The 66631-nt window shown below is 42.6% G+C and overlaps 1 protein-coding gene and 1 long non-coding RNA gene across 2 annotated transcripts; both read right to left on the reverse strand.

Moving 5' to 3' along the window:
- Positions 1-12236: 12236 nt before the first annotated feature.
- On the reverse strand, positions 12237-17696 carry LOC108796612. Its single transcript, XR_001941817.1, has 3 exons — positions 17585-17696; positions 17493-17498; positions 12237-12249 (listed from the first exon to the last, which is right to left on the reverse strand). It is a non-coding gene; the product is annotated as an uncharacterized LOC108796612 (long non-coding RNA).
- Positions 17697-19819: 2123 nt separating this feature from the next.
- CUNH7orf57 (chromosome unknown C7orf57 homolog) lies at positions 19820-51191 on the reverse strand. The gene is made up of 7 exons (XM_018568108.1): positions 51143-51191; positions 36142-36333; positions 34292-34400; positions 31605-31770; positions 23260-23372; positions 19935-20059; positions 19820-19824 (listed from the first exon to the last, which is right to left on the reverse strand). Exons 1-7 carry the CDS (start codon positions 51189-51191, stop codon positions 19820-19822), a joined length of 759 nt encoding a protein of 252 aa, XP_018423610.1.
- Between the last annotated feature and the right edge of the window lie 15440 nt (positions 51192-66631).

Raw genomic sequence — 66631 nt, forward strand, 5'->3', positions numbered from 1 at the left:
GCCCACTCCCCTGCCCCCTGAGTAATGGGGGGGGGGGGTCGGGGAATCCCAGGGGGGGATTGGTGACTGTTGTCCCTCTCTGCAGGGAGAAAACCGTGAGCTGAGCATTCAGTGGTCACACAATTGCAAAGCTCTCGAGCTATAGAGCCACATTACAGTACAAACACATTGAAGACATTGGGGGCAATTAATACAAACTGTCTGAGACAAATTTTAAATCAACTGGTGCAGTTTCCCATAGCAATCATGGCTTCTATCTTTCATTCATCCAACGCAGCTTAAAAGGTGATTGGCTGCCCCAAGTTTGTCTTCATTGCATTTTTAACATTTAACTCCTGCGTTTAGTGTCAGTCTCCTAAACTTTCCTGCTGTAAGAATTTTACTCTTATGTACAGTACTGCAGCCCGGCCTTGCTGCTGAAATATATTGTGCAACAATCTCTTTCTATGTATAGCTATAAAAATAGTTTATTTAGGTGGAAACAGTTTCCTTCAGCTTAGTATAACACTTGCCTTCATAAAGCTGGGCATTAGGCAAAACTAAAAACACAACCCCATTCTGTGGCTATACTCCAGCATGTGCTAACAGTGATGTGCGGTACCTTTGGTGCTGGGTTAGGCATCCCCAGCCACACCCCCAGCACGCCCCACCCCTGGTCAATTGAAGCCCCGCCCCCAGCCAACCAAAGCCCCCTCCCAAACCAGTCACCAAGCTAGTGTGAAGGAAGGAGGGAGGAGACAGGGAGGAGCCTCCTTGTCCTTAACTTGGTCATCACTGGTGAGGCATCGCGATCACCAGTGACGAACACCAGAAGTTTTTTTTTTCTTCTTTTTTTTTTGATTGGACAGTTTGGGCCAATGGCGCTTTGCCATTGAGAAGACTGAGGATTCCTTCCTCCTGCTTGTAGCAACACTGAGGACATCATCTGAGTCGAGCCACAATCACCTGCCTTGAGCTCAATGCTTTGTAATGATAAATGTACAGCTTTTGTGATATCAACTTGCAAAACTACCAAGAGGTCCATTTTAACTTAAAGTGACGTTAAACCCTCAGATTTTTTAACATAAACCAATACTGTAATCCATGGTAGTTTCCTTTCTCTTTGCTGCTCTTCCTTTTAAATCTTCATGTCTTCTCATGCTGGGGGAGAACTTCCCTTTGCAGCTGAGTGCCTCTTCCTGTAGTGCTGGCTCAGGTTGCAAACCTACACACAGATACCATGTATCCATTTCAGAGACAAGGCAGTCTGCTGCAAAACAGAAGTTCTGCCCAGCATGAGAAGAGATACAGATTTAAAAGCAAGAGCAGCAAAGAGAAGGGAAACAACCATGGATTACAGTAAGGCGCACATTACAGTATTGTTTTATTTTAAAAAATCTGAGGGTTTAATGTCACTTTAAAGAAGATAGTCTTTTTTTTTCTCCTACCATCATAGCTTCAGAGGTATCAGTCACTAATAGGATTAGAATGGTACCTCTGCTCTTGTTTCTAAAACTTGTCTCCTTTCCACTACAACAATAGAACCATTATCATAATCTGCTTAATAGCTAAAAATCACTTTTTTTATGAGTTTACTCTAGTGTATGAAGTATTAGGGCACAATCACACCAGTACACTGCTGTGTTGGTGAGCAGTGGTAGTATTCATGGTGAATGGTGCACCCAAACCAACGCTCATGGGTTGTGGTTTTCCATGCTAGTCAAACATGGTGCAGGTGCAATTTTCGATCTCCTATAGTGTGTTGTCAGCCTATGAAACAAATTTTAGTGAACATCATAATGCGTATTATCACAGGTGTGTTAAACACTACAGAGGACCGCCCTGGTGTGTTTATTGTGGATATGGTAGGTGCTGTTTCTATATGTAAGTAATGTGTCCTTGTGCCCTATTTTGCAGTGTGGCTTAGAGGAATCTAGCTGTACCCTTTGTTGATTTTCCTATTAAACCAGCGTTTTCCTGACCAGAGTGGATGTTTTTTTTTTTCCTCTGCACTGTCCATTATATCTTTTATCCCACATCCATGCTTTATGCACACATACACAAATGTTTTTCTCTTGAATAATCAATTTAAATGGAATTTCAACAATGGGGATGTTTGTGTAGTAAGAAAAACGCACAGGCACATCCCGAACAATCGCGATGATTAACAAGCAAATGCCCATTTCTCTGCAAAAAGCTTTGTTTGTTTTTTTTCTGCGGTATAATAATAGAAAAGCAAAAGTGAGCAACTTTTCCCCAAAGTTCAGCTAAACTATAGAAGTTTGTGACTAAATGTAAATTGCAGTTGTTCAGTGAATATAGAAAGCACACAACTAGGGGTAAATATATACATTTTCTTGACAGGTCTCTTCTTGACAAGTCCTTTTCTTGTCTAGTATCATTTCGAATTGTTAACAATGTATGTCAGTGCTATACCTAACTGCAAATTGCTGAAGAAAACACTGCCATTATATAGATACAAATATCTTTATGTGCTGTATGAGTATTTCTGAATGTATTTGCTAGTCTTTTTGAGTTGGACCCATGACCCTTGTTGGGTAAAGCACGTTGCAGAAGTAGAGGCTCATACATACCAATGTTTTTTTTGCAGAGAACTAGCAATGGAATGTTCCAGCAGAGTTGTCTTTTATGTGGTATAGTCTAATGTAAATGTTTCATAGTTATTAAAGGTTAACAAAGGTAATTACAGATTTATAGCATATAAAGTAATAACAGTAGCAAGCAGAGACAGTATGACATGTAAGATGTGCATGTAACAATGATTTTAGCCAGTGAGTGAGCTTGATGGATAGTGTTATCCAAACAGGTTGGGGGAAGGGGTAACAACAAGCAACAGTCAGTTGATATTTGGTCATTCAGCCTTCGTTTAGTTGTTATGACCACCTTCATGCAGCTTTTTTTTTCCAGGATGGACCATTCCCCTATGCTGCTGTGATATGGTAAAGTGACCCATATGAAAAACCCTATACTGATAGTAGAATTTTCAGCTCAGTGTGGACAATGGAGGCATTTGAATTAGGAATGTTATATCATCTAAAAATAGTTTTTTATTGACCCTTTGAGAGGGTCTTAACGCAGGAGACATTTCCTGGGCTTTCTGATCCTGTAATCAATGTAATTGGCTGTCAAATAAATCACATAATTGGGAGCCCATCCAGCCAACTCCCAATCGTTGCTATGTGATTGGGTACTGTTCGTGACAGCGTGGTCAGTGTGCAGGGGACACATGATTCAGCGTGCTTCCAGAACAAAACAGGTATATATGTGGAAGTATGGAATAAAGCCCATCTCTGTACTGCCATATACACTGTGTGGCCAGATTATTATGACCACCCCATCAGTACATCGTTGGGCCACGAGATGACTCCACGTGATGACTTCGTTGGGCCGCCTCGTGACTCCACGAGATGTTGAAAGGTGATGCGAGGAATCTGACACTGCACTGTTGCCCTTCTGTTGTCTTGTACCAGTCTTGCCACTCTCTGTTCTGCCCTAACATTGATTAGTTGCTGATGGGCACAATTTGCACGTTCAGACCCAGATTTTCGGCTGACAGTCCAGTCTTTAAACACTTTAACAATGAAGGTGCAATGTATAGTACTTTATTTTTTTACTTTTTCATCATGTTAATATTTTTGTGTGTTTATTCTTTTAGCTTGTTTGAAAAAACAATGAAAGCTTTAAACACATTCCCATCATTCATTGGTGATCATGTAAAAAGCCTGAATGCAACTATTGAACCATTAATATCAATGCAGACCTGGATTATTAAAGGCCTATTTATAATGGTCTGGCCCTCTAGCAACTTCAGCGCGAAATTATAGCTAATTATAGCTAATTTGCCTACAAACGTCAGGTGATCATAATAAACTGGCCACTCAGTGTATGTGCATACAGCTGGCAGGTACGGTTTAAAGCGAAAGGATAGTGTATTTTCACTGAATACATAATTTCAATTATTATTTATTTTAAAGAGACCCTGTTTCTTTCTTGTTGGTCTGGCTATCTCCGCTGTCGCACCTTCCTCCCACTACGTCAGCTGGCCCTACAAAGCCTTCCAGCACAGCTTGACAAAGAGAACAAGTGACAGCACTGAGGCAAAGTGCAGGAAAGGCTAGAGGCAGGTGTGGTTTTGGAGGAGCTCATTGCGGCCCTTCACATTTAGAACAGACACCTCTATACTGTCTACTTAGCTTCTTTACGACTTTGTTTACCTTTCTTCTGTCAGAACTATTGAGGCTAAAAGAATTGGATAAGGCCTATACATGTTCTTTTATATATTATAAGATGGCATCCTGAAAGCCATTTTGTACTAACAGATCTAAATGGAACTTAAGTTATGAGTTCCGGACAAAAAAAACTTTCAGAAATGTTTCTTGGAAACTTATCCCACACATTTCCTGGCTAAATCGTGAGAAAAACCATCAAAATGATACAGAAAAACTTTGGAAGTTATATTCTCCGGTTATGGATGGTGAGAAGTGTCATCTACGAGATAAGGACTGGCCTTGAGCTAGGCTGTGAATCACACATATTGCCAACAATGGGTCTTTGATTAATTTCTTTTCATGAATGAGAAAGAGAAAAACAACGAGCACGTTATAAAGTTGTCTTAGATACAATTATTATTGAACTAGCAATAATTTCAATTGTATTATTAGTATGGCATGATGCATTAACATACTTAATTATTAGGGCTGCGGAAATTGACGATTAATTACTCGATTAATCGTGAAAATGTTTGATTGATCAAAAGAATTTTAATCAGTAATGAAAACACTCACCTCTCCGCCTGCTTCCGGGTCTTCCGGGAGTCCCAAACCTGGTAGTAGGGATCAATGTTTGGATGGTGAAGCATGACATCTTTTGAGGAAGATTATTCACTTAGGATATTGATATTAGTTCTTTTTTTTTGTTTTTGAAGATAATTGGGGCATTTGAAGCCCTATTTTCACATTATTTCTTATATATGTTTTATATACTTTTATTGTATGACACGTTTAATATACTAATTTGATGAATGCACTACAAAGTAAGAGCTATAGATTTATTGTTTAGGAGATTATTATCATGTGATTGATTTGTGGTTAAGCTATTTTTCTGATCACGTTTATGCATTATTCACTAAGCAAATATTTTACACGTGTGATAGCCCGGTCCCCTTTTTTTGTTTACGTTTACATGTTTAATACACTTTGAGCACAGCTGCTAATAGTAATATAGTCCTCCAATAGCGCTGATTATTTTATTTGTTTGTTAAATCTTTGCTCTCTTGAAGAATGGTAGAATCTGAAACTTCTGGGTGTATCCTCCCACCAAACACTATACTACACAGTATTAGGGCTTGTTCACACCAAGCGCAGAGCAAATCCAGAGCAGAGCAGGTGCAGACCGGATCAAAACTGCGTCCAATGATTAGTTGTTGCAGCCCAAGTCACATTGGTCTCTGTACATAGGAGCTTACACTCTAATGTCCCCTCCCCCCAGTCACATCAGTCTCTTGTGCATAGGAGCTTACACTCTAATATCCCCCCACAGTCACATCAGTCTCTGTACAGAGGAGCTTACACTCTAATGTCCCCTCCCCCCAGTCACATCAGTCTCTTGTGCATAGGAGCTTACACTCTAATATCCCCCCACAGTCACATCAGTCTCTGTACAGAGGAGCTTACACTCTAATGTCCCCTCCCCCCAGTCACATCAGTCTCTTGTGCATAGGAGCTTACACTCTAATATCCCCCCACAGTCACATCAGTCTCTGTATTTATACTATTGCTGGGATTTGTAGTCCTCTGTAGCTGTATTCTGCATTGCGCTGTATATAATGTATTATTGTTGGGATCTGATGTATTCCTCTATAGCTGGTGTTATTGGAGAGGACGGGTATAATGGTGGAATGGGGTGCGGAGGACGGGTAGGATAATGGAATGGAGAGGACGGGTATGATGGTGGACTGGAGTGCAGGGAAGGAGAGGACGGGTATGATGGTGCAATGGAGTGCAGGAATGGAGAGAACGGGTATGATGGTGGAATGGAGTGCAGGGATGGAGAGGATGGGTATGATGGTGGAATGGAGTGCAGGGATGGAGAGGACGGGTATGATGGTGGAATGGAGTGCAGGGATGGAGAGGACGGGTATGATGGTGGAATGGAGAGGACGGGTATGATGATGCAATGGAGTGCAGGGATGGAGAGGATGGGTATGATGGTGGAATGGAGTGCAGGGATGGATAGGACGGGTATGATGGTGGAATGGAGAGGACGGGTATGATGGTGCAATGGAGTGCAGGGATGGAGAGGATGAGTATGATGGTGGAATGGGGGGCAGATATTGGGTATGATGGTGGAATGGGGTGCAGAGGACAGGTATGAGGATGGAATGGAGTGCAGGGATGGAGAGGATGGGTATGATGGTGGGATGGGGTGCAGAGGACGGGTATGATGGTGGAACGGGGTGCAGGGATGGAGAGGATTGGTTTGATGGTGGAATAGGGTGCAGAGGATGGGTATAATGGTGGAATAGGGTGCAGAGGATGGGTATGATGGTGGATTGGGGTGCACGGTGTCGGGTCCCAGGCTACGGGGTGCTCGGGGCACTTGCTGTCTGAACATTCCCTCCATGTCTTCTGCTGAACGGTTCAGCCTGGATGCCTGCTCGTCCCCAGCCATAGTCTCTGTCCCCCGGCTGACACCTGTCACGCTCACATCCCCAGCACACGGCATGTGATCGCACCGGCCCGGGTAGATGTAAGGAGCGCCGGGATTGGAGGCTGAACCGCGGCGTGCGCGGCTTAAGTGTGTAGCCGCGAACAGGCAATGTAATAGATAGCCGAATAATCGACGATTGAAAATGTTGACGTTTTCGATCAACCATTTTAATCGGCTAAATCGAATCGTTGTTGCAGCTCTACCCGGACGCTGCACTTAGTGACCCCCGGACGCTGGGCTTAGTGACCCCCCAGACGCTGGGCTTAGTGACCCCCCGGGTGCAGGTCCCTCAGGAGGCTGTGCGGGCTCTCTGGTGGCCAGTCTACTTTTAAAATTAAAGAGGACAGCAGCTGATGCCCATGGCTGAATAGGGGCCCGATGCATAGGTATATATAGATGTAACTGCATAGGTATATTTTATGGACACACAGGAGTGAGACTTAAAGAGAAGGTGGGCCTTCAAAGCCGTATAGCAGGGATAGTTTGGTCTCAGGCAAGGAGTACAGAGGAGTCTTCTAACTCTTATAATCTCTCAGGGCCGGTTCTGTAACGTCCGCAGGCGACAGCGGCATCCGCGTTCCAGCCTGGAACACGGCGCCGGGAGCAGAGTATCTGGGGCTCCTCCGGCACACCGTTACGTCATGTGTTCCAGCCTGGAACGCGGAAGTCATAGGCCGTCCGTGCGCTCCAATCGGATGCAACGGCTGCCTATATAAACTCAGTCGGGAGGCTGACACGGCGTTCCACTATTGCGGTCTAGAAGCCCTGCAGCCTCCCGACGCCTTGAACCCCCACAGCCTTGCCTGGACCTCCTTGAGCAGCTCTGCATCTACCAGCCTTGGACCCCACACCATCCCCAGCCAATCCTGCTGAAAGGACACCAGCCTGCCTGGGAACCACCAGCAAAGATCCTAAGACCCACTACCAACAGCCTACTGGACTCAATACAACTAAGCGCAGGTACCCCTCTGAGGGATTAAGCACTATATCAAACAAGCCTAGACTTTTGCATACCAGTGACTGTGTTCTGAATAGGCGCTGTTAATAGTATGTATTACTCCTGCTGGGGTTTCAACCCTAACATCAATTACTTTTCCTGTGTATAGTTTCATTTAATACCTTATGGCCTATGACTTAACAGTCCACCCTTAAACCACAGTCACAATTAATATACGGCAGATGATGCTTTAACCCCTAACTCTCCGTGCAGATTGAGAGCGACGCCAGGGGTTAAACCTGACTAGCCGTATCCTCCTTCCTGTGGTATTGGTTATTAGAGGGTGTTATACTGTCCTTCCGCAGCTGAGATCCGAGGAACCCAGGGGATTAGGGAGTGCGTGACAGGTTCACACCATCTCCAGTGCGTTCCGGCACGGTTAGTGGCCGGACTGCACTGGATCACATAGTGGAACTAGTCTCAGGAATCCCCTTCATGTGCAGATTGTTTCTACGGCTCCAGTTTTAACTGTCCCTCATGCAGAGACACAATATTGTGAAATGCTGGTGTGAGGGGGCCCAGTATGTTTGAAGAGTAAAAAGGGTGGAGCCGAAAGAGTCCCGGTCTGCTCCTAAGACTGTTACTCTGGTTTCCAGACCAGTCACATCATGTTTAATGTTCACAGTCTCTTTATGCAAAATGGCTTTTAAACATTGTGCCAGTGCCTCTAGATCTTGTCTTGTGCGGAGACAGTACAAGATGTCTCTGTCCACATCAGATGTAATGAGGTATAGGGGGACTAGGCCTAGGTAGGGGGGTCAGAGACAAAGGTGAATATGTGTGGCGGATATGTTGTGCAGGTGAGTGTGGCTGGGAGGGAGCAGTGGAGCTATGTTTCTCAATACTTAAGGCTTCAGTGGATGTGTAAGCAGGTGCCGTTACGCCCAGGCCCCATGTGGTGTCAGTCAAAGCTTTGGAACTGAGGTAGTGCTGGATCCTTACCGATATGGCGGTGTGGCCTATGCCCTGGTGATTTTACTTCTTTGGACATGAGGAATTGTCAGCCTCTGGTATTATTAATCTGTAAGAATATGGCCCCAGTGGTGCATAGCTTCCAGTTCTAGTGTATGCTCAGATCCATCTTCCAGTCACATCCCCAGATAGACAACAATTCTGAAGATCTTGAGACGGATTTTATAAGGCACTTCCCTATTGACTGAAGGTAAATTATATTATGTTAGCATAGGAGTCACAAATAATAACTGGAAACAAAGTCTTAATAATTAATTATGTGTCATATGTTTACATGCTCACTTTCCCATATTGCTATTATTGCATTAATTAGATATTTGTAGACTAGCCACTATATGGAGATCTGTATTGACATGTCACTGCCTGAGGAAGGGGATACTGTGTGACCCCAAAACGCTTCTCTGCTTCTACCTAAGTTTATGACGGTTGCCATCCGTTGAGCACCCATCTTGTCCTTTTTTGGAGTAAGCGGTCAGGAGTGCGATGGGTTCATGGACTCCCAGCTGTCAAACTGGTTCCTGGATGAATTAAAACAATGGCCGGCTCTGCCCATTTGTTGTCATTCAATGACAGCCCACTGTCCTCAGGTCATTTGAGGATAGTGGGCTGTGGACAACAAATGGGTGGAGGAGGCCGACTCTGCCCATTGTACAGTCATCTGTCAGACTTTCTGCGGCGGCAGTTCGTTGAGTGCGGACAAGTTGGCGGGCGTCGTTTCTTTTTTATTTCGACGAGTTGGCGGTGTCGTGGGCAACACTGGACATCTTTATTGACCTTGGGTTACGACGGTGGATTAATTTTTGGGATTTTTTTTCTATTAAAGGACTTTTCAAAAACTTTTGCTTTGTACCCTTTATTATACCCCTTACTCATTCACAAGGGGGGGCAGCATCTGGGTGGTACCCTGATGCACATAAGCCCCCCTGCCCGCAGACCCCCACAACCTCCAGGTCAGGGTTGTGGCGGAAGAGGCCTTTGTTTTTATCGGCATTAGCACAAGGTGCTTTTCCAGAGGGACAGGCAAAGTGCCCTGGAAAGGCACTTTCCCAATGCCGAGGGATTGTGGCCTGGTATGGTGCAGGGAGGGGAGGCCGCTCACTTGTCGTCGTCGTCCCCCCCCTCTTTTCTGACCTGCCAGGATGCTGCCCGGATTAAGGGTCTGGTTGGGAATTTTTGGGGGGACCCAACATTTTTTTTCTCATTTTTGGGGGGTGGGGTTACCTTAAAATTCCTACCATACTTAAAGGGCCTGGTATGACTTATGGGATTAACCCCACACACTTTTTTATTTTTAAATCAGTGGTCCCTCCTAACTTTTCTACTAGACCTAAGGGATCTGGTATGGATCGGAAGTGGGACCACATAACGTTTTTTTTGTTATTTGTTTACATTTGCAGGGAGAACGGTCTGCTTTGGCAGACCATTCTCCCCGCTTCAGCTATGACTTCGGCTCAGCCAAGCCCAAGCATATGTGTTCGACTAGACTGAGCTGTTCGGCTGCCTTCAGTTGCTGTACCGGCTATTGTGAATAACCGTACAGCAGCCCTTTGATTCGGCTGAGCGAGAGGGCACTGGCAGCCGAAGTGAGCCAAAGGATTAGCCAAAGCTACGGCTATATCCTTTGGCTTTTTAGTGAATACCCCCTTAGTATAACAGGAACTGTTAAAATGCAGGATTGTACCAATAAATCGCAGGAAAGCCAACATTTTATGGTCGTCACCAGAAAAAATGGTTAGGTGAAAACTGTTAATAATGGACACTTGCTTCTGTGATCACTGTCTAAGAGAAGGATTCTACTCACTTTAGAGATATCTCCTCTTACTTTTTGGCCGTGCAGTAAAGGAAGTTATGGGAAATATCTCCAACCAAGCAAAACAACATCTTCTGCCCCATGTGCTCCAAGATTGAGACTCTCATAGTTTAGAGTTAGGACCGCTATATGGAGGTGCCTTGGCGTGGCTGTGCGGCTTACACATTTTCTGCAGAAGACGTGTATCCAAACCTCTGCTTTTAACCTTAGTGGTTACACAAGTTTTTTTTGCATGCTGGCTGGCGAGTGTGCCTGGAAACTTTTTTCTGTTTGAAGCCCTTCCGTGTGCACCTTGCTGTAAACGAATTGATGAGTGCGTTTGTCATTTGTTTTGCTTGACTGATTTGGTGCAGTGACGCATGGGGGGTCTCAGCTGCCCTTATGATGTGCGGGGTCCCTTGTGCGTATCTGCGCCTTTAAGGGAGGTTGGGCTTCCTCCTGACAAACCTGCACCCAATTTTATCTTCTGCCCTATGTGCTCCAAGATGGAGACTCTCATAGTTTAGAGTTAGGACCGCACTATATGGAGGTGCCTTGGCGTGGCTGTGTGGCTTTCACATTTTCTGCAGAAGACGTGTATCCAAACTTCTGATTTAAGGAATCCTGAAAGCTTGCATCTTTAATATATTGTTTTAGCCAATAAAGGGTATCACTTAAATGCCAAACATTCTGACAGTAAAATTTTAAGTATTGAACAAATGAATACATTAATCAAACAATCCAGATAAACATAATTGAATGTCATAATTTCCAATCACACCTGTCAGTAACTTGGGCATGGTACACTGGCTGCAAGAATACAATACAGAAACCTAGATTTAGGTGACTTAAGGGCCTCAAATCCCAAGTTGCTTTTGGTATGCACATCTTGACATTTCCTAGCTGTGCTCCTTTCCACCTACTGCACATTCCTATTCACCGATAAGGCGTCTCAACATAGTGACTTGCAAATAAAAAGATACTGGAGGAGGAGGGCCAGCTCTCAGTTCAGTTATAAAGTTTTACATTTTGTATACTAGTGTACTGCAGGATTTTCCACAATCTAAATTGCTGATATGTTATTTAAAAAAAATGTCTAATATGTTATCACTTCTGATAAAAGGATTAGATGGTGTGTGTGCCTGGCTAATGTATCTGTTCCACAGATGTTTAGGGGACATTTCAGACTGTCATTGTAAAGAAGCATTGAGTTGCACAAAGTGCAGGCAGGTGGTAGTACATTTTTCAGTTCACTGCTTTATAGGCCCCAATTGAAAGGATACATGGGTTATTGGTTACTACATACAAATGCTTAAATAGCCGTTATGTGTTGTAGAGTAGTTTTTGCTCATAGGCTATTACCATTTCATGTTGTGATCCTTCATATGTGGAGCATTTATTTCTGTCAAAGTGAGTGATCTCTATTTCACTTCTTTGCCAGTAACTTAACCAACAACATATATAGCTGCTTTTAGGCCCAAGTCAAATTTGTTGTTAATGGAACCATGCCAGAGACAAGATCACTAAGAAAGCAAAAAAAACAAAAACACTTACCTGCTTCTACTCATACTGTTCCATCACTGGCAAGCAAGCTTCTGCAGCTTTTTGGCAAGCAAGGAAGCAACGCCATAGAAGCACAATTATCAATCTTGTTGCTGCCAAATTGCCACCAATAACAGGATTGCTAGTCTGACATGGACGTTTAGAAGTAAAACACAGGACCTCTTTTTTTTTTTCTTACTTTATTATTTCATATAAATTTTAATGTTACCACACAAATTTTCTTAAATAACTACAAACGGTCCATATATCTTATGCAGTAGGCAGGCAAACAAGAATCCCTTGGATCTACATGCTAGATTTTTTGTGAACTATCTAGCCTTATACCTGGTGTCACAAAATTCACTGAAGCTGAAATCCAGGTAAACAGCTCAAAGACATACAGTATATGTGAAAAGTGTTACCTGGCAAAGAATTTGAATTATGGTCAATCAGTAATTTGCTAGTTCTATGTAAACAGCATCTAATTATTTAAAGAACAACTGGATTAAATAGTGATGTCTACAGTATATCTGCCTGGAGTTCAGCTTCAATATAAATTGTGACAGCATCATTTTATGTTTAGCTAACTACATCCATTGATGATGCTGATGAGTGTGACAAATAGCTGTTTTGTGTTTTTACTGATATGCTGTTTATTTATCAGATCGCTGTTGCTAGTGCAGTTTAGCTGTCAAACATGACTTTCTTTTCATTTCTACTAAAACAGGTAAAGAGAAATAAATAGAGTGCTTCTAGATGGGTTACTAAGAAATGTTCAAAATATGCTATTATTTTTGCTTTTGTAACAATGCAGTGAGCAAACTATGAAACAGGAATGTTGTTGATTCTTCACACGCATTTTGTCAGTCAAAATCTGAAAAACAAAAAATTTCAAAACGTGAATGGCTGATAAAATGAAAAAGTAAATCATTTGAATTGAAAACTTAAAGAAAAATTCTGGGCAGAATAAAACTTACCTCAACACTGCAAGGGTTAAAGTGACCCTAAACTCGGGAGTTATATCTTAATCATCTCTAATCTTAACCTCACGATTAATTAGCTCATTTGCAATAAAGTTATAGTCTATCACAGGAGGGAGCTTGGAGTGGTGGTTACTTTACAATCCACACACAGGGACCATGGGGGACAAATGTAGACACCACCCAGAATGAAGGACAGTGTCAGAGATGATTTGAGGACCTACAGCTGAATGATACACAAATAATGTGCATTTCACTTAATAGTTAAGACACTTGAATGCATTATTAAGATTTAGCTGCTGAGTTTAGTGTCACTTCAAGGGCTCATTTTTGTCTAGGGTCTAAAATAACAAATATATACTCACCCAAACCTTGGTCCCGTCTGGCTGCTAGACTGGTGCCTGCAGCCTCTCTCCCCTTCATTCCAGTGGTTTAAGAATCCATAATACAGTGTATTAGCCGTGAGGACACCGGAGGACATTCCGTTGCAGGAGTGTGTGAGAAAGGCTGCAGGGACTGATCTAGCAGCCAGGCAGAACTGAAGTTTGGCTGAGTATGTCTTTGTTATTTTAGACCCTTGCAGTTAACTCTTGCACTGGAGGGTAGCCCCACTGCAAAGGTTAAGTTTTCTTCTGCTTAGAGTTCTTTTTAAAATAATTTTTTTATTTGTTATATGAAAGAGCAGGTGACAAAGTCTCTTGAATGCATAGCTTCATATTCCCTGAGCTCCCCTGCAGGTCCATTCCCCTGAAGTTCTAACTCTGTCTAAGCTCTGTGTGAGAAGGTGTCTGAGCTTACGCAGGATGACGCCCCTCCTTATACCATGACAGTGTCTGGGCCATGCTTTTGATTTTCTTAAACAGTTTTGCAGCTTAAATCTCTGGAAAGGATCATTTTTAGATATACAATAATGTCAGTTGGGATTTGTTTTATATTTACTTTCAAGAGGCATTGCAGAAAAAAAATGCCTCACTCCCCGCTGTCTCTCCTCTCTCTACTGACTGTCTCTCCTCTCTCCTGGCTGTCTCTCCTCTCTCTCCTGGCTGTCTCTCCTCATTCTCTCCACTGGCTGTCTCTTTGCTGCCTCTCCTCTCTCTCCTGACTGTCTCTTCTCTCTCCTGGCTGTCTCCCCTCTCTCTTCTGTCTCTCTCTATCTCCTGGCTGCCTCCCCTCTCTCCTGGCTGTCTCCCCTCTCTCCTGGCTGTCTCTCCTCTCTCCTGGCTGTCTCTCCTCTCTCTTCTGTCTCTCTCTATCTCCTGGCTGCCTCCCCTCTCTCCTGGCTGTCTCTGCTCTCTCCTGACTGTCTCTCCTCTCTCCTGACTGTCTCTCCTCATTCTCTCCCCTCTCTCCTGGCTGTCTCTCCTCTCTCTTCTGACTGTCTCTCTCTCTCTCTCTCCTGGCTGCCACCCCTCTCTCCTGGCTGTATCTCCTCTCTCCTGACTGTCTCTCCTCTCTCCTGACTGTCTCTCCTCTCTCCTGACTGTCTCTCCTCTCTCCTGACTGTCTCTCCTCTCTCCTGACTGTCTCTCCTCTCTCCTGACTGTCTCTGTCTCTCCTCTCTCTCCCCTGGCTGTCTCTCCTCATTCTCTCCCCTGGCTGTCTCTCCTCGCTTGCTTCCCTGGATGTCCTTCCTCGCTCTTTCTCTTGGCTGTCTCTCCTCTCTATCCCATAAATGTCTCTCCTCGCTCTCTCTCCTGGCTGTCTCTCCTCACACTCTCTTCTGGCGGTCTCTCCTCTCTCTCTTTTTCCTGGCTGTCTCTCATCTCTCTCTCTCTTGTGTATTCTCCAAAAAAAAGCTGCACAGCGCTAGAGTGTTTGGGTTTCACTTGAAGAAAAGGTGGCAACCCTAGCACAGATATGGACTGGAAGAAGAGTCTGCAGGAGTCAGAGCATTGGACCCGCGATCCACTGATCATGATTCCATTGCTTTACTGCCTCTAATGCATACAAATACTGCATTATTTTTTTTAAATTAATGTGTGTGTGTTTATTATTTCTTTCTAAAAGGTGGACTTTGCCTTTAATGTAAACCTACTGTGTAAACTATTCTTTTTGAACTGAGCATATGATTAAATAAATGCATAAGCGGAGGGTAAATTAAGTAAAAACTGCAAGTCAAGGCAAATGAAATATCCAGTAATGCAAGGAGGTGAATTTGCTGATCTTGACTTTTTCTATAAAAGTTGAAATAAACCCCATCCCCTCCCCTCCCAGACTTTCCTACTGGTTATTGAGAGTGTCCATCACATGAAAGGATAACTAACATTTAAACAACATTAGCTATTTTGATATACCAAGGATACCAACTAACTTTGCAAATATAAACTACTATCTTTGCCTTTTCTTTCTCTGTGCTTTGAGAGCTACCTTCACAGGCCCAGCCTGCTGTACGCAATGCTCTGTTTACATTTAGCATGCCTAAAATAGTTTTTTAACTAATTTTGAGGAGCGGGCAAAAGGAAACATTTGCTCCATATAACTGTCTCATTCAGTGTTTTTACTTCCAGCAACCAGAAATGATGGTTTCTATGCTGCAATACATTCATGCAATCACTAGAATTTCACACACTTTCAGACATACAGGTGAAACTCGAATAATTAGAATATCATGCAAAAGTAATTGCAGTAAGTGCTGCAAAAGGGGCCCAAACCAAGTACTGAGTACATATGCATGCTTGTACTTTTCAGAGGTCCGATATTGTTCTATGTACAATCCTTGTTTTATTGATTGCATGTAATAATCTACTTTTTTGAGGTTGTGGATTTGGGGTTCTTGGGGTTTTCATGAGCTGTAAGCCATAATCATCACAATTATGACAAATCACGGATTGAATTATCTTGCTTTGCATGTAATGAGTCTATCGCATATATTAGTTTCCCCTTTTAAGTTGCATTAGTGAAATAAATGAACTTTGCACGATATTCTAATTATTCGAGTTTCACCTGTAGACAGCCCCTGCATAGGTTTAGCATAAGTGTAGAAAGCACAAAGTTCCCCAAGACCATGACTGAAAACAAGTAAGGCACTAGGGATTCCTATAGAAGTACATCCTGCTTTCTACAACGGTCTGTTCGAAATCTTTTGGACAGGAATAGGATAGACTGGACTTATTATTTAAGGTTATTTCACAATTGCAACATACCACGATATTGCTTCTGTTGGGACTGAAGTTCATAGGATGCTCTAATACCTTTCTAGTCATCTGCTGATGTTTTTAGCTCTTAGGACATGTTTTTTTTTAGTTTTCCAGTAATAGTTGAGGTACCCTGCATGGTCATCTGATGTTATATTCCTTACAGCCCTGAGTGCAACACTTTGTGTGCTGCAGTACTTGTTGCTGTACTCAACCGATTTCTACAGAAATATTACCTGTATTATGGACTCCCAACTTCCTTAATGGCCTAAACCTCTCCTATATTCAACTGCCAAGGTCTGCCTCCTCCATATGAATTAGAGGTAATGAGATGGCTCACATTCCAGTCCATTTATCATACGCTCTGAAGATCACAATCTATCAAAAATCAAACTACTCTATAGTCTTGGCAATGCTAAAACGTTCCCACTTGGCAGTGGCAATCTCCAAACTGTTTGATCATTCTTTACAGGAAACCTTTACTGAAAGGTTGCCATTGCTTATATCGTTTTGGAAATTTTAATTGCCGGGCTGACTTTCTAGATGCAAATATATCAAGCATTTCTGAAAAATGTTGCCTTGATATACAAGCAATGTCTTTGCATAAGAGCAACATTTTGTACAAAAGCGCCACCCAAATAAGGCCTGTAGCAGTGCGAGCGATGAGTCTGTTTAACGACAATGCAATGTCACATTGGATAGATTCCTTGTTAAGGTTTCACGAAATGAAAAAGATTCCATTGAGTCAAGAGATAGCAGACCCCTTTTGTCTTCAGAATCGCTTTAATCTTTTGTGGCATTGTTTCAACAAGGTGATGGAAACATTCCTTAGAGAGTTTGGTCCATAATGACATGATAGCATGACATAGTTGGTGCAGATTTGTAGGCTGCACATCCATGATAAGAAACACCCCCAGCCTGAACTATTGATACAAGGCAGGATGGATCCATGCTTTCATGTTGTTTACATAAAGTTCTGACCCGACCATCCAAATGTTGCAGTGGAAATCAAGACTCATAAGACCAGGCAGCACCTCGAATGGTTGAATGGCGATATCACTATGCCAGAGATCCTGGAGGTCATTAAACACTCCCCCCTTTGCAAAGCTCCCGGCCCAGATGGTTATTCGGCGGAATTTTATCGCCTACTGGCTACTGCCATAAGACCAGGCAGCGTTTTTCCAATCTTCTATTTTCCAATTTTGGTGAGCCCTTGCAAACTGTAGCCTCAGTTTCCTGTTCTTAGCTGACAGAAGTGGCACTCGGTGTGGTCTTCTGTGGCTGTAGCCCATCTGCTTCAAGGTTCAATGTGTTGTGTGTGTTCAGATCTTCTGCATACCTCGGATGCAACAAGTGGTTATTTGAGTTACTGTTGCCTTTCTATCAGCTTGAACCAGTCTGGCCATTCTCCTCTGCCCTCTGGCATCAACAAGGTATTCTTGTCCAGAGAGCTGCCGCTCACTGGATATTTTATCTTTTTCAGATCATTCTCTGTGAACCCTAGAGATGGTTGTGTATGAAAATCCCAGTAGATCAGCAGTTGCTGAAACACTCAAACTAGCCCATCTGGCAACCAACAACCATGCCATGTTCAAAGTCGCTTAAATCCCCTTTCTTCCCCATTCTGATGCTCGGCTAACGAAGGGAAGGGGGAGGAGTCCGGTGACGTTGATGTCCGTGATGTCACCGGACTCCTCCCCCTTCCCTTCGTTAGCCGACGCACGAGCGCCAGCCAAGGCCTATTGTCCTATACACATACAAAGGATTACACCGAGGATCATCACCAAACACATCAATGACCAGGCAGAAAAGGCCCATCTGGCTCTCGGGGATCGCTTTTAGATTAGCACCATTACTATCTAAAGATGTAATAAATGACCCATCAGCTCCTAAGCTGAAAATGACTTTGCTTTGATTATCTGGATACACCTCCCCCATTGGGAACCCCCTTGATATTCCTCAAGTCTTTTGTCTAGACATTGTGGAAAATCTCGATTGCATAGTGTTCTATATGCGTATTGCACTGCTTGCAATAATACTTTATAGAACACTTACATATTTCCATATATAAAAGAAATGCAATTTATTGTAACATTTGGCAGTTTAAGTTATTTATTGAAAACAAAAATATTGTGCTGTTAGTTCACTAATCCAGCACGTTATTATTCTGAGTTGCCCCACTCAAGCGGCGGCCATATTAAGTGGGACACGTGAGATTAATAACGTGCTGGATTAGTGTGATCCTAGTTCATTTTATTACTTCATTGCTGTGCTGTATGTGTATAGGCCAATGTAGTTGGATCTGTATGTGTGTTATAATTAATCAAAATTAATCAATTAAAATTTTTTCAAACCTCAGCAACCAACAATACCCCCTAGTGATGACATTACACAGTGCAAAGAAAAAAGAGACACATACTGGGTCGAGCTCAGAAAGACCGCACAAAAATAACAAATCATTATAACCCGTGAAAAAAAACCCCAATATACTGTGTCCTAGCTAAAAAAAAAGAATCTAATACATGGCCACCCATGCACATTTTAAATACCAGACAGGAAAAGACCACCCAAATAAAAAACATAGCATTTCAAAGTAACAAGTGTAACAAATGTGCTAGGGCAACATAATGGCAGAGAGTCACAAGTGACAAGTAGCAAAGGAGCCAGAAATAATGGCATTGGCCAATCCACCCCGCGTGTGCACTAAATGGACAAATATGAGGTGTGAAATAGTGAATAACAAACTAGAAAAGATAAACAATGACAGCGGACAAAGTAGAGAATACATGCAAGTATATGAAATATTGATTAAAATAGTAATAAACCCTCAAACTTATTTCAGTAATTAATTTAGATCACACAAATATACATTGCAAAGCATTTATTTAAATTTTTGCCCAAACACTTACAGTCATCATGTTTACAAACGGCTGGCTCTAGCTCTCTCAGCTTCCCTGAACTTCATGTGCAGTACGGTGCCGATCACAAAGGACAGTGTAGCCTTCAGCTGCTGTCCATCTACTAGCTTGGAGAAAGGAGGAGTGGGAATGGGGGAGCAAGGGGGTGCCTAGCCTTGATGTTCCTGTGTGTTTGTGGAGACACATATACCTTACTAGCACACACAAAGATGGCTCCATAGAACCCTGCAAGGGTGAGAAGCCACCCGAAAACAGGATATTAGGTCAGTGCTCAGGGGACCAGCTGATTCTGCAGGAAGATAGCAAGAACCAGCATCCATTGTAAGTGGTTTAGCCAGCTTTTTAAAATAGCTTAAAAACCTTTTGACTTTAATTTCACATTAATACTTCATTGTCATCACCAGGGGTTGTGGTGGTGGATGGGGTTTTTGGTTTATTAGTCTGTTCACCATTTTGTTTTAGGTGACTGAGCACCATTGAAACATTAATAAAATGCTAATGCTTTGACTCCGCTACAGGACCTGTGAGTGAGTATAGCGATATATATAGCGCTATCTACACTACAAAGCAAAAAATAATAATAATATATTGCAGTTTACCCGTGCTTAGAGGGAGGAAGTGTTCTCTATTTCACATAAGATAGCTGGGAAAGCTAATAAGATTTTAAATGTGTTTTAGGCATCAGGTCAGAGGACAGGGAGTTACCAGTAAACTTGATTTCTGACAAGATTAACAGGTATTTTTGTGTACTTGTAAAATAAAATATAAATAAAATACTCTTAGCCTGAAAAAGAAAATGCATGCATTCACCACATAAGAACTGGTAAGCTGCAATGTACACTATTGTATTTTTGTTCTTCAGTTTAGATATACTTTAATTTATATGACACTTACCCTTGAATGCCTTGGACTTCTGTGGAGCCTTCTTCTCTTGCTCATCCATATGACGATGCCAATCATCTCCATACCCATTGCTAAGCAACTTGCTGAAATTTACTGCATCATTTTTATTCCCTGGCCTTTAGTGTGAACAAGAAAATGACAGTGAGGAAGGGAAACAAAAATAAACAGTGCAATACATTTTTAAGCATCTAATAAACATTTGAATCTTCTCATTTTTAGACTGAGCTAATTGTGCCTAAGCTGTACCTTTCATCTTTTATTTACTCTGAAAATAGCAGTGCCATTTCTGCCATGCAACTGTGCCTAATCACAGATTTATAGCTGCAGTGTGATATTATCTAATGCACAGCTGCCACAGACTGCTAGTCGCACCAAATTTTGGAGTGAGATTTGGTTATGTCAGTAGGGGAATGCTCACTGTTCTCCTGAGGGTTTGCTGGGGAGCAAACTGTATCTGAGAACTTGCAGTAGAAACTGATCATATTCCGATTCATACTGATCACATTTAGGCTGGATGTTTGTTTGCCAACAAACCACTCCAGCCTGCTGATGGTGCTGCGCCTTTCTCTTTATGCACTTGGTTTTACAGTGGTACAATGTTAGTAGTACAATGTTAAGCTTGAAAAAATATTATATAATTTTAAACATTTGTGTAAAAAATAAATAAATGCCTTTTTGCACATTTGTCAGCTTATATTGAAATGTTTGCTGGGTAACAGCCTAATATAGTGCAGATGTTTTTATTCTTTAATATTGTTTTATTACATTTTACATAATCTGGTACTGACAGGTGCACTTGATAAAAGCAAGAGTCTGTATCTCCCTCTCATCCGATACAATGCTAAAAATGAACCTGGAGTTTAATCACAACAAAAGTAAACAAAAATAAAGGAGGTAAAAATGAAAAGTAGAACATGTGTCAACAGAGCCAGCATTGGGATTGACAACAGGTGAGAGTGTTGCGCAAACATCAATTTTTTTTGTAGAAGTTGTATAAGTAATTAAAGCTGAGCTCCAAGCACATATAAAAGGAACAGAATGCAGCTTTTTATTCATTTTGATATAATGACATACTTATTTAAATGCTGCTAGTGTAAGTACCTGACTTAGTGTAAGCTTCATGCAATCCCCTATACAACAGCGCTGTAAAACGCTCAACATGTGAAAACCAATAATTGCCTATGGGCATGGTTCCCACCTGGGCGTTTTACAGCGCGTAGGAACGCGCTGTAAAACGCCCTACGCCCAAAGAAGTACAGGAGCTTATTTGGGGCGTATTTGCCGTCCGTATCCATTAGGATACAGACGGATAGCCCTCGGAAATGGTTGGTCGTGCGTTTCTTTTAACGCAAATCGCGTTAAAACGTGCGGCAAATGCACATATTTTGTACGCCCAGGTGTGAACCCAGCCTTAAACTGGAAGAGTAACCAGGAGCTAATCAGGTTTGCTGCATGCAAATGTCTTCACAAGGAACATGGAGAGGGAAGAGTGAGCAGAGACATGGCATCCTCAGTCTACTGCTGTTTATTTACTGTCCACTCAGCAGGCTGGGGTGCAAAGAGGACACCACTATATTCTTGAAAGGAGAATTATAGGGAGAGTGAATTACACTCATCCCCATAATTAGAGCTGAGGTGTGACAGTGAAGCTGTCACACGTCGGCTCTTTTAACCGGGAACTGAGGAATAACATACCGCCGTTCGCTCAGTTCCTGATATTCTCAATGTAGAGAGCGATGGCTGTCAGTCACTGCTCCCCACAGGGATTTCCCCTCCCTTCCTCCAGAGCGGACTGGAGGAACAGACAGGGGAGGGGCAGGCACAACTGGCTCTGCCTCTAGAGAGTGTAATAAAAGAAGTAAGCCATAATACCGGTTCACAGCAGAATAAGTGTTCAGCAAGCTGGTATAAGATATTGGGTAAAGATAGAAGTATATTGGAACTAAATACAAAGTAACACGGTAGGAACATACAAAAGGCATCTGCGGAAAAAAAGTAGGGTCTGGAATAACTGAATCATTACTTGACTTGACAATGGACCTCTGCCAGGCTATGGAAACATATAAGGAAAGTATAAAGATCACACAGGTATGAATAGGTGGACTGGGGAGAAAACACAGCAGGGCATGGGGTATGGAAGACAGCAGATAATAAATATGTAATACATGAAGCACTATTTTAGATGATAGAAACACCTAACAGCTGCTGCAGTTGCAAAAGTCAATATTTTTATCGAAACATGTCAGTTGCAGGGTTATTTATCCAGGTTGGAGCTAATAGAGCAATCATAATCTCTCATTATGTAATGGGGAGTAAGTTAGGCATGGAGAAAATGACCAATCCTGCAAGCTGATGGCATGACAGAGGAGTGAAACAATGTGGATTATTTAGTTTGTATAGGGCTTACTGTGTTTTGTAGCCCCACAAAAGATTGTTGTTTATTAAGTATTTTGTCTGTTCATTGTTTTTGTATTGATTGTAATTAATATATATGATATTCATTGATATATGTGGTTATTCAAGTGATATGTAGGTAGTTCACTAGGAGTGCTGCAGAGATTATATTATACAAATGGGAGACAGCGAGAAAAAGACATGTCACATTTCACCATCTACCTGCTTACATATTTTAAAGAAGAACTCCAGGCAGAAATGTTATTGACCCCTGCAGTGGGGCTACTCCAATCCTTGGAGCTGGCAGCGCTGCCTCCAGCCTGTCTCCTCCTGCACTGCACTGACTCCAGGATTCCTAGACCGCTGCACAGGAGGAGGAGAGATGTTCCAGGGACCGGTCTAAGGGTCGACCGTCTCTGAAGATAGGGTGAGTAAACTTTTTTTTTTTTACCCTGGGAAAAAACAAGAAGTTTTCCACTGCAAGGGTAAATACAATTTCTGCCCAGAGTTCTTCTTTAACTGACAAAAAAAAGTAGGTTGGGATATAGTTAGAATACAAAATAAAGAATTACATTGTTACTGCAATAATGTGTGCCAATTCAATTTTTTTTAAATACATATACAAAGTGTGCTATACTGGGGACATTCCAGATGTACAATGAGAAGCCCAAAATGTGACGATCCATGTGCTAAAGAATATAAAATATAAATGTACTTATAATAAAATGTGTATTAGCATTTGTTACAATGGCAACAAGAAAAACACATCATAAATTATTCTAAAAAGCACTTCATGTTAATGTGGTTTTTTCTGCACCTATTGTATAATTTTACCACACTGACATTACAATTTTCAAATGATTAATAATCAAGTTAAAGCTAGTTTATCTAACACCGCAATGCATCTACAATACATACTTACATCGGTGGAAAGAAACATTTTTTTCCAGGCTTATCATGCCTGGTCTTTGGGGGAAGAGGTCCTTTACCAGATGCAGTCACATTGCTGTCATGTTTTATTGCAGGCAGCTTCACCTAAAGAATGACATTTATTTATAATATTTAAAAGGCAAGGCAAATGCTAGGATTGCATTTTTCAAATCATGAAATCCTGCACGCATCATCTGACTGTCTTTCAGTATCTATAGCAAGCTCTGCCTGACTAACAACCTCCAGTAGAAGCAACCATGATGTGCTGCAGTGGAGGACGCCATTGATGCAACCCTGTTGCTTTGCCTTACATGGGCAAAAGCATGTTTTCTTTAATACTTTCAAGTCCCTCGATAATCCAAACCGTTGTGACCACAGTACATTTTGACATTCTGGTATGCAACAGTTCACTCCGCAACTTCTATTAAACCATTTTGCACAACAAAATGATATTTAAAGTATTTTGTTAGCACCTTAATTTAGTATTTTTTTTTAAAGTAACCATAATTTTGTTTGTAATAGAAAGCAAAATGGGCACACATGTAAACAAAATTGCTTAGTGTGTAACATGTTTTGTACAATTAATACTATTTAAAACCAAATCACTTAATTACTTTCTACTCTTTATTCTGAGTACAAGGCCCCCGAATATGTGTAAGTTTTAATACAAAAGTCAGTGTTGTAAGGTCAATAAACAATGCGTAAATGTTTGATTTCTAGATATTAGGCATTTTCTAGCGCAATAGCTGTAATTCACTGATCAGCCTGGGATGGCACTAATGTACAGGAGGGCCATTGCACACGGGTTAAAATTAAACTGTGACAACTAAAAGACGACTAAAAGAATAACAAATATTTTCAAGTGCTTGGGAAGTTGGCAAAAAAACTATTCAAAATTGTAAGAAGTAGTTTAATTAGAAACCATTACCACCCATTAATTTAGATTTTAAACTACAATGAAAACCCAAAAAATATTCTCTCTTTGTGATAATCACTACGTATGTACGTCCTGACTGTGTACATGTTTGTGTGCATGTGTGGGGAGCGGGATCTTTTGAATTAATTTTTTTTGTAATTCATTACATAAGCCCTCCGTGTAATATTAGTGACAGGTACTCTTTGTGGAGATATCAAAGATTTACTAGATCCCCGAGGTCTCCCCTGTCACTAGTAACAGACCAGGTCCTGCTTGTACACCCATTATCTGTGCTGGTATTTTGACAGCTCTTATCCAGAAATGCCTAGAGTTGAGCACTTCTGAATTCAGTGAGTCACAGAGTGATCTCCAGGGGGTGCAGCAGGTGTAAGCACAGGACTTTATTTTACACCCTATTGGCACAGGGTACGTGCTGGGAGGATGTTGATTTACAGTGGGGGTCAGAAAGGGTAATGACTTGCTGCTGAATTAAATGGATCTAGGTTGTCATCATGGAAATCAGATTACCAGACAATCATTTGGAGACATACAGTTGTGTCAAAAGTTTTCATATCCTGGCAGAAATCGTGAAATTTTGTCTCTTATTCCGATCTTCTTCTTTCCTGATGTATTCATCTGTTCCTCCAGCGGTGCGGCGGCTCTCCGATCCAGCGCTGACTGCTCGGCCCCTCCGATCTAGCGATGTCTGCATGCGGGTGCACACGTCCATAGACTTACCTTGCGTCTCTGCTCGTCTCCCGACCGAGAATCGGAACTGCGCATGCTCCCGCCCCAAGATCCTTTGCGGCCGTACGAGCAGTTCTTGATTCTCGGTGCGGGAGCGCGCAGCTATAACGAGGTAAGTTTAAACCTAGTTAAAGCGGGGTTTTTTTTTTACTTCTTGCCTATATCTACTGCTTGCTAGCAGTAGATATAGGCAAAAAAACGGAGGGTTTAGAACCCCTTTAACTCAATCAGGATAAAGTTAAAACAAATTTAAAAAAGCATCACTCTTCCAAGAAAAAATACAGTTTTCCTGTATGACCCCTGGCAAGGCACCACGTCCACATGTTAATGGGGACAAGGGCCTTATCGCCACATCTGGTCCCCGAGAGGGTGTGAGGGTCTGAATATTCATCCTGTGACAAAAACACAACAAACCATGCCAGGATGATTCTACCCACTTTGCATTCTATTTGTATGTGGCATTTCCCCAGCCAGCTGCTAAATGTCAACAACTAGCTGGGAAGCCAGCTGACGTCATTTAGCAAATACGGATGAAAGGAATCATCAGCACTCACAGGATGCAAAATTCTTGTTCATTTTTATTGAATGTGCATCACATGCGTCAATCAAACTGTTTTGGGGCCACACAGGGTCCTTTCTTCAGGGTGACATAGTAACTATGTGACATTGCCCTGCTTGGCCCCCTTCGTTTGATTGACACGTGCCACATGTTCAATAAAAATGAACAAAAATTTCTCATCCTGTGAGTGCTGGTGATTCCTTTCATCCATATTGTGAGAACAAACGGCACCATTGGTGTCATCACTACAAGCACCGCTATTCAGAAAGAGAAAGGCCTACATAGTCGTATATGGAGTGCAGGTGATAAGCCACACTACTTGACATTGAGCAAATACGATCATGTACAATTTGAAACAAGTTTGCTGGCAGTGGCATAGTTGGTTGTAATGACGCTGGTGAGAATCTGCAACATAGCAACCGATAACGCTTAGTGGTGTCATTGGTTGTTATGGTGCAACCCACAATGGGAATTGTTCCCCGGATGGCTCATCTATATATGAAAGCTGTACCTTCCAATTAATTTATATTTCTGTTCATCCAGTCTTGAGATTTATGTAGCCCTGTCACACTGAACAGCCCTGTCTGGCAGATGACCTGCTACTGCAGTTAAAGAACACAAACAGGTCTCCTGCCCCTTCCGTCCAGCCTATGACTGAACTGGAAAGAATAAAACATACTGATAAGCGCATCTTTCTGTTATTCTCTTTCCTCATATAAGTACTACAGCACATCTGACTCCTTGTGCTGCTTCTCCCTAAACAGCTTGCATTTAAGGATATAACAGGATTTTTTTAACTCACTTTAAAATTATTTTCTTTGAGTTTGAGGGACACAAAATTCAGTGACATTTGAGTTATACTGCCATCTACAGGAGGTTTTGGACACTGGCAAACAAAAATGGTGTAATCCCTCCCACACCCAGCATGCCTCGGTTTTGTAACAGAGCAGTAAAGAGAGCAAGACCATAAACACAGAGAGAACTGTGTCCCTCAAAGAACTTCAAGGAAAAGAACTGACAGGGAGTACAAAAAAAAAAATTCTTGTTCATTTTTATTGAATGTGCATCACATGCGTCAATCAAACTGTTTTGGGGCCACACAGGGTCCTTTCTTCAGGGTGACATAGTAACTATGTGACATTGCCCTGCTTGGCCCCCTTCGTTTGATTGACACGTGCCACATGTTCAATAAAAATGAACAAAAATTTCTCATCCTGTGAGTGCTGGTGATTCCTTTCATCCATATTGTGAGAACAAACGGCACCATTGGTGTCATCACTACAAGCACCGCTATTCAGAAAGAGAAAGGCCTACATAGTCGTATATGGAGTGCAGGTGATAAGCCACACTACTTGACATTGAGCAAATACGATCATGTACAATTTGAAACAAGTTTGCTGGCAGTGGCATAGTTGGTTGTAATGACGCTGGTGAGAATCTGCAACATAGCAACCGATAACGCTTAGTGGTGTCATTGGTTGTTATGGTGCAACCCACAATGGGAATTGTTCCCCGGATGGCTCTTAGCAGGAAGTTGTCATTTAGTGGCAGCAGTGATGCCACCACTAAATGCACAACTTTGGACTGCAGCAGCTGAAGGTTCAGCATGTGGGTGGGCAACCTGCAAACAGCTGAAGTTCAGTTCCAGTTTGTGGTGAACCTGAACCTCACCTCTAGTGACAAGCTGGGTCTGAAATAAAAATGTAGAGCATTCAAAAGACAATGGAACAATGATTTATTTTAAAAGAATATATTGATAGAAGAGTAACATAAGAAGAATCTTAAATTTAACAAAACGTTGCTTAAAATTAACTCAAGTCAACACTACATAACCATATTAGAGACTGTCAGCCAAGATGTCCACCCACACTAGTTAGTGTGGAAAATGTGGTTCGTCTTCTTTAAACCCTGACAATGATGATTCTGTAGAACAAACCTTAGCTGAATAACTGTCAGGAAAAAAACAAGCCCTTTGTTATTACAATTTGTACCTAAAGTTATGCAGTAAATATGTCAATGTTACACTATGTAGCATGCAAATACCACCATTTGAATCTCTGTGACATATTATAAAAAGTGCTTTTTTTTTAGGAGCATTAACAGATATATATATATTTATTTATTTTCTTTTTCTTTGCATAATCCTGTTTAAGATGGCATATCAGTTTTCACAAAAGATCCAACAATTAACTGTTTGCATAATTGCTTCTGAGCACCTGCATGAAATTTTAACTCCAGGCATACTGCTAAATACATGAATTGCATATATGAAAGCTGTAAATATTCAAAAAACCAAGAAAGGGCGCAGAGAACACTGGCTAGTTAACAAAGTAGTGATGAAAAACTGAAGGTGGTGGCACTTACGTGTGAATGCCAGGATCTGGAGATGGACGGCCGGTATGGAGGATCGGGGCACTCGTGGTGTGGTGTCCGACTGTGATCGATGTATTAATCCAAGAGGTATATCCACGGGAGAGTGTAGATGAGAAGAGGGGACTTCGTCCGAAGTGCCGTGAGGGGTCTGTGCGGTGTGGGAGAGAGGCAGGGGGATCGCTGTGGTGTCGGCAATGGGCAGCGGACAATGGACGGGGCTGTAACAGCCGCAGCTGTGTGTGTCTCAGCGAGCGGTAACTGTCAGATCTGCTGGGGACCATGTGCAGAAGCAGCTGGCAGATGCCGTAAGTCGAATCCAATGACGTGTTGGAGAGGGATCATTCAGACAGGAACCGGGTGTTGGATAGGGCTGTGGCAGCCGATCCTGCCCCTTCCGTCCAGCCTATGACTGAACTGGAAAGAATAAAACATACTGATAAGCGCATCTTTCTGTTATTCTCTTTCCTCATATAAGTACTACAGCACATCTGACTCCTTGTGCTGCTTCTCCCTAAACAGCTTGCATTTAAGGATATAACAGGATTTTTTTAACTCACTTTAAAATTATTTTCTTTGAGTTTGAGGGACACAAAATTCAGTGACATTTGAGTTATACTGCCATCTACAGGAGGTTTTGGACACTGGCAAACAAAAATGGTGTAATCCCTCCCACACCCAGCATGCCTCGGTTTTGTAACAGAGCAGTAAAGAGTGCCAGACCATAAACACAGAGAGAACTGTGTCCCTCAAAGAACTTCAAGGAAAAGAACTGACAGGGAGTACAAAAAAATCCTGCTTTCTTTTTCGATCATTGAGGGACACAGGATTTAGAGACATTTAGGATATCTAAAAGCAGTCCAGCTGCGGGGTGGGCAACACAGTGAACAAAATGCTAACAAACCCAACTATAAACAAATTAAGGACTGCCCGTAGCTCACAAAGCCACCTGAAGGGCCTTATGCCCAAAGTTGGCATCAGAAAAAGCCTGAATATCCACCTGGTAAAACCTAGAGAATGTGTGAACAGAAGACCAGGTGGCAGCCTTGCAAATCTGGAAAACAGTTGCCTGATGCGCACTCAAAGATCTAGTAGAGTGTGCTTTGATAGGAAAGGGTGGAACCCGATCTTCAAGACCAGAAGCTTGAATGATGATATGTCCACTGAGCAACAGGGGAATAAGAAGCTGGTTTGCCTTTACGGAGACCATCAGGGATGACAAAGAGGGCATATTGACAATAAGGCCCCGTTCACATATAGCGAATTGTCGCGCGATTTCCGCCGCGATATCGCGCATTTTAACAATTAACTGTTTGCATAATTGCTTCTGAGCACCTGCATGAAATTTTAACTCCAGGCATACTGCTAAATACATGAATTGCATATATGAAAGCTGTAAATATTCAAAAAACCAAGAAAGGGCGCAGAGAACACTGGCTAGTTAACAAAATCTCCTTCTTAGGTACCAGATAGGGGGATGAGATCACAGCTCCCTGGTTAAGGTGAGAGTCCGGAGTCTATAGGCCTTAGCGCCACCTTATCCTTGTGCAAGACCAAAAAGGGTTAAGCTCCCAGTTCAGACACACACCTTGTAGAGGTGATGGCAAAACGGAAAACAACCTTGTGAGTGAGAGTGGAAGGAGGAATATCCCCGTTAGGTTATAAGGACAGTTTCTGAATTGCTGAGAGAACCAAATTCAAATCTCACAGGAGGTACAGGTGGATGCACAGGGGAAGCCATATGAGAAAAAGTCTATACAAATGTCTCAATCAAAGAATGTGTGGAAACAGTCCTTGGAAGGTTGCTAGCAGAGATCTGACCTTTAATAGTATGTTGGTGCAACTCTGATCCAGGCCTGACTGTCAAGTGGTCAGGATTAAAAAAAAGTGAAGTATGCATTACATGTGTGCTGGTTGATCTGGAAGAGCATGCACCAGGAGTCTGATTAGGCTGGAATACCACATCTGCCTGGGATAGTCTGAAACTACAATCCTCAGAATGCACTCCATCTCAATCCTGCAGCAGATAAGGAAGTATTTCTATTTGTCCCTCTAGTCAGGGCTGGAGTAACGGAGAGGGGAGGGGGGAATCCCTGCAGGGAGCAGTGACTGACAGAAGATCGTGAAATGAGAGATCAGCGGTATGTGATTGCCCAATTCTCGATCAGCAGTACGTGATTGCCCAATTCTCCATCAGCGGTACGTGATTGCCCAATTCTCCATCAATAGAGCCAACGTGTGACATCTGCAGTTTCAGACATTGGCTATAAGTAAGGGGATGAGTGTATTACACTATATTTCACTATAGAGAACCTATCATTCTCCCTTAATCCCGCAACCAGCATATTATTGTACAGAATGACATCACAATTGGGCAGACATCAGACATGATATGTTTTTTTTTGTTGGAATCCTTTTATACATGTGTGCAAATACTTGTTATTAATAGAGTTTTATCACAGCAAAAATTATTAATTATGAATAGATTTTGGTCCTTGGCAGTTCAGCTTTAGGTTTAAAATAAAACAAGACTATGAATGGGTATTCAGGTATCTACTCTGCTAGAGTATTTAAGATAGCTAATTAAAGTAGAACTGAAGCCAAAATGTTTTGTTTTGGATAGAGAAAGGGAGGGTTACAACCCCCTGTCAGCTTTTTTGCCACAATGGCCTTCAATTGCACTTTAACCTCCCTGGCGGTATGCCCGAGTCTGGCTCGGGGTTAATTTTCAGTACCAAGAGCGGTAACCACAAGCCAGACTCGGGAATGCACAGAAACGTGTCACTTACCTTGTCCCTGCGAGCCCGCGGTGCCCTCTGCTGTACGCGGCCATCTGGCAGGAAAGTTAGGAGGGACCCCCAGTTAAAATTTTTTTTATAAATAGTGCGTGAGGCTTCCACCAAAAGTAATTCCAGGCCCTTTAGGTCTGGTAGGACTTTTAAGGGGGATCCCCAACACCAAAAAATGGAAAGAAAAATTCCCAACCAGACCCTTGATCCGGGCATTGGCCTGGCAGGGCAGGAAAGGGGAGGGATGAGCGAGCACCCCCCCCCTCGCTGCACCATACCAGGCCACATGCCCCCTGGAAAGCACATTTAGTGAATGAGTAGGGGTACAAGTAACACTTATTCACAAGGGGGAGCAGCATCTGGGTGCCTCCTTTATGAAAGGGGGTACCCAGATGCAAATGAGCCCCCCTTCTCGCAGACCCCCAGAACCGCCGGGTCAGGGTTGTGGGGAAGTGGTCCTTGTCCCCATCAGCATGGGTACAAGGTGCTTTTCTAGGGGGGTTCCCCTGAAAAGCACCCTCCCAATGTCGAGGGCATGTGGTCTGGTATGGCGCAGACAGGGTATGGTTGGGGTCTTAAGGATTAAGGTCTGGTTGGGAGTTTCAGGGGGACCCTGCTTTTTTACACCCATATTTTGGGGTGGGGTTCTCCCTTAAAAGGGCCTGATATGACATTTGGGGGGAATCCCATGCATTTTTTTTTTTAACTCATGGGTCCCTCCTAACTTTCCTACCAGACCTAAAGGGTCTTGTATGGTTTGGGAGGGGGACTCCACGCATTTTTTTTATTCTGTTCACTACCTCTGAGGTAGCAAACAGAATAACCGAGCTGTGCCAAAGCAAGGTTGCAAGGAAACAGCAAATAGGTGTATTATCCACCAGCTTTCTAGTACTTCTATTATATGATGGCTATTTCGATTTAATTAATATTAGGCATTTATTTATAAAAGGAAGTACCTTTTTGTCATGATGATTCTCTTTTTCGTTATCCTCAGTTTCACGCTGCCAAACAGTTTTCTGGTCAAAATCAAATGGGCCTTTTCTTGTCTCATATGTCTGCTCACTTTGCTCCATGTTAAGTTCTTCATGAATCATGTAGTCTGGCACATTTCTCAGTGGTGCACTGTCATGACAAGATGCAATAAAAATAAAATTCCATTTATGTTTGTATTACATTTAATAAAAATATTCAAACAATTACAAACTGAATCTAATGTATATATACAATGATCAACCATAACATTATGACCACTTGGAGATGAAGTAAATAGCACATTGATTATCTTGTTACAATGGAGCCTGGAAGTGGATGGGCTATAGTAGGCAGTAAGTGAAGATTTTGTCCCTGAAGTTTTGTAGGAAGCAGAAAAAATGGGTAAGGATTTAAGTGACTTTGGTAAGGAACAAATTGTGATGGCTAAATAATTGGGTCAGAGCAAAACCAAAACGGCAGCTCTTAGCCCTCGTTCACACCTGAACGTTTTGTAGCGCGTTCTACGCTCGACGAACGCTCTACAAAACGCTCAAAAATATAAATCCCATTGCATTCAATGGTCTCGTTCCCACCTTGGCGTATTTCCGCCCGTCCCTAACGCGCTACAAAACGGCCCACGCCTGAAAAGGTACATGTACTACTTTGGGCCGTTTTGTTGCGCGTTTCCATTGGGATACAGCCAAGTAGCCTTCGGAAATGCGCGACTTTTTTACCGCGAACCGCGGTAAAAAAAACGTGCGACAGACGTGCATATGCAATACGCCTAGGTGTGAACGAGACCTTATGGGATTCTTCCCAGTCTGCAGTGGTCAGGACCTACCAAAAGTGGTCCAAAGGAAGGAAAATTGGTGAACCTGCAACAGGGTCATGGGTGGCCAAGGTTCACTGATGCAGGTGGAGAGCGAAGGCAGGCCCGTGTAGTCTAATCCAATAGAAGAGCTACTGTAGCTCAAATTGCTAGAAAAGTTAATGCAGGTTCTGATAGAAAGGTGTCTGACCACACACAAAGATCCTAGGCCTAGGCTGTACACAGGACCTCAGCTTCTCTCCAAATTTGGATTAAGACCTTCTCCTTCCTGACACTAACTCTTTGTTATTTAACAGTAAACTTTAAGAGCCTCTAATACTCACTAAGGTCTGCCATTTGATAGCTTATGACCAAAGGTGGAGCTTAGTGCCTAATTTCCCTCGAGACTCTACTTGAAAGCTTGCTGTAAGATGGCTTTACAGTTAGAGCCTTTGGAGAAAATGTTGCCCATGGGCAGTACCACACTTCCACTGTAGAGGACAACAGCAACATCTGACATATACTGCAGATGATGGCTCAGGACACCCACTGATCTGATGTCGAGTGAAGTCCTATGTTGCCGCATTCAAGCAGAACATCCAAATAATGGTGTTTTTATGCTGTCTTTTGTGCACCAAGGAATGCCAATATTTTGACCAGCTTGCTAAGCAGCAAAATGTGGCAAGCAAAAAGCAGATAATTTTTTTTTACGGTTGAGGCAAAAAGAACACAGTATATACAGTTATTTATAATTGGATACCTGTTTTGGAACAGCAGCATGTGAAATCATGTACATGTGCAGGCGGTGGCTACAGCAGGCATATCTGCGCATGTGCACTGCAACACCCCAGCACAGAGGGAACTATGGCTTTTTTACTTTTACTGTTTGCTTTTAAAGCAGTCACCATTAATTATATCAGTATGTCTTGTTCATATAGGAGATATGCATGTAAAAATCCCTTAAATGGTCAGATAAGACCCCAGAAATTGAGGGGGGGGGAAAAAAAAAAAAATCACACTTTTTTTTAGGCATGCTATTGATTAGCCGATGTATGTTTGGACACTGGTGCATACACTCTGTAGTAATCCACAATTTTTTGGGGAAAAATCTATGTATGTGGGCACAGAGTAAACTTCACAAGGTTACAATTTGGATGTCTATGCATGTTTGATGCACCACCATAGACATCTTTAATAAACCAAGGAAATCCTTCTTCCACTAGACACCTAAGTGGAACTAAGAGGGCTCTTCTCCATTCTCCCTAATGTAAGGGGCCACTTCACAGAACACCAATGTAAAAGGGTACTTTTTAACTGACTATCATAGTAAGCAGGCATATGTCCACTGGCCACCAAAGTGGGCAAACATTGGAATGCTCAATGCCTACATGAGAGTAGGAACACTGCTCCGAATTCAGGAGCTGTGCATCAGAATTGTCATACCATCACAGGGAGCTGTATCAGGTAGACCTCACCAACGTAAAGTCTCCACCAAGGCTCAAACAAGAATGCTGCGAACTGGTATCATCATCAAAAATAGAATTCTCTTTTCTCCTTTACTATAGACCTCTCTTTTCTACTTTATCTTTTACACTCTTGTTTATTACAGATGTAAAACATCCTGCCTAGATTCAAAAGGAATTCAAATACAGCACAATATCTACTGTGGATTTACCCTTCTTTTTTCTGCCACTAGGCACAGAAAGGATGGAAATGTATAATGAAACCCAGAGATTTATCTTAACAGACCCATGTCGAATGTTCTCAGATAATACTATTAAACCTGGAGGACTCTTAAGGTTTGGTATTATAAATCTTTGCTCTAAAATTTCAATACGTATATAGTTAGGCAAGAGAACTTACGCAGCTTGTTCAGGTGGGGGAGATGAATTCTCATCGGTGTACCAATCAGGTGGTGCATAGGATACTGGTAGAGTCTTCTTTGGTGCAGATGTTGTATGCTTTAACAAGTCTTAAAGATGTAGAAAATATTTTTTATTAAGTAGCATAAAAAAACTATTTACAAATTTTTTATAATACGGTCTAAATACATATCAGATTCTGAATTTAAAGTGACACTAAACTCAGGATTTAAATCCTAAAAATGAATTCAAGTACCTTAAAGGAGAACTATGACATGAGTGATTTCCACTCACCTCATAGTTCTAAGCCGACCTGTGACAATGAGACTGTCACAGGTCGGCTCAGTAGATCGGGAGGTGAGGGAACACATACCAGGTTCGCTCACCTCTCGATCCTGTCACGGCTCTCTGCCGTGGCAGGGGGAGGGGCTGGATTCCCCTCTCCCGGCTCCGATCTGCCAGCGCTGACTGGCGGAACGGACGGGGGAGGGGGCGGGTACAGCTGGCTCTGCCTCTAGATAGGCAGAGCCAGCTGTCACTCACGCAGCTGGGCGGATCCCGTCATCTAAGTCGGAAAACGCTCCAGGTGCGGCGTCTCATTATACCGCGAGCTGTAGCTCGCGGTATACTGAGCTTAGGGTAACGGGAGGACGCTAGTTGGTGTCCTCCCGTTACCCCAAGGAGAACTATGGGGAAAAACACTGACCCCATAGTTCTCCTTTAACTATTAACAAAAATTTAGCTTATTTGTGCATCACTCAGCTGTAGATCCTCATATCATCTCTGAATTCATGCCAATACTGTTATTTATTCTGGAGAGTAGCTACTTTTGTTCCCCATGGTCCCTATGTGTGTTGTAAAGTAGCCACTGCTCCAAGTTCGCTCCCGGTTAGTTTACTAATTTGTATTGAAATTATAGTCCATCAGTGGAGCGAGCTTGGAGTGGTGGCTACTTTACAGCACAAACAGGGACCATGGGGAACAAAAGTAGTCACCCTCCAGAAGGAAGGACAGTAAGCTACATTTTTGTTAATAGTTAAGGTACTTGAATGCATTTTTAAGATTTAATTTCTGAGTTTAGTGTCACTTTCAATTCAGAATCTGATATGTATTTATTAAATGCATTCCAATATTTCAAAAAAGTCTTACTTGTCACTTTAACAATTAATAGGTAAAAGCTGGCAATAGCATATTAATAACCTCAAATTATGTTACCATCCATTGCACAGTCTTGCATCATCATATTAGTAGGTTTATTTCACAATTGGCAATCAACTCCCAAATCTCCCGATTAAAGCGGATTTCCAGAAAAGTAGAATTCGTTACCTAGTCAAGACCCCCACCTTGTTGTAACACAAAGCAACCCTCCTTCCACAGATCCTGGTTTTTCTTAGGACAAATGTTTCCAGTTACAGGGTTCAAATGCTCTACTACCAGCTGAATAAATTCGATACATTCACATAACATATGTGAACAAATATAGTTTTACAGCTAGTCTTCTGTCGTTCAAGCATTTTAAACAACAGAAGGATCTGGTTCCCACTCATCAACCTCATCTATCAAAAAGCTGCAAAAGGTGTAATAAACAGTGTAATATCGACTCCTCTGTATACAGCATGGACTTGCAAAAGATCCTTTTCTATCGTACACACAATTCATAAATGCACTGTCACTATTATCGGATATCTTACAAGCATTTTCTTACTCGCAACAGAAAACAAGGGCTTTCCCACTGCATGGCTAACATTCTAACTTTGATATTCTGACTCCTATGGTTATTTATGTGATAGTAATTAATTTGCTTTGCTCATGTTCATAACATTACTGTAAAAGTCCAAATTTCATTTTTACCTGCTTGACCTCCTTGCTTGGATAGTTTGACGTATGCAGAGTCTGTATCCTTGATCCATGTTTTGCGGCCTGCACTCATTAAATCATCATGAGGTTCTGCAAGGTCACTCAAACCGGGTATTTGGGAAGTGGGAGGAAGTACAACTTCACCTTTCTTCTCATTGTGTTTTAAAGGTACCTGGTAATACCAATCTGTGAACATGAATAATGTGATATGTTAATCTAAGTTTACATATAAGCAATATTTTGGCACACAAATGTTTTTAAATGCAATTTTTATTTAAATCACAGGATCACTTTGATAGGTAAGCCTAACAATGGCATCACCTTGGCCTCAGCATCATCAAGCGTAATATAATAGTGTACCATAGTGGCTGCGTAAAATAATAGTTTTAGTTAGTTATCCACTGTAAAACAGGATTTAATGTATTTCCCAGTACTGCCAACCTAGGGGCTCAAGTACACAGGCACTGCTTCAAATCATACTACACTTCCCTATAGATGTCAATGCAAAAACAATTCAGCAATTTAGAAGCAGCTTTAACCAACTTGCAAAAACTCCTTGAGCAATGCAAAAAAATTAAAGCAAATTAAAGCACATCAATGCAGTTCAGAAAGAGCCTTTAGTCCTTCATACCAAAAAGATGTTTATTCCAAACAAAAGATCCCCAAGAGGCCAAAAACATAATGATTATGTGCCCCTCCAATAGTGCCCTATTTATGTTGGCTAAAGTGGCACTGATGGAAGACTACAGATGCCCTGCAATAATATCTTTGCACTTTGAAACTGCAGTATGACAGGAGGGACACAGTGAAGGTTACAGGATTAGCCAGGTGAGCAAGCTGTAGAGGAGGTCTTTTATAGCATCAAACCATTTTGTAAATCCTGATCTGGTGCAATGTAGAGAGCCAACCCTTCAAAAAACAGTTTCTCTTTTTGGATAACACCTACCACAAGCACCAACAGCATAATACCTGATCTAAGCTATCTTAAATTACCCGCTCTTCCTTTCTATTTCAAATAAAAACTTTTCATTTGATGCCACTATCTATCTACTGCATCTTCACACTCCCATACTCCGCCTATAACTTTGGGATTAACTTCCACCCCCTGCACATGAGTTGGCCATCCACCCACAATGATGTTTGCCATTACATTCAGCAGGTGCCCGGAAGGTTGGCTATCCTTCCTTACTGCATGTAAAGCCAAAAAATCCCACTGCTCCCTCTCCCTTCACCCAATATGGCTACCCTTCCCCATCTAATGGATCCAGCCTCACCAACGTGAAGCTCATATTAGCTTTAGGAGAAAATCAGTGCATGCAGACAAGTAAAAACACTGTTTACTAAATCCTGGCTTCAATGCAACTGAATAAAAGCAACATTTTCCACAAGCCATTAGTAGCCCTGTGATTTTAGAATCACTTTAATTGTTTATGGAAATTCCAGTTTTACAATTGTTGCACTTTGTTTAGATTAGGTTTCATCTTGTCTTGGGTGCCCACATGTGTCAAGTGTTTGACAGCTGGCCTTGGTAACTGTCACTTCTGTGGCCTACCCTAAAGTAAAGTCTCTCCTGACCCTCTCCGACTCCACTCTGTTATTTCAGCTTCTCAGCAATGTGAGTGAACAGTGGGCATGAAAGCTAGGGTAGAGAAGAACTCTGCAGCTATAGAATGACAGGGTTCCCTGCCTTGTGGAGCGGCCCCAGTGTGATCAGGTGGAATCAATTAAGGAGGAAGGCTTGCTGTGATTCATTTGCGCTGGGAAGATTTTTGAGAACTCTGCAGCTATGACAAGAGGGAGGTAGCGGAGAGGAGCAAGATGAATTATCTCTGCCATGCAACCTGGGTATTCCACCTCCCATTCAGTGACAGCAGCACTAACAGGGTTAATTTAGACTCTTCCTTTCCTGCAACCTCTGTGCAATCTATGTACAATATTCCTCCATGTGCAGCTGTCACTGAACAGGAGGTAGGGGTTAGACACTTCATTCTCTTTCCCTCCACTCAGTTCTGTGCAGTCTGTGTACATTGCTGTGCTGTGCAGTCCTGCAACTCTACCTTCCATTCAGTAAAAGCATGACACAGAAAACATCACATGAAACAGTACACAGAGTTGGGGGAAGGCAAACCTGGACATACAGAAGCTCTTTCACTACCATAGCCTCAATTTAAGTGGAGGGACAAAGTGTGACTTGATAAGCAAAGAGAATGGTGCAATGCACTTTTTCCCTGCATTGAGTTATGTATTTTGTTTTGTGTTACTTAACTGTAGGTCTGAGTATTCCAGGGAAGACCAGGGAGTTTTCTGCTCTCCTGTCTCCTCCTACAGCTCCAAAAGCCTGTGGGTCCCTCCTCTCAGCTCCTGAGGCTGCAGTTTTTTTTTTCAATCTATGTGACAACATGACAGGGGCTAAGAAGGTAGAACAGGAGTCCACAGCCTAAGGCATGTGTGCAATGATGAGTCTAAGCCAATTTCAGTGTCACCCAATTTAAAAATGGTGGCTTTTGCATTAATCTCTGCATTCGGATTCCTACATATGTGCGAACAGGTTTTTTTTAAAACCTAAGGACATAGTAAGGCCCCATTCACACTGTGCGATTCGCAAATTGCGCGTTTGTCGCGCGATATCGTGCAAATGCTTGCATTGAGCAAGCTTGAATCGCGGCTAGATCCGCTCCAAAAAGGGTCCTGCTGTAGCGACACACGACCCGCGACAGCAGGACCCTTTGCCCCATTGAGAAGCATTGGAGAGTGATATCGCGCGGTAAATTGCGGCGATATCGCGGGAATTACCGCGCGATAAATCGGTCAATGTAAATGGGGCCTTAAGTTCATCCCCAAACCAATTTACCACAGATAATCCAGGAGGTGTGTGCAGCTGAAATTAACATCCTACAGGCCAGATATAGCACAATTAACCCCTTCGTGACTGACTACGTACAGTGTACGTCGCCAGCATCGGGGCTGTTTAAACAGACTCCCGGTGACTTTTGCCGCCGGGACTCTGTTTAAACATGTAGAGCCGACTGTCGGCTTTACAACAGAAGCGATGCTGGCGACTTACCTGTCGCCAGATCGCTTCTGCGTCCCGAAGAAGGGGCCGTCCCGCCGGACACCCACGCCGTGCTTCCCGGGCTCCGTTGCCCCTCCTACGGGCCCGGGAAGGAGTTGCGCTAATATTGCGCAACATAAAAATTTGCAACTACCACCATTTTATTCTATAGGGTCTTGGCATTCAGAAAATATATAATGTTGGGGGGTTTTAAGTAATTTTCAGGCCTAAAATATGGAATATAACATGGGTACAAAAAATGAAAAAAAGGCCTCAGTCATGAAGGGGTTAAGCTGCAAAAGACAAACTGTAAATCCTGTTCATGTGCATGTGCTGGACCAATATTTCTAAGTGGAAATTTGTTTCTAATGGTTATACAGCACAGTGTTTTCCTTCAAGGAAGCAGAACGATACTAAGAATGACCAGCTGACTGGAGAATCTAGTCTCTATCTAGTCTCTAGTGGATTTCATTGGGATTTTATTAACAATCATTACTTCAGCCCTGGATAAGGGAAGGCCTTTTCCACCAAAACGCATTGGATATATGTGATGCCCTTAACCAATGCTCTTAACAAAGATTTCAAAAAGACTTTTTGAAAAGTGATAGAATCATTTGTACTTCGTAATTATCTATACACATCCATCAGCTTACTGTTCAGCACATCGTAACAGTATATATGAACATGTTTTCTAAGTGCATCCGTTAATATAACAATAACTAATGAGTTAATGTTGCCATTAATAGTACAACTATTAGTGCAAAAATAAAAATTAACAATATGGATATGTCACGCTATTGGCCCACCAGTTGTAAACTGATATTTATTGTGGAAAAGTTTGCCAACCCGTGAGGTAGAATATCTATGTCAGGAACAAGCTGAAGGGGAAAAAACACTAGAAAATGGTTTAAAGGGGGTTAGGGACGTCTGGTATTAAAGTGACACTAAACTCAGGACTTAAATCTTAGAAATGCATTCAAGTACCTTAACTATTAACAAAAATGTAGCTTATTTGTGTATCACTTGTTTGTAGATCCTCAAATCATCTCTGAATCTGTGCTGACACTGTCCTTCCTTTTGGAGGGTGGCTACTTTTGTTCCCCATGGTCCCTGTGTGTGTTGTAAAGTAGCCACAGCTCCAAGCTCACTCCTGTGATGGACTATAAATTCAATACAAATTAGCAAACTAAGCACGAGATTGTAGTCCATCACGGGAGTGAGCTTGGTGCGGTGGCTACTTTACAACACACACAGGGACCATGAGGAACTAAAGTAACCACCCTCCAGAAGGAAGGACAATGTCAGCACCAATTCAGAGACAATTTGAGGATCTACAGCTGAGTGATACACAAATACGCTACATTTTTGTTACCGCTTGGGGTACTTGAATGCATTATTAAGATTTAACTCCTGAGTTTAGTGTCACTATAATAAACAGCTGTTGCCTGAAATGAGCATTACTGCAAAATACAGTTACCCTTTAGGGCCACTAAATTAAATAAGGCCAAAATAATACTTGAATACAAAAAACAAAAAAGGACAGAAGGGCGCCGATTATTTTTTATTTTAAAAGACACAAAGATCAAATTGCAATGGTACTCACAATGGAGGGTCATAAAACAGCTTGTGTGGATGTTTTGGAAGAAACAGCAGTTGAGACTGCAATCTGCCTGTGTGCCACTGTGGTGTGGCGGCGTTGACGCGTTTCCGGGGTCAAGCCCCCTTCCTCAGAACGTCTGTTTTATGACCCTCCATTGTGAGTACCATTGCAATTTTATCTTTGTGTCTTTTAAAATAAAAAATAATCTGCACTAGGTTGGGCGCCCTTCTGTCCTTTTTTGTATTCCAGTTTTACAGTTTCTCCCGTCTGAAGTGGGGCAGCACCCCTAGTTGTTTTTACTTAATCATCAGGATCCGAGCACAGCGCTTTAACTTTACTATATTTGCAAAATAATACTTGGCTTACCCTGTAAAGTTAAACAATCTCAGTTAAGGGTAAATTTTTGCTTTTAATTGTGCAGGGAGTTTGACGCAAACAAGTAGCATTTGATACATCTCTCTTATACTGAAATCCGCCAGAAAAATAACTGTTTGTCATTTGGATCCTTTAACATTTAAATGTATTTACTTAATATGAAAAAAAAAATTGCTAAATCTTTATTATAGCAAAAGAAAATCAATTAACTAGATGAGCTTGTGGGGAAAAAAGGAACAGTTAATGAATGCAAGAAGCTTTGAAAGTCAGATTATACCATACATAAAAGAACGTGGAATATGGAGCAAGACATGAAGGTATTTAATGATGTGAAAGGAAGCCTAGTAATCAGGCAGGAAAAGAATGATACAGTGAGTGTCTAAATTCACCGAAGATAATGAACTGTGTAAACTCAAGTCATCTTAATTATTTATGCCTGTGAAATAATTGTGCAGTGGGCATTAAGCTATATTTAGCTGTAAAAGTTCAAATTCCCACACTAAATGGCTAGTTGCTAAAGACAGACATTTATATTCTAAGTATTCCTTCTGCATGATATCTCTGGAGAATGGCCTGTTTTGGTTACCACAATGGAATCCAAGCAACCAAGAAGGCTTACTTTACTATATGTGTGCATGTATTTTTCCAGGGTGGATATTCTTTATTCACACGGTTACTCTTTCTTTAAAACATAAAGTTTGCAGTGTTAGATACACTACAAACTATATGTTTTAAAGAGTAGCCATGTGAATAAAGAATATCTGCACTGGAAAAATATGGATGGATGTTAGGGCAGAGTTACAATGGGAATAATGATGTCATCTAGGATTTGTGTATGGTAAACAGAAGGGAAGAGGGAGTGTGACTGGTCTGCATGCAACAATTTTGTGGGTTCTCCAAAATGTATGACCAGTCACACTTTTTTCAGTGTTTTTCACATTGCAGCAAGAAACAATAACAATGATCTTATTATGGCCACCATTTTTTTTAGTTCTGATACTGTGTATTGTGCAACTGGTCCACCGCTCTGTGCAATTAATCCTTCCAGGGATTCTCTCATGAAGGGGAGCATTATGTGGTGTATATTGGTTTGTGGATTACAATAAAGCGTTGACTTGTTATGGAGTGTGGCTATTTTTTTAACTGGTCCTTCCAAGATGTTTCACTTTGCTGCCTGCCCTGTCACAGCACTCGGACTTCATCATGTAAAACATAGGACCAGCAGTCCTCCATTGTGGCAGAGGACAGTGAGAACCCATCCACGTTCTGGAGTTTCAGAGAGTGTCGGCTACTAAGGAACGTATTTGTACTTATTTCTTTCCCCCTAGACAAACGTGCACTTAACGCATGCAGCGCAGGGGAATCTGGGTTGGGATTTAATTATAAGTGTGTCTGCAATTAACATTTCATCTTTGTCCCCCTGCAAAGTCCCATAAATACTTGTTAACCCTGCCAGTGGAGTCCACCTATTGCAGCTTCTTGTGATGGTGTGCTTGTGATACTGAACTGCTCCTGAATTCAGAGCAGAGTTGCCACTATCACTTAGGCTGTGCCTGCTTGTACTACAGTTGTAGGGGGCGTGGCTAACAACATTGTCACAGACACAGCATGCCAATCAGCGCCTGGCCCCACCTAGTCCTGCCCACTGTTTTCTGGATTGTAAGCATGGCCTCTGTTCCTGAAACCCTCCCACTGTGAGCTGCAGTGTCTACGATGGGGAGTATGTGTGAAACAGAGAATTTGACTCAGCCAGGGAAGATAAAGAAAGTCTTTTGTTTACTTTATGAAGCGTGTGCAACACATAGTAACAGAATTTGGTACTTGTTTAGACTCTCATACAGAAGCCTTTAGTTGTACTTTAATCCATTATTGCACTAATCTACTGTAAATCCTTGCACAGCAGCATTAGACTGAGAGTGCAAGGGACAGCACTGTAAGTCGCATTTAATGCAGAGCACAGAGGTGAACACATCAGAGAGCTCTTTTTCTTTGTTGTCAACTCACAGCCTCGCCAAGCTGCATTTATATCATTGCTGTGGAGAAAAGTACATGATTGAGTTTTGGCTATCGTGTCAGGCAGGGGTGCCTGTCTATGTCTTTTCAACTGTGGATTTAGCCACTTACCTACACTTAGGCCTGGTTCACACCTGGGCGTTTTACAGCGCGTTCCTATGCGCTGTAAAACGCTCAACATGTGAGAACCAATAATTGCCTATGGGCATGGTTCCCACCTGGGCGTTTTACAGCGCGTAGGAACGCGCTCAAAAACGCCCTACGCCCAAAGAAGTACAGGAGCTTCTTTGGGGCGTTTTTCCGCGCGTTTCCATTGGTATTTCCGAGTGTGGATCGGGGTTAACAAAGTGGTAACCCTGAGCCACACTCGGAAATACAGCATACAGGTCTTACCTTGTCTGCGATCCCCACTATGTCCTCCGGCGGCTGCCGTCTTCCAGATTCTGTCCCTTGCGAGCGGCCACGTCGCAGGGGGGCGGAGCCGGCGGGAAGTTTGAAAGTGAAATTTTTTTTTTTTTTTTAAAGGAGAACTATGGGGTTAAGGCTTTTCCCCATAGTTCTCCTTAGGGTAACGGGAGGACACAAACTAGCGTCCTCCCGTCACCCTAGGCTCAGTATATACTGAGACGCCACAGCTGAAGCGGATCCCGACAATTATGCCGGGATCCACCCAGGTGCATGACTGACAGCTGGCTCTGCCTATCTCGAGGCCGAGCCAGCTGTACCCGCCTCCTCCCCAGTCCGTTCCGCCAGTCAGCGCTGGCGGATGGGAGCAGGGAGGGGGGAATCCAGCCCCTCCCCTGTCACGCCACAGAGCTGTGACAGGATCGAGAGGTGAGCGAACGCCGGTATGTGTTCGCTCACTTCCCGATCTACTGAGCCGACCTGTGACAGTCTCATTGTCACAGGTCGGCTAGAACTATGAGGTGAGTGAAAAGCACTCACCTCATAGTTCTCCTTTAAATATAGAAAATAAGGGGAAAAAAATAAATAAATCATACCGCCAGTGAAACGCGCGTTTCACTGAACGGAAGAACGTGCTAGAAAACGCGAAAACAACGAGCTGAAAAAATACGCTCAGGTGTGAACCCAGCCTTACTCTTTAAAATAAATTTTTTTTTTTTTTTTTTACAGTTCAATCCTGTGCAGATACACTGTCTGCATTTTGGCCATCATATCTTTTATATAAATATGTGTACTTGTATGACCTCCAACCCTTATGACCTTCCATTAACCCCTTGTACAATTTTGTACATAGAATGTACAGACTAGAACTTTATTGTCACTTTGTGTGCAACAAAATGCTTGCAAGTAAACAGCAAAACCCACCACACAATGTCACAATGTGCTCCAACAGGTCCAAACAAATGTGGGTTTATGGAGAAGCTGCTTTTGCCAGTTACCCAGACTAATCTGACTAGGTACTCAAGTAGTTTTTGGGAAAACGCAAAGTGTAACCAGGACAACTGCTTGCTGTATTTGCTCCAGCTTTTTCTGGGAATGCCCAGAGCTTACATTCAGTTGAAAAGCTTAGATAGGAGCGGCATCCCTGGGAGATGCTGAAATGCTGGCTTCTCCCAATGCACACAAGCTAACTGCAAAGTGCTCTCAAATAAAACATATAAAACAAATATTAGATTTTCATAGTTGCATAATCTAGGGTCCCAAGCTAATTCAGCGCATGCATAAGGCCTCATGCACACATGCAGAAAAAACTTTTAGGGACTTTTGTATGCCCCTGAACGCAGCTCTATTATTGTGGCATTTAGATCTGTATTTTAGAGCAGCACTCAGGGGCATACAAATCAACTGACCTTCAACCTGTGTTCTGGGAGGAGCTTACTGGCATAATTTATCCACAAACTGTATGTGTGTAAAAACACGCAAACTAGAGTAAATGCAGTAAGTATGCATATAAATGAATTCTAATGGACAGAATAAAAAGAATATTCTAGGCAATAGCATTAGTTTAAGTGCAAAAGATGTACACATGTAAAACATACATCGTGTGTAATTAAACCAAAAGGTGAATTTTGTATGCTGGATTTTTCTGCAGTTTCTAATGGGAGTATTATAATATGCCTGTGTGCACAAGCTCATAGGAATTAGGGCTGCAGCTAACGATTATTTTCAAAATCGATTAGTTAGCCAATTATTAAGTACGATTAATTGGATTTTAAAAAAAGGCTCCAGTGATGGACTACTAGTTTGTATTGAGATTGTAGTCCATCACGGAAGCAAGCTTGGAACGGGGGAAGTAAAAAAAAGTGTGGTGTGCAATATAGTACATTATACAGCACAATGCAGAGTACCAGCAGCTATAGAGGAATACAGCAAATCGCAGCAATAGTACATTATACTATAATGTACTATTGCTCAGATTTGTAGTCCTCTGTAGCTGGCGTTATTCTGGATTGCGCTGTATAATGTACTATTGCTGGGTTTTGTAGTCCTCTGTAGCTGCTGGTATTCTGCAGTGCGCTGTATAATTATTATACAGCGCTATGCAGAATAACACCAGCTATAGAGGAATTCAACAAATCCCAGCAATAGTACATTATACATACAATGTATTGCTGGGATTTGTATTCCTCTATAGCTGATGGTACATTGTGCTATAGATTATAGAGCATAATGTATGGGACTGTCAGGGGGAGGGATATAGAACATCTGGGACTGTCAAGGGGGAAGGATATAGAACATCTGGGACCGTTAGGGGGGAGGGATATGGAATATCTGGAGCTGTCAGGGGGAGAGATATGGAACACCTGGGGGGGTGCGCAGGCCCCGGGTGTAAAGCTGAAGGGGGGCGCCGGCCGAAAATAGCACTTTTGGCTAAATGCTGAAAGTGCAATTTTCCTGCCATTTTGTCGGCGCAGCCGTGATTTCTTTCCTCCCCGCTGGGCGCTGCTCTTTGTCCCAGCAGGGAGGAGAGAAAGTGACAGCCAGCCGAGCGCTGCGGGAGGAGACCGACATGATCGGCCGGTGTCTCTCCTCCCACACCGCTCAGCCGCCTATCACAGCCCGACAGAGCAGTGTGGGGGCGGAGACAGCCCACGCTGTCACAGGAGGCTGAGCTCTCCTCTGTGCACTGCTCGCTCAGCCTTTTGTGACAGCGTGTCAGAGAGGTCAGCAGGCTACATGCACTCAGCAATCAGTGATCGGAGTGTTTGTAGATAATTGAGGATATGGTATGGTTACTGTATCCTCAATTATGAATGAATGGGAAACCCATTTCCCGGGCAGCGGAACAGCCCCGGTCATATGGGCTCAGTACTCTCTCCCCGGCCGGGAGAACAGATTCTCCTCCGGTGACCACGTACATTTTCATACGCAGTACTAACCTTGCTCACGGGGTTCAGACATCAGTGCTGCACTGAGACGCTCTGATTGGACGAGGCACGCCACAGGAGGCTTGGCGCCTGCGACGTGACGTCAGCAGGAAGCCTGTCCTCCCAGTGAAGCCGCCACGAGCTCAGGTAGGGTGGAGCAACGTGGCCGCTGTGCGTGTGCGGTACCTGTCGCGCGGCGGGGAAGTGACGCGGCGAGCTGCAAGCAGTCAAACTAATTGATGATGGAAAACGTTTTCCATCATCGATTAAAATCGACTTAGTCGATTCATTGTTGCAGCTCTCATAGGAACATTTGACATTTTGCTGCTAATGAGGCAGAAATCTTTGAGGGTTTACAAAGAAATCCAGTATGTTCATATAGTATACTGTTATATATTGTCTACAACATTTGTGGCAGAAACACATTTCGTTCACAGTCAAACCTATTAATTTTGTGCTCCCATATAATGAAATATAACATTGCTACAAAGGCAAAGTGTACTGAAAGGAATTTTTTTGTTCTGTCTTGGAGTGGTAAATAAGGGGGGTCGCTCTCTATTTGTTCCTGCCCCTGTCTCTATTGTCACTGAAACTAAAAGCGATGTACAATCCAAAATTTTGAGTTGTCACGATAACAGGAAAGTGAAAGCTTCCATCGGAGTAATTTTTTGTTGTTGGCTGTAACAAAGAGGACATACCTCACTTTGGAAACACTTCCTTTCTCTTCCTGCTGTGTCTAGAGGACAAAAAGTGAGGGTAAATCTCCCCCATTGGACACAGAAAAAGAAAGAAAAACAATCCCAGGGGTTTAACTATGCCCTACTCTAACCAAAGTACAAAAAGGTTTGGCTTTAGATATACTTTAATCGCATATAAAAACATGGAGTAATCTGCATAAAAGTAACATTTTATTCTAAAAGAAATCTAGCATTGCTCTCTGGTTCTTCCTCTTCCATCACTTTGCTTACATAATTTTATAAACTTGGCCAACAGAGAATTGAATATGTGATTTCAGCTGTTTCTCTTGTCTGCCATAAAGGAAAACTACTATAGGGTGTTTTCAGGAAGCACATATCTTGAGTTATTGCTGCAGAATAAAAACAAATCCTGGTTTTACTCTTAATTGGCACTAAAAAAAAAAGGTGCTTACAATATGAGATGAATATACAGATGCTCCTCAGGTTAAAATCGTTTGGTTTGCGATGGTATAAAAAAGGAGCAGCAGGTCCCTCACAGGGTCCTCAGTCTGTCATGAGGTCGCTAGTATATACAGCCTAGCCTACCTTAAACTTGGCTAAAACACATACATTAAGCTACAGATGGGCAAAGGCCCACTGTATTGTATAAGAAAGTGTTGAATATCTCATGTATAAAAACCTCCCCGTTTTGCGATATGATCGCTTTACGGTGGGTTTATTGGAACGTAACGCCATCGTATACCGAGGAGTGTTTGTACACATCCAAAACAAGATCATGAACGAAAGTTTTCAGTTCTTCTTTGTTACTATACTCCCCTTCCATGTGTACAAGATAAGACGTGTCCTCCACCTCAAATGAAATACAGACTTACCAGAAACGTAGGCCTCCGGCATTCACAGGGGTCAGTTTGTGCTTTGGTCCATCAGTCCTGTGAAGGAACAGTCCAGTATAACACCTCATCAGTTAGCATATTTCTAAATGCTGCTTAAAAGGAGAACTATAGGGTAAGTGCTTTTCCCCATAGTCCTCCCCAGGGTCACGAGAGGACACAAACTAGCGTCCTCCCGTGACCCAAAGCTCAGTATACCGCAAGCCATAGACCCCCGCAGCCGGGGCGGATCCCGACATTACTGTCTGGATCCACCCAGCTGCGTGATTGACAGCTGGTTCTGCCTATCTAGAGGCAGAACCAGCTGTATCCGCCCCCTCCCCCGTCCGTTCCGCCAGTCAGCTCTTGGACAGGGGAGGGGGGGAATCCCTGCAGGGAGCCGTGAGTGACAGTCACGGCTCTCTGCAGGGGCAGGATCGAGAAGTGAGCAAGCGACAGTATGTGTTCGCTCACTTCCCGATCTATTGAGCCGACGTGTGACAGTTTCATTGTCACACGTCGGCTCGAACTATGAGGCTGAGTGATTTTCACTCCTCATTGTTCTCCTTTAAAGGGACATTAAAGGCTTTGTTTCCCCCCCCCCCCCCATGCTGCTGTAAGTACTTACCTTATTTGATGCCTCTTGTGTCCCACGGAGTCTGTCCGGCGTTTGCGCGCCCGAGTGCGTCCATTCACTGTTATTGTGTTTTCTCCCCCTCCGCTCTTCAGCTGGGAGCGAGCGGCACTGGGACAGGTATGCAATTAGGTATTTGACTACTTTTTTTATTTTTATTTTTTAAATCATGGGGCATAGATATTACTGCTTGTTAGCAGTAGATATATGCCAAAAAAGGAAAGGCTTTAATTCTACTTTAAGCTCCGACTGGATCTATGTACACCAAGGTGCGGGTAATTGCCAATATGTAAAGTTTTTTGGGGCGTGACTTGACTTAAATCGTATTTCCACTTTTGCAGTCAAATTTGAGAAAACCCCTCTATATGTTTGTTATGTGTTCCTATGCACACAGCATAACAAAAAATAATTAAAAATAAAACACATTTCTTACGTTTTAGATGCAGCAGGGAACATGGCTGGATTGAGGTTTTTCTGAGCACCTTCACAGTGATCTGTTCTTATAGAAAGTCTTAGGACTGAATTTTTCTTTAACTTTAACTTTCTTTAACTTCATTAACATACAATGCAAACACCTCACTCTCCTAACATTACAAAGAGGATAAGCCAGGTAGAAACTTTAACCCTTGAGAAGCCAAGAAACCCTATCCGAAGACAAATCAATTTGAAAGTAAGAAGCATTTTTTTTTTAGTTTATGCTATGTGAATGGGAACATGTAACATATATAAAATAGGTGTTATCCCAGTTTGGCTGCAAAAGTGGAAATACACATTAATGTTAAATGGTGTGACAGATCTCTTCTAGTGATGAGCCTGGGTTTGGTGAGTAAGGATGGGCCGAGTGTTCGAGCGCCGAACTTTATGGGATGTTCGCGGTCTGTTCGACCGCGTACATTCCATAATACAAAATGCCCACTGAAGCTCTGATTGGGCAAAGTCTTGCACCTGACCACAGGTCAGGTGCAAGACTTTGCCCAATCAGGGCTTAGCGGAGGAGGGGCCTGAAGGAGAAAGTTCTCTTCAGGTCCCCCCATGCTGATTGACAGCAGGCTGATGCAATAGCCAGCTTGCTATTGGCTATTGCATTTTACAATATCCAATAGCAGGCTGGGTATGGCTCCCAGCATGCAGACGAAGTGGAGGCAGGGGGGCGGGGCAGAGGAGCTGCGGCCGGACTGAAGGAGAGAAGCCGACGGACACCCCAGCTCTGAATGAAACCCTATTAGGTGGAGGCTATGTGAGAGACAGCATGCCATTTTGTCAATAATAGATATTCCCAACTTTATGACATTGGGATCCACATTTTGTTGGTACCATTTTAAAAGTTTAGGAAGTTTTTACATTTTTAATAAGCTGATTTGAATGATTATTGTGCCATCTGTGGTTGTATATTTTGAATGTAACCATGTTTTTGCAAGCAATATCATTATCCCAGGGTGCACTACTGTGATTAACTGCTGAAGATACAGATGATCCCTTACAAGGAGGTCTGATTTACCAAAGTGTGAGTTGACCTCTGTGAATGCCTCGAGGTCTACCTTTGTGGTGTGGAGGACACTTTCTGGTATGTCTGTAATTCCTCTAAGGGGGAGGATACATCTCATTTTTTACACCTGGGTGGAGAGTGCACTAACAAAGAAGTGCTACAAGTTTTTGTTCATGAGCTTATTTCTGCAGTATTTAACTGTCTGCCCTTTTAGCAAGATTCCACTTTGCTTCCTGTCCCAGAGACACAATAGAGGGATTAATAGAAGATCTCTCCAAAGTGAGAGGAAATCTTGGGTGTCACCCGGCAGGTGACCCTATTGGAAAACGTCCTCTCTATGTTCTGGTAATTACCGTAAAATGTCGGATTTCCTATCACTTTATGTCCCAATATCAATAGAGATGGGGGATCTCCCCAGCAGGGGCACAGACAGCAATAAAAAAAAAAACTATTATTCTTCATTAGCAATAAAAACATGAAAGAGGTTTTCGGCACTTTCATACGTTATTGAAAAAGACCATGTTTTGGCTTTAGATATATTTTAAAGTTGTTTTTTTCTCCTGTTTCTTTTGGCATTCACATTTTCAAATGCTTGGGGAGCATGCTTAACTTGGGGAGCAAGCATTCAGTCTCCCTGATTATTAAATGTTGAGCTAAGCGATCAATCTCACAGGGAGTGCATTGTTTTTATTTAGTCATCCAATATGCAGATTACATTATGAGGGGAGCAGAAAACGACAACTATTGTGTGGAACTGGAAACCAGTAATCCGAACTTGCATACGTAGTTAGCAAATATTGTCTCCATTTACATATTCTGTATTATATTTAAAAGTTGTTCAGAAAAGCAAGAGAGACAGTAAGGTCAGCAATGCTGTCTCCTTGCTTCCTCGTTTTTGTTGTAGAATAAAGTAGATTTTCCATTGGAAGGACTTACCACAGCTAGCAAATCTGCTGGGGGCAGCAGAGGATTGTTTCTGTCGCATTGCTTCTTTCCTAAGTAAACCAGATAAAATACAGAAAATGAATAGGGTAAATCAGATGGACACATATTACCATAAGAATAATAGGCAGGAAAATAACTTTATAGCGGACCTTCACACATTAAAATAACTTTTTCACTCCTGTTTCCTCTCTCCTACACAATCAGTTTGGGAAATGTTTAATACATTTAATACCTTTTTTTTTCCGATGCTGCAGTCCCAAACTGCATGCTTTCTTGCCTAGGTGGCGTAGGGACCCCCAATGGCTCCTGGGATGTCCACAGCAGACACCTTAGGAGGCAGTGTTTTGCTGAGGGGCACATGTGCATTGTGAGATCTGCAGAGGTGCAGAAATGACTCTGGCTACCTCCCAGGTATTTGGGAACTGGCAGAGGCCTACAGCATGTCTGTGCATGCGCAGGGGATACTAAAAACCAGTGGAATCCCTTGCGCATGTGCAGATTTGCTGCATGCCTCGGCCAGGTCCCAAAATCCTATGAGAGACTTGTGGCACATCTGGGCATGTGCAGGATATTTCAAGATGGCAGCACAGAATAGGAACGGTGGGAAGAAAATTTCGGTGAAGTTCCACTTTACCTGGGCCCAGCCCAACCTGGTAGCGGCACACATGCAGTTCTTTAAAGTAAGACAATCTGGACCCATTTGCATGGTTGGAAAATTTGTATGTCAATAACAAGTGGCTGAGACTGCCAGTCTAAGTTCTACTTACCATCTTCTAGCCTAGCACAAAAAGGCCTGATAATCACTAGTGATGCTGGAAATTACCATCTTTCATTGAGCTGTCTCTGACTGGCATTCTCTACTTTAGAGATTGCAAAATGTTTTTTTTCCCCTGTTTATATACTTCAGAATAGTCATTTTCCTCTCTCTTGTGATGTTATATTTTTGTTCATGCTGGTTTGATAATGACCCTGCGTAAAATAGGATTTTTTTAACTCACTATAAAATCCTCTTTTTGGAATCCACTGATGGACACCAAAGGTTCTGTTGCTGATTTAAGTGAAAGTTCTCCAAGATCATGATGTGAGATAGGGTTAGATAGTCAGGTGTCCCTCCTATGGAAATGTCGTTTTTGTGACATCCAGGGAATTGTGGTAAACCAACTTCCCTGTTCCCCTGCTTTGGAGTATATTTGCTTTATATTGCTATAAAGAATCCACTAGGATGTCAGTGAAACTTTTGTTAGTCACTAGTGAATGTACTGTACACCAGAGAAAGCTCAGCTCGGAGCAATACCTTAGTTGCCACGGGAACAGGAAGTTAGGGGAAAGCAGAAACAAACCAGCTGGAAGATCCAATGGAGGATCCACTTTAAATTCAGGACCCTGACTAAATCAGATTAATCATGGAATCTCCATAAATTGTACTTGTCAGAAATTAAAAGGATTTGTTGACAACCCTTGTTGCAAACAATGCCAGGTTTGTGCTAAACAATACAGTTGGGATGTTAAACTTGTAAACAATGTTTCCTTATTTATCCCTTGTGCCTCCCCGAGTACATAGCTGTTTTGTTTATGTATTGTTTGGCTGAGCTAGTTTAGAACAACACTTGGGTAATGCAAAAAATTAACTGTATATTTAATTTGGGCAAACTGTGAATCCATATCACCACAAAATAAATGACACTCTAAGGTCACTCAAAGATATCAAATATTAGTCTAAAGTAAAAGACCGGTGTGATATGACAGAAAGAAAAATCTCTTGTAAAACAATCCTTAAGATGGCTGCACTACGTACATTGTGACAATCACCTTTGGGTTTAAAAAAACGATGAGATCAAAAATATTTTTGAAAATTGAAGGAATTTGTTCTTTATGTGACACAGTTATTATGTTTTTGCACGTTTATGATTCCATCTTGAATTAGTCAGTTGCTTACCAATTGCATGGGTATTTGCAGTACCTGTGGGCATTCTTTATATTATATGGCGTGTGTGTATTTTCTTAACAAACTACTTTTTTGTTACATAGAATTAGGCCTCATTTACACAGGGCGTGTTGCCTTGTACAGCGTGAAGGGGTGGTTTTTGATGCACCTGGAGCTGTAGGAAGGAGTGCGTGGGCAGTTTGAGTAACTCAATGGCAGGGGTAGCCAAACTCAGGCCCTCCAGCTGTGGTGGAACTACAAATCCCATTGCAAGATTCTCACAGCCACAGACATGACTCCATGGGGAGAGATGCATCATGGGATTTGTAGTTTCACCACAGCCGGAGTTTGGCTACCCCTACTCTATGGAGTCACGGGAGCGGTGCCACCTCACATGCTACTTCCTGTTGTTCTGTATTCCTTACACAATCTGTTTGTGGCACACAGCTCCTGCGTCCCCTTAGACCCGGTTCACATGTAGCGACATACCTTTGCAGCGGCCGGGATAGCGCGACTTTCGGGGCGACGATCCAGCGACGGTAGCGCGACCTTCTCCGTCGGGCTCCATAGAAAAAAAGCAAAATCCGCCGAAAAAAGGGTCCGGTAGAAGCGACTTGCGACCGCGACGAGCGACATGGAGTTAAGACAGCTCCATTGAATAGCATTGGCCGGCGACTTCTCGCGATATCGCGCGGCAAAAATGCACGAGTTACACAAGCTGCCCACACGCACACTTCTTCCTGCAGCTTCAGGCACATCAAAACTGTCCCATTACACTGTACGGGGCAACATGCCTCATGAAAATGAGGCCTATATGTTTATAAAGTGAATAAACAACAACAGCCACGCTAGGAGTACTAAACGTGTTCATAAAAATAGACTAGCTGCAACAATGTCTGGTGATAAGCCCGTGTATAATAGTACTGTTATGTTGCGCTCGGTCTTATGTGTAACTAAATTTTCCTTATATTAAGGAGTGAATATCAACATCATATCGCTACAACATTAACAAATCTTAGGGTGACAGATTGTGTTCTATTTTGATAGATTCTGTGTAGCGATCTATTAAACTTTGTGCACTTTAAATCCTATGTGACCACATCAACTTCTCTATTGGTTGTGCATAAATAAAAATGTTTATAAAGTGATCTTCTGCATATTCTTCCATACAAAAGACCAACTGTCCAATGAAATTCCTACAACCCTACTGAGTGCTGTCTTTATGTCTTTGCAGCCTAACTTTCAATGAAAGTGGGTCTCTGCTTCAGACCAACTCAATGCAGTACCACAAAGACTTCCTAAATACTACATTCGTAACCTATAGTGGAGTCCAACTATCATATACCGTATGTTGAATTAGGAGAACAAGTGTATTGAATCAGATATTTACCCAGCCGCTAAAGATCTATACCCAGTCGGTAAATTTTGAAAGTTGTTTTCAGTCTTTTTAAATCTGCAGATAATCCTGCCATGAAGGATTACCTTCCAGTAGCTCGCGGTATACTGAGACGCTGAAGCGGATCCCGACAATTGTGCCGGGATCCGCCCAGCTGCGTGACTGACAGCTGGCTCTGCCTATCTAAAGGCAGAGCCAGCTGTACCCGCCCCCTCCCCCGTCCGTTCCGCCAGTCAACGCTGGCGGAGCGGGGAATCCAGCCCCTCCCATGTCACGACAGAGAGCCGTGACAGGATCGAGAGGTGAACGAATGCCGGTATGTGTTCGCTCACCTCCCGAAATCAAGCTTAGGTTTACATTTACTTTCATCAATAAACTGCAATAACCAGGGCCGGATTTCCCACAAGGCCAAATGAGGCCCGGCCTCGGGGCAGCAGGGGTGTGGAATTCCTACCTCTCGACGCCCGGGACATGCAGTTCCAGGGCGCGGGGCGTGTAGTGGTTTTCTACATTTAGCCCTGCTTTGGCGCATTGAGGAGCCTGGCATTGGGGCAGCAGAGAGAGTAAATCCGACCGTGGCAATAACAGTTTTCAGCTCCTGGTGTGAGCAGGTTAGGGAGAATCTTCCTGTATTTACACTGGGGCATGTTAAGCAGAGGACCACCTTTATATTTAAATGAAAAATTATATTTAAATAAAAAAGCCTCTTAAAGAATATCTAAACCCAAGAACAGAAACAGAAATTATATGCTGACCAGAGCTGACCATTCTCTAGGTGTCCCTGATGATCCTGCCAGTAACATACTTGCTGCTCTGGGGTGACAACACTCACTGTACTGTATCTATGCTGAGGCAGTGTTGTCACCCTAGGGCAGGAAATGTGATAGGACTAAAGAACACCCCCTCTCCTCTTTTCCATTGTATGGGGTGGCATATTTTGTAGCCCGCAAAGGTGAACTGGGCAGAAAAACATTGCAGAGTTCACAGGACAGCTCTGGATTTCTGGCAGGCTATTTGCTCGAAACATTCTTATTGTTAATATTTTTCACCAAAAAAAATCAATTTGAGTGTATTTGTTTTGCTAAAAATACAGATTCGATCAACAGTGTGTGCAAATAATGTGTAACATAAAAAAATGCAACTTCCAATCTTTGTATCCCATCAGTTCTCTGTTTTTTTTTAGACAATATAAAATATGCTGGGAGTTTTACGTATTTTACCATCAAAAATGTGCGTTTTAGCATGTATGTAAAAAAACTGGCCCAGCAGTACAGCTGTCATAGAGGCTGCCATTGCTGCCTTTCATTCGAAAATGTAAGTTGCCTGGCTGTATCCCAACAGTAAATGAGTGTCAGAAAAGTGTCAGTTTCCTTTGTATGCAAACGTTTATGCGTTTGTTTACGCTTCTGGGATCGCAGCCATATTTCTAGATTTTTTTATGCATTCAAAAATGCCCCAAAACAGTTATAATGAAAAAAAGTCTAGGTTAAATCTGACATACTATGGGGTCTAGTTATCAGTTTCCACTTAAAGTGACACTAAACTCAGGAATGAAATTTAAAAATTGCATTCAGGTACCTCAGCTATTAACAATACTGTAGCTTATTTGTGTATCACTCAGATGTAGATCCTCAAATCATCTCTGAATTTGTGCTGACACTGTCCTTCCTTCTGGAAGGTGGCTACTTTTGTTCCCTATGGCCCCTGTTTGTGTTGTAAAGTAGTCACTACACCAAGCTCATTCCTGTGATGAACTACAATCTCAATACAAATTAATAAACTGAACGTGAGATTGTAGTCCATCACAGGAGCGAGCTTGGAGCAGTGGCTACTTACAACACACACAGGGACCATGGGGAACTAAAGTAGCCACCCTCCAGAAGAAAGGACAGTGTCAGCACAAATTCAGAGATGATTTAAGTAGCCACCCTCCAGAAGGAAGGACAGTGTCAGCACAAATTCAGAGATGATTTGAGGATCTACAGCCGAGTGATACACAAATAAGATAAATTTTTTTTAATACGGTAGTTGAGGCACTTTGATACATTTTTAAGGTTTAATTCCTGAGTTTAGTGTCACTTTAGGATTCAGCAAGCCTACATTACTTAAGATTCAGCAAGCCTACACTTAAAGTGACATTAAAGGCAAAACATTTTTTCCCTCCCCCCCATGTAAATGTTAGCACTTACCTTAAATGATGTCTCTTTTTCTGATCTTCCTCTTCTTTCCCCATGTTTTCATCTGTCCCTCCAGCGGTGTGACGTCACTCCGATCCAGCGCTGACTGCTCTGTCTCTCCGATCCAGCGGTGCCTGCATGCGGGTGCACGCGTCCATAGATTTACCTTGCGTCTCTGCTCGTCTCCCGGCCGAGAATCGGAACTGCGCATGCTCCCGCCCCAAGATCCTTTGCGGCCGTACGAGCAGGTACTGATTCTCGGCGCGGGAGCGAGCGGCGATAACGAGGTAAGTTTAAAATGATTTTAAAGGTTTTTTTTTTTTTTTTACACTTCTTGCCTATATCTACTGCATGCTAGCAGTAGATATAAGCAAAAAAAAAACGGAGGGTTTAGAACCCCTTTAAGGTTCACCCGTCTTTCTTTTAAGATTCAATTAGAAAAAAAAGCTTGGGTGAAAGTTGAGTGAAAAAATGATAAATAGACCCCAAGTATTCCATATTTTTATAGAAATGACTGTTTTTGTGATCATTGTCCTTTAGAGACAAACAATTTAGTAATCTACTTTGAACACAATACTATTTACACAAAATATTGCACATAATGTTGGTGCGTCAGAATCTTCAGCATTTTATAACGTGATCAGGTGTAATACAGTGTTAAGCTGAGTCATTTACCTGGAGGTGAATATCTTCCCTAGTTACTGCAGCCGCTCGCTCGTTGGAAGTGAAGTACACAGTTCACTCTTTCACTGTAACTGTTTCTCGTTCCCATAGAAACTCCCAATACACACATGGCTCTAGGGGCACCATGTGACAACTGGAATGTTGCTGCTGCTGCTTAGAACCTACATGACTGCAAACCATCTGCTGCACAGGGATATGGCAGCCATTATGCTGACTACCTGAACAATTTCGACACAGGAAATGCAATTTACTAAATGCATTAGAGTGCAGCTTTTGTGGTTTCATAGCTTTGTGGCTGAATGGAGGAATGTATATATACTGCGACTGATATTTTCTTCCTAAAAATCTCGACTCTCCCTTTGCTTGCAGGATCAATGTTTTTATATTTATTTTGCACACGTATGTTAACCACTTGCTGACCAGGTGTTTACACCCCCTTCCTGGCCAGGCCATTTTTCAGTATTCAGCGCTGCAGTACTTTGCTTGACATTTATTCCGTCATGCAACGCTGTACTGAAACAAATTTTATACTATTTTTTAGAGACAGATAGAGCTTTCTTTTGGTTGTATTTAATCACCACTGGGGTTTTTTTTTTTTACTATATTAAGGAAAAATGACTGAAATTTTTTTACATTATGTTAGGAAACAATTATTATTACCCAATTTTTTGGTAAAATATAAAAGACGGGGTAACCTCGGGTAAATAGACACCAAACATGTCAAGCTTTAAAATTGCGCGCACCCGCGAAACCGCAAAAAACATAGGCAAAAACAAAATTGAACATAGGCGACGCTTTAAAAGCTTTTACCGCTCATAAGTTTAGTGTTATCAGTAATTAATGGCCCCAGAATTATTGCTCTCACTCTGACATTCGCGACGATATGTAACATGTGCGGCATAATGGGCACAATCGTCGTTTTCGCGCGTATGCGCACCCGACATATGCCCGTTTGCGATCGTGTACCGATCTCCCTCTGATCCCCTGTCACAATGCCACTATGCTGGTCCCGGGCTCGCCCCGGTCACAGCGGAGCCCGTGACAGCGGGAGGGGGGCAGTGTAGGGAGGATGGGGGACACGGACCAGCAGCTTATACAAGCAAACCGGCGGATCGCTTGTATGTTAACTGGCATTGCTCTCTGTTTTTAAATTTAGGCAGTTTCCCGCTCGCGTGTGAGAGGGGGCAGATCTGGCGGGACGTTTAAATACGCCCGCTCAGATCTTGGAAGCTCCCGGCCGGCCGTATCTGCGCAACAGCCGGCCGGTGGTTAAAATACACATGTTTGGCTTAAAAATATATTACAACTCCCAAAACAATATATATTTTCTGAAAACAAAATAAAATAACGGTAGTTGCACTTTTAATTGTGCACAAAATTAGCACCATCTTCGACCCAAACTTCTATTTTGAATACAAATACTTATACCTCATATTTAGTGTAATATTTAGTGTAATCTAAAACATAAAAAGGTGAGACAAATTGTGTGTGACCATGTAGGGCCCGATATGCAAATTTGTCCTTTGAAGAAACAAAACTTGACAGCTCACAATTTTAGAATTCACCGTGAAGTATGGCACTATACTGTAGTTATTCTTCTTAATTCAGCATATGCATTGTAAAGTGACACTAAGGATCCATTCACACCTATATTTTAGGTGCAATTAGGGATTCCTGTGTCAGAAACCTGCGATTTCCTGCAGCAGGAATCACTAATCTGCCGCTTACAAGCGGCCGCGGTCACCGATTCAAGTTAATGATCGGGGACCGCCACTATGTGTATCATTTATCACTGTAGATCCTCAAATCATCTCTGAATCTGTGCCAACACTGTCCTTATTTCTGAAGGGTGGCTACTTTTTTCCCCCCATGGTCCCTGTGTGTGTTGTAAAGTAACCGCCGCTCCAAGCTCACTCCCGTGATGGACTACAATCTGAATACAAATTAGTATACTAAACATGAGAGTTTAGTCCATTATGTGAGTGAGCTTGGAGTGGTGAACCATGGGGAACAAAAGTAGCCATCCTCCAGAAGGAACGACAGTGTCAGCAGACTCAGCACCAATTCAGAGATGATCTACAGCCAAGTGATTCACATAATCTAAATTTTTGTTAATAGTTAGGGTACATGAATGCCTGTTTAAGATTTAATTTCTGAGTTTAGCGTCACTTTAACTTACATGTGCTGCGCAACGGCGTTTATGTATGCACGTGTGATAAGCGTGAATTCTATATGTTTTTTACATATGTACTCTAAGTGCATAGGGGCGATGGGGGTCTGTGATGATAGTGAGATCTGATGAACCCGAAACTGTGTGCAAAGAATGGGGGAGTCTTACTGAACACCATGTCACCATCATTTTCTCTTAAATCTGCAAGTTGTTAACAACAATGGTCAGATTTAAATCTCATTGACGTGCTTTAGCACAAATTGTCTAAACCAGCCTAACCCCCTGTTCACAATTTTGTGTTCCGTGAACACGTGTCGCGTTCAATTGCGTTTTTTCCCACGTTTGCTGCATGTCACCCATTGATTTCAATAGGTGCCGCACACGTGAAAAATGCAGGAGAGTAGCCCATGTAGTAGATTCTGCTACAGGCGTACCACATTTTTTTCACCACACGTTTGTACACATTCAGTGCACGTCAATGCGTGGGTAAAAGAAAGTGCATTTTTCCATCCGTGTTGGGGTTCCATTAACAAATAATGGCACTGAAAACACGTTGCACATTTTTGATGCGTTTTGTGAAGATGATGGTGTGAATGGGAACTAAGACACACTTGACATAACACAGGCCAGCTAAGGAAGAATGCAGAGATGTCATAATCCTCCACCAATAGGGTTTTCAAAAGACTCCAAATGACCTAATTTACTACCGTAAACAGTTTAAGCAGTTCAGCAATACATATCTATGAGCGGGTTTTTGACCTGAAATTGAACTTTCATACATCTCAAGCTCTCAGCTCTAATCCATATTTTGTAGTCATGTAATTGAGTTACCATCATAAAAAATGGTAGGAGAAGATATCAGTTAGTAAGGCACCAAATAAGCCTATATGACAAGGTCCAGAAGGCTAAGACACACTGGGGAGAATTTATCAAAACAGGAGCAGACAAAATGTGGAGCAGTTGCCCATAGTAACTAATCAGCTTTCTCTTCAGTTTATTCCGTTAGTCTCCGTTCACATCATAGCGTAATGGTGATGCATGTCTCCTGTGGGAAAAGTAGTGCATGTAGCAAAATCTGCGACAGGCGACCCGCATTTTCCAAGCTGTGTAGGGTATGGCACCGCAAGCGCCTTGCATGTTTTCTACGCGTTTTATGAACGCGCAGCAAAGCACGCAATTTGGCCCGAATTTGCCGCATGTTCACAGAACACGATGGTGTGAACCAGGACTTAAGCTTTGAAAGCTGATTGGTTGCTAGCTTCTCCAAATTCTGGCTGCTCCAGTTTTGATAAATTCCCCTTATTAGACTGTTTAGAAAAAACTACATCAGGAAAATATGTTTGATATCTAACAAATCATCATTTAATTCTGCTAAAAAATATATAGGTTGTCAGATTAAGAAACCTTGTCAGATTAAAATATAGATGTATTTTGGGACAGTTGGTATTAAGGGTGTGTCTCCTGGAACATAATAAAACACTCCAGCACACCTACCTCACACCCCTAAAGGTGCCCATACACCTTACAACAATTGCACGACTTTCGTTGTGCGATGGTTATAAGGTGATTAAAACTTTGTACGATCTGCCCATCTTGGACAGGCAGATCGTACTTGCGATCATGGCAAGCCCGCCCCGCTTTTGTCCAGACATCTCACCCTCATTCAATTTTCGTTCAACTAGCCCATCAGGCACAGACCAATGTAGTTCGCAATTAACATTCGTCAGCATCACTAACTGGCCGATTTTAAGTGATAGAAAAAACATTTTCGTTTGAGCATGTGCAGTTTTCATCTTTTCATTTTTGTTGTACAACAACACCACTAACTTGTCGATTTTTGTCCAAATAAAAGAACACTTTCTAGCCTGCTTGAAAGACAAAAATCTACCAGTTGTACAGTAATTGATGTTGTGCATTTCCCATCAACTGGCAGATTTTTGGACGAAAATGTAATTGCAGACGAAAATCTGCAGACAGTTGTAAGGTGTATTGGCACCTTAATCTGTCATATTCCGGTTGCAGCAGTGGGATCTGAGAGTGTAATGGTCACAGGGTTCTTTACTTTTTTTGTTATGTATTTTGTAATTTTTATTAATTTAAGACATATTTTTGCTAACACCCATAATGTAATATTATATGCAGAGGCAGGTTCTCTTTAAAAGAGTCCTTGATCGGTAACCTGGCAACAGGGGCCAGGATTAGAGCTGAGCACTTCTCGGTTTTGTCACTGCAGAGGTGAGGTCTTCCCACACTCACTATCCTGAGCATAGTTTTGCCCATCCTGGGTTCCAAGAGAAATCTGGTGAGCAAAGGAACCACCACGGAGGACAAGGGGGATAGGGGTCAGGAGTGGGGGTTTCCGCACTTCAAAGTCTGTAGAAATAATCGTGTGGCTTTACAGCCTCCCGTTTTTACTTAAGAGCTGAGTCTGCTGAATTATTAATGAGCTCTGTAGCCGACAGCTTCCTTAACAACCAGTGACGCTTCAAGTGTACAGCAGACAGTGGACGGATTCTATAGCCAATATCATCTGCTATAGGCTATAGAATTTGCCCACTGACTACTGTCAGTAGAAGTAGCAGCAGAGCAGATCTATTTGGGAACTGGTCTCTTGGCATCCCTATTAGGTTCTGCACACCCACATTATAAGTCTTAGGCCCCTGTGCCTGTCTGTCTGTGTGACAGGTGCAGTGGCTGGATGGAGAGCTCTGTCATGGAGTCACTGTCACGTACCTGGATCAAGACAGAGCTCATGAGGGGGCTTCTCTTGCACCTACTGTCTGACACCCTTGGTGACAGGGAGTATGAGGACCCATAGTGCTGGTGTTGCAGGCTGGACTAGATTTGCATAGTGTTCAGATGTGTAGACTGGATAACTGTAGGCTTCAGGATCATGACCCTATGACAGTATACTGGGGTACCAGAACTGGTGACAGGAGAGCAACCAGAACCCAAACCAAGGTTAACAGCTGAGCAGCGGAATACCAAATCAGGAACTAGGAGTGGAGTCAGGGTCACAAGCCATGGTCAATAACAGCTGGTCAGAGAGATACAGGGCAGAAGACAGTGTTCAGCTCCTTCACGCTAATGCGTGCCTCATGCTAATTCATGCGTGCATTCACACTAATCTGTGCGTGTCTGTACGCTAATGCACACTTACCTGCAATTCTATGCACAGTGCCCAGGGGCGATATATTCACGTGCTTGAATCTGCACTTGAATGCATTGGACTTTCCTTACAGTGATGCTGAGCCTGTGATTGTATCAGGCTCAGAGTTACTGAGCTACACAGAGGACAGTGTCCCATATGGACACTTTGGCCGTGGTGTGTCTCTGCATCGCAAATGGTGGTACTTGCACCAAATTCATGCTCCTGTTTCTAACAGGTACATGAATCTGGGGCGAGCACGCACATTTGTCATGCGCATGCACAACGGAATTCTAAAGAGTCTGGTAGACACTGCTGTTAATTCTTTTTGAATCTGTCGCAGCCATAGTGACCGATTCTTAAAGTGGCACCATTAGGAACTACTTGAATATGTTGCAAGTGTCAGTAAAACTACCAAAACTGTCAACAGGGATTTTTTTTTATTTGACGCAGGACCTTTTAAAGATCCATAACGCCAGAAAAGTGGCACTAAACCTTTATTGAATTCCTCTAATGTGTCTTGTGGCCTAGTTCTCATCTCTTCTCATGCTTGGGGAGAACTTCCCTTTGCAGCTCAGGGCCTCTTCCTGTACTGCTGGCTCAGGTTGCAAACCTACACACAGATACCATGTATCCATTTCAGAGACAAGGCAGTCTGCTGCAAAACAGAGGTTCTGCCCAGCATGAGAAGAGATACAGGTCTAAAAGGAAGAGCAGCAAAGAGAAGGGAAATAACCATGGATTACAGTAAGGCGCACATTACAGTATTGTTTTATGTTAAAAAATCTGAGGGTTTAATGTCACTTTAAGTAAACATAAAATAAAGTGTCCATATAGCATATATGTGAATTCTACAGATAATGCCACCACAAAGTGCACATGAAAACTCCTTTCATGATAAAGCAACATCACCCAGTGGACTGCAACTCACCCTCTTTACTGTCACACATTCTGTGTGCCTGATTTGACAAATTAAAATAATGAGCATATCAAACAAAATGAAAATCAGTCAAGATTTGCATTGCCTATTTATCTAAAACACTTGTTACAGTTTGAGTAAAGGTAATTGGAGCAGACTTTAAAATAGAATACCTGTGGGTGGAAGTCCAGCTCCAGCTGTAGCTCTGCAGGTTTCACGGACCTCAGCGCTGTGGATGCATCTCTGTCCCCCTCTCCCACTGGCCAGTCTACATTTTGCGGTTGGCCAGGAGAAGAGGAGGACAGGGTCATCCATAGACCTTCAGCCTCGAGGTCTATGGGACCTACAGCAGAGCTGTAGCTAGCTTCTTTTGCGCCAGAAGCAAGAACAGAAAATCGTAAATAAATAACAGGGACATTAATTACAGTATATTGAAACTGTTTAATTCAGTTACATAAGAAACATAAAGATATGTAACTTACAGTGTAGTTAAATAAGGTATCAAAAATAGTGCTTTCAGTATAAATCTTTATTTATTTAGATTGTAAAGAAACTTTAAATTGAAGAATTAAAGTGTTTTTCATGGTAATTCATCCCTCAGAGATGTAAACATAGGAAAAGAATGGAGTTTTGGAATGTGGGGTTTTTTAGGCACTCGGAACAGTGGTTCACAAAAGACGTTTCTTTATATAAAAAATACATTTTATTCGATGCATGATTAAAAATCGTACACTAAGTAAAAGAGTAGGGAGACAACCTAGAAGGATCACCTCCAATATCCGCCAGAACCTTTTAACTAGTTGAGACTACATTATCATGATTCATTAGGTTGTTTCACACATAGATTCCTTTTGTAGGTCGCACTTCCTACAGTATGATTGGCGCTATTTAATCGACAAAAAACTTAATACATTAATTAATCTTCAATGTTAAAGGGGCCCAGAAAAGTTTTTTCTTAGATGGATACTTTGGGCCACCTATTCGAGTCCAGTTAGACCTAGTGTGGTCAATTTGAATATTTCCAAAAAAATATGCTTGTATAAGATACGATCTTGAGTTATCCTGTCAGTTTATAGCGTCAACCATTAACATGATTAGTGCATTTCTATAGCCTTGATATTTATAATAAGCGCCAAGGGTCGTGTAGTCTTCTCTTGTCTAGCTCAGGGAGTTTGAACTGGTAGGATATAACGACAACGCGCTTCGCGTGTCACAACGCTTCATCAGGTCCAGAGGTGCTCAGTCCTAGGTAGAGCAAACGGGTGCCCCCTTAGGGCAATATTTCACAGTTCAAAGTTTTGAGGGTTTTTTTAAATTCGCCCAGATAGTGGAATGAACCGGGGTAACCGCGTCTATATGCTGAGTCGTCTAGAGAATACAGCGATGGCCGCGACTGGAATGACGAGCTAGGCAAGTAGGGCTAATTCCCACAAGAGAGCGCCCACGCCTCGGAACACATGAAAATACTTAAAATCGCATGCAAATGCATCGGAACACAACATTTGCAGAGGAATACAAGTCCCAGCAATACAATATACAGCAATGCAGAATGGCACCAGCTATAGAGGACTACAAATCCTAGCAATACATTGTACAGCAATGCACAATACCACCAGCTATAGAGGACTACAAGTCTCAGTAATACATATACAGCAATGCAGAATACCACCAGCTATAGAGGACCACAGATCTCAGTAATGCATTATACAGCATTGCAGAATAATATGAAGCTACTTACTCTGTATTGCTCCAGATTTGCGGCCTGATGTCTCTAGGGTTTTAGGTGGCCAGTGCGGGCTCTCTGGTGGCCAATGCAGGTTCTCTGTGGTCATTGGGAGCTCCCTGTGGTCAGTGCGGCCACTACACCCTGGCAATTATGCCACTGGTATGAGTATCAACCACTGCGGGAGGGAGCTGTGGAGTGTTGGCCTTCTGCATGCTGGGAGCTGTAGTCCCAGAAGGCAATGTCAGTGCCTTGGTGGTTAATGGGGCCCTCTTCCTTCTGTCAGTGCCCCCCAAGTGACAGAAGCTTAAAATCGCATGCAAATGCATCGGAAAACACAACATATGCAGAGGAATACAAGTCCCAGCAATACAATATACAGCAATGCAGAATGGCACCAGCTATAGAGGACTACAAATCCTAGCAATACATTGTACAGCAATGCACAATACCACCAGCTATAGAGGACTACAAATCTCAGTAATACATTGTACAGCAATGCAGAATGGCACCATCTATAGATGATTACAAATCCCAGCAATACATTGTACAGCAATGCAGAATACTACTAGCTATAGAGGACCACAGATCTCAGTAATACATTATACAGCATTGCAGAATAATATGAAGCTACTTACTCTGTATTGCTCCATGTAACAGGTGCACTCGATCACTCACCTGTTCAGCTTTCCCCACTGTGAAACCTGTTACAAGCTGCACTGAATGGAGAAAAAGCTATCAGCTTCAGACTTGAAGTTGACAGCTTTTTCCTCCATAATACTAGGTGAGGCTCTGCCTCCCCTGACCGCACTTCCCCGGCATAGTATAAGGGTGTAGGTGGGGTAGTTTGCAGGGGGGAGATATCAGTGGGAGGTCAGGGACATAATAAATTATAGTTGTTTTAATAAAACAGTTTTATCTCTATTATTTAAATTATGGTTAAAAAAAGTATGTGGGGGAATGGGGACAGTATGGAGTCTCCTCTCTCGTTGCAAGGCTGGACTGGATGGACCTCTAGGCGGAAGTCCAATCAGTGACTGAGGCTCAGCCACCTCACTCCGACCCGGCCACACGCTCCTTGCTGCGCTGCGTCACTGTCTGCTGGGAAATGTAGGTTTCTTGGTGGCGGCAGCTCGAAGACCGAGGCACACTGGTGTCTATGACACAGGCAGCGTGAGGGAGCTGTGGTGCGGCGGGTAGTCCATGCCGGGTACTCTTTTTGCATTCTGGGCCACCCCCACCGCCAAATGTCAAAATACCAGGGACCTGACTGCGCCCCCTCCCAGCTGGCACCCAAGGAGAGTGCCTCTCTCGCCTCACCCTTCCTACGGCTCTGACC

The sequence above is a fragment of the Nanorana parkeri genome, unplaced genomic scaffold (genome assembly GCF_000935625.1).
Source record: "Nanorana parkeri isolate BGI_ZX_2015 unplaced genomic scaffold, ASM93562v1 scaffold1138, whole genome shotgun sequence".
Classification (NCBI taxonomy): Eukaryota; Metazoa; Chordata; class Amphibia; order Anura; family Dicroglossidae; genus Nanorana; species Nanorana parkeri.

Bases quoted from the DNA above. Each gene is read 5' to 3' on its own strand.
- CUNH7orf57 (XM_018568108.1), bottom strand. From the start codon at position 51,191: ATGCGACAGAAACAATCCTCTGCTGCCCCCAGCAGATTTGCTAGCTGT. The intron at 36,334-51,142 runs GTAAGTCCTTCC...TCATGTTCACAG, and splicing joins CAGCAGATTTGCTAGCTGTG to ATTGGTATTACCAGGTACCT. The intron at 23,373-31,604 runs GTACTTCCTTTT...GTCATTCTTTAG, and splicing joins AGAATCATCATGACAAAAAG to GTGAAGCTGCCTGCAATAAA.